General features: G+C 28.9%; 2 protein-coding genes and 1 long non-coding RNA gene across 3 annotated transcripts in view; 2 read left to right on the top strand and 1 right to left on the bottom strand.

The window, feature by feature from the left end:
* LOC123259744 (kielin/chordin-like protein) overlaps positions 1 to 14843 on the top strand; it is a gene marked incomplete at its 5' end in the record, with an annotated part of 17765 nt that extends 2922 nt beyond the window's left edge. Inside the window, 5 exons of the mRNA XM_044720422.1 lie at positions 7392 to 7565; positions 7831 to 8201; positions 12540 to 12896; positions 12992 to 13195; positions 14441 to 14843. Coding sequence (XP_044576357.1) covers positions 7392 to 7565; positions 7831 to 8201; positions 12540 to 12896; positions 12992 to 13195; positions 14441 to 14686 — 1352 coding nt within the window. The remainder of the gene's footprint in view (positions 1 to 7391; positions 7566 to 7830; positions 8202 to 12539; positions 12897 to 12991; positions 13196 to 14440) is intronic.
* Positions 14844 to 28955: 14112 nt separating this feature from the next.
* LOC123259738 (homeobox protein SIX2) lies at positions 28956 to 36995 on the bottom strand. Its single transcript, XM_044720416.1, has 4 exons — positions 35968 to 36995; positions 34324 to 34785; positions 31859 to 32193; positions 28956 to 29398 (listed from the first exon to the last, which is right to left on the bottom strand). Exons 1-4 carry the CDS (start codon positions 36297 to 36299, stop codon positions 29211 to 29213), a joined length of 1317 nt encoding a protein of 438 aa, XP_044576351.1. The 5' UTR covers positions 36300 to 36995; the 3' UTR covers positions 28956 to 29210.
* Positions 36996 to 37644: 649 nt separating this feature from the next.
* Positions 37645 to 39644, top strand: LOC123259763. Its single transcript, XR_006508317.1, has 3 exons — positions 37645 to 38722; positions 38834 to 39270; positions 39359 to 39644. It is a non-coding gene; the product is annotated as an uncharacterized LOC123259763 (long non-coding RNA).
* The last annotated feature ends 21304 nt before the right edge of the window (positions 39645 to 60948 follow it).

The following is a 60948-nucleotide window of genomic DNA, read 5'->3' on the forward strand; positions in this document are numbered from 1 at the left end:
AATTTTAAACTAATCAAGCTATACAAGGAATTCGTATTTATATTTATAACAATAATATACGAAAAAACTAAAAAAAAAAAAATAATCTGCAATAACATATAATTAACATTTAATCAAAAACAACTAGTAATCATCTACACGGAAAAAATGAAACACGACTGGTTACTGTGCTACACAAGAATGAGCGATAAGTGTATAAAAAAAGTTCTTAGCACATTACTAGATCATGTGATAATAAGAATGAGTCGTTTTTACATATGACTGAGTATTGTTCAGCACAGTAACCATTCCTATGTTACACATTACACTGAAAACACGAGTGATTCTCATGTTCACAGTCGCTGTTAGCTTTTAGGACAATACAGATTCCCGTGAGCAGAAGAACCCTTACTATATAAAATAAGTATGAGTACTGCGCAAGCGTACGAACCAGTCACCTGACAAACGTTTCTCATTCTCGTGCAGCACAGTAACCATTCCTGTGCTAAATGAGAACTGTTGCTTTGGATCACACGACTAGCTACAGCCAACTAAATGAGTTGCCGCTTATTTTAACCTTAAAATTAAAAAAAGTTTAAATATGTAACTATTTTTTGTTTATTTATTTATATTTTTTCTATTAATTTAACTTATTGCATTGTACTATTGTGAAAAATGTATATATAAAGATGTACTATAATTTTAAATGATTAATTCCACACACACACACACACACACACACACACACACACACACACACACACACACACACACACACACACACACATACAGACACGGTGACATCACCGCGGGAATAGTCGGGGAAGCTTCCTAGGACCTCAAAACGTCGAGATCTGATGAAAACTCGATTTTCGAAAGACGGGGTGAAAACAATAACTTCCCGATTTTTGAAAATTTTCAATTTTCTTAGCGGGAAGTTAAAAATTATTTGACTAAAGAACAGTATTTTTTTACAATTTTAATCTGGTTTCAAAATATTCACTTCTTTTAATACAAGAACTAAATTCTTGGATAAAGAAAATAAAAGTTTTGGGTGAAGAACCAAAAATCGTTCATTCGAAAATTTCACTCTCCAATGAAGCACTTTATTATTTTTAAATAAGACTAATTCATATGAATTTCTAACAATTCCTGTCTCTTGGGAATTGTTTAAAATATATACGTTGAAACCACAAAACAGTAAGATTTCTGTTACTTTCTATCACGTCAAAGAGACTTAAATATTTTCCGAAATTTTTTTATGCAAAGATTTGTTTTCTCAAATGAAGATTTTATTTTTTTAACTCAAGCTGATAACATTTGCATAAAAAAACTACTACTTAAAACTATAAAATTCTTACAATTAAAAAGATTGCTATTAATTGAAGATAATTATTCTTAGTTGAAGATATATCGATTGAAGATAATATTGTATTGAATCAAGTGACTATAGTTATCAATCGAAGATATAAAGATTTCAACCCAAGAATTTGGAAACTAAGAGAATAAGGGAAGACAACCGGTTATTTTAAAAATGGTTGTCTTAATCCACGGTTATTTTTCTTGAATAGTTAGTTTTCTTATTAGGACATGATAATCTCTAAATTGTATTGTATTTTTGATTGATCATTCGATATAGTTTTTAGTAGTTGTAATTTTTTTCTTTAAAAATTGACAACTTCCAAAAATTGATAAGTTATTGATTTAAGTTGGATTTTCAAAAGTTGAATTTTCATCAGATTCTGAAAATTTTCTTTAGTTTTCAACTTTTTCAAAAATTTCTAACAATTGTGAAATGTTTTTCAAGTCTCTTAAAATCTATAGTGTCCGAATACACGACTCAAACCATACATAAAAAGAGTATATATATATATATATACAGGGTGTCCCGGAAGTAACGGACGCCATTGTAGCATCTGATGAAAAAAATAATTCTGAGACGAAAAGTCTTTAGCCATTTTTTAATTAACTTCATAGATAATTAATTATTAAATTAAAAAAATTATATTTTCTATGTTGTCCAGTAAAGTAAAAAAAAAAAATGCAACTAATTTTAATTTGAATAGTAAAAGGTCGCTCGAAAAATCTAAACAAATGCACTAATAAATTGAAAAATTATGAGCGGCCTTTCTTCAAATTTTGAACGCAATTTTCAGAAACTTATTATTTTTTAGTCTATAAAATTATACCGTAACGCAAAAAAAAATTATTTTTGACGATTTTTGAAATTTAATTTATGCGTCATCTTAAAAATAGCTAAGAACTCTTCATCAGAACTAACATTTGTTTATCAGATGCTACAATGGCGTCCGTTACTTCTGGGACACCCTGTATATATATATATATGTCGGAGATAATATCGAGCTGGGTTTTCCTAAAGATAGGGAAATTCCTAATATTTTAGTTTGTCTGTTAGTTTTAAGCAAAATTGTAAAGCATAGAATATTTAATAATTATTTATAACTTAAGCCGATTATAATTTTTATGGTTATGGCAATGGGCTTGAGTCCGGAGTGACAATGGTCACCAAACGTAGCCGAGGTCACAGGATAAAAGTAAAAAGTATACAGTTAAAGATATCGACAGACAATGAGGGCTGTCGAAATATTTTTGAGAGAAGAAGTACTTAGGGTACTGAGACGAGTAGTTCTCGTTGAGCATTGATCAAGTAAAGATCGCATACATCCCCAGCGCTTTTACCTTGTATATTAATTATATTTGGATAATTAATCGTAGTATTGTTTATACAAGTTAGCGTATATTTTAATTATTCTAAATTAATAAATAATTGAATAAACGAATCCAATGGACTGTACTAACGCCCCTAATAATGCTTTTCCGACATATATATTTATATATATATATATATATATATGCATATATATATATATATATATATATATATATATATATATACAGGGAGAGAGAGTGCCAGTGTCCAGTCAAGTATGTGCCAAACAAAGACACAACTAACTGTATGACTAACTAGTTTCTATAGCTAACGTAGTAACACATATTTACTTACACATTCACACGTGCAAGCGTCTTCGTTGGAACGCACTTGACACTAGTGCTCTCTCTCTCTCTAACGCATAAAAGGACGTTATTTTAATTAATAATTAATTATCTATGCGTCTGATTAAAAAAATGGCAAAGACTTTTCGTCTCAGAATTATTTTTTTTATCAGATGCTACAATGGCGTCCGTTACTTCTGGGACACTCTGTATATTAGGGTGGTTCATTTCCGCAAAAATTTTTTTTTTTTCGGTGCTCATGCAAAGTATTAATCTACATATAGAAAAAAAAATTCTTACCAAGTTCGAGCTCTTAATAATAATTTTAAGTACTTACAATAAAAATTTAAAATTTTACCATTTAAAATGCCTGTAAAAAAAATTTTTTTTTTCAAATTTCTAATACTTAACCGGCTTTTACAATATTGCAAATTGGTTTGATGGACCTTATGGGGAATTTCACGCTCTTCAAAATAGCCTTAGAGTTTTTTTGTGTAACTCGCACTGGTTCACCGGTAGGAGTCGTCAAAGTACAGTTTTTGAAAAAAATATATTTTCTTTTAATTTTTCGAGCAAACCGCCAAAAGTAGGAAGAAAAAAAGGACTGACATAAAAAAAAAGGTTATCCAACCAATATTTAATGAATTTACAGCTATTTTTATACCGTAAAACGTAAGAAATTGATAAATACTAACTCATAATGTTATTTAGATTCATTTTTTCTATTTATTACCATTATATTTCCCTACACTAAGAACTTTTTTAAAATTAGTATGATTTTTTACTCATAATGAATACAAAAACAACACATGAATTCATAAAAAAGCAACAAAAATTTAATCAAAATATACAGAAGGTTACGTTATTATGTAAAATGCTTGAAATGTGATAAACATTTAAATAGTTATTAAAAACAAGTTAATAAATTTCAAATAATTACTAATGTTATTGAAAACACATCAAGATTTTAAAGCTGAATATAGTTTGTTGGCGCACGTTGGAAAGTATTTTCTACATTGTTGAACCATTAATAATAAATATTGTTTCTGATCTTCATCATATGTACCAAACTCGTTAAATTTTTCAATGAGTGCAACACATCGTTCGGCAGTATCATTAACAACACGTAGTTTTTTGAAAGTTTCGCAGCAAGTAATGTATTCTTGATCTGTTTCCCACAAATCAGGGTCGATTTCTAGAAATTCACACGTCAAATTAAACTTATCAAAAATAGTGAGAGATTCTTGAGTCACAAAATCACTTATACTTTTAGACGATATTATTTCAAGCTTTTTCCTGTCTAAAGTAAATCGAGGATATTTACTATTGCTCGATTTTTGTTTTTAATAGAATCAACTATTTTTAATTTTTCTTCTCGGGATAGCTTTTGATCAAAAAGCGCCAAGCCTGTAAGATTTTCGTTTAAGTACCACAAATGCTTGAAAAGTTTCTCTAAATCAGCTTCTGCAACTTTTGGGTGATCTTTTTTATATACTCTAATAAATTTTGAAATAGTTTTAAGTCATGATACGGAGCTTCAATAGCATTTGTTGCTACGAACCATGCTTCAACATAAAAAAAAAAACAATAAATAAGCAAACTTCTCGTAAAGCTAACAATTCTGAAGGGTTGACGTGAAATTGTTCTCTGAACATATATATTTTTAAACTATAGATAGCTTTTGATAGCCAACGAGCATGGTGCATAGCACCAGGAGCTCTAAATTGTATACCTTTGTTTGGTACACCTCCTAAAAAAATGTAGCTCAACGTCAAAAGTTCATGATAGTCATCTCTTGAAGTTCGATTCTGTAAAAAATGAAACGTAGTTAATATTAAAATATGAAAATTGTTTACTCAGTGAGAGAAACAAAGCACAACTTAGCAATAATTTTTTCCATTAGTAAAAAACTGTACAATATTTTTACCTGTTGATGATCTTCGATGAAGGGTAGTAGAGTATTTTTTTTTTCGTCCAGGATATCTTTAATTATAACATATTCTGTACCGATGTCATATTTTAACTTGTCTATTTAACAAAAATGAAATTCTAAACTTTTTCAATATTCTAAGGATATGACGACAGAATTTACTAAAAATCGCAAAAATGAATGCCAAAAAGTGCGAAATTTAATATGATAATAGGATAAATTCATTATTATGAATGCAGAAATGACAATTCAATCATCAGTGTGAATAGAATTCTATACTTACTAAATTCAATGTTGTTATTTTCATCTTGTATTTCATCCTGTATATCTTGCAAAACTGATTGATCAGAAAGTACTATTGCATTTTCGTTTAACTTAGATATTAATGGTAAACATTTATTGCCATCATTTTGTCGACATTCTTCTGAAAATAATTGTAAATCACTTTGAAGATTCTCAACTTCACTATTATCAGCAATATCGAATAATTTGTTCAATTGATTAACGAAATTTTCCACTTTGTGCTTTTGATTGTCTGAGAGATTGTTAAGAGATTTTCGTTTCTTAATGTCTTTGTAATCGTCATAGAACTTTTCAAACTTCCGAATACTATTTCGTTTCAGTGTTGTGGGAATTCCAATTCTATCACACATAGCCTCTAATTCATCGATAACTTCGGTAGTACTGATACGTACAGTCAATTTTAACGTCAAATGTTTACACATAAATAAATTAATAACGTCACGATAAGTAGGTAATTTATAACAATTAAATTCTTTAATTTGAAAGCCAACTAAATAGTTATATGTCCTATTACCAATTACTTCAGTCATAATGAACAATAGTTAGGTTAGAAAGTTAATGAAATGTAATCAAATAAATACTGAAGAATATCAAGAACTAATTTAAATACGATATATACCATTAAACACAAGTGACAGCAAAAAATTGATATTAAAATAGTAATTTGAATATAGTTTATTAAAAAATTGGATTATTCTGTCTTAGTATCAGCGTCAATTGATTCTCGGATTAATCACTTAATACAACAAACAATGAGAAAATTATTTTGAGGTTAGGTATGCCATAAAGGATCAAATTTGTCAACATAGACAATAGAGACGGTAATATCATGCTAATTAACTAGAGCAATGTTAGAATATGCCATCTCAGGACTGCTTGGTGCAATTTTTCAAAGAATGATTTCTACTTATACAAAGTTGGCGTGAATAAAGTTGACAATGAAAAAAATAAAATTTTTTGCTAATTTTGAAATTTTGTTACAAAAAATTAAATAATCTTCATTTTAATTTTTTTTGTAAACGACAGAAATGTTGAAAAATTGCAAGATCTTGCAACATAGATTGCAAATGTTACAATTTTATTCTTGTAGTTTGTTTATTAATTTGTGTGTTTTAATATTTATTATGAGTGAGAAATCATAATGATTTTAAAAAAATTCTTAGTGTAGGGAAACATAATGGTAATAAATAAAAAAAATGAATCTAAATAACATTATGAGTTAGTATTTATCAATTTCTTACGTTTTCCGGTATAAAAATGGCTGTAAATTCATTAAATATTGGTTGGATAACTTTTTTTTTATGAGTCAGTCCTTTCTTTTTTCCTACTTTTGGCGGTTTGCTCGAAAAATTAAAAAAAAATATATTTTTTTCAAAAACTGTACTTTGACGACTCCTACCGGTGAACCAGTGCGAGTTACACAAAAAAACTCGAAAACTATTTTGAAGAGCGTGAAATTCCCCGCAAGGTCCATCAAACCGATTTGCAATATTATAAAAGCCGGGTAAGCATTAGAAATTTGAAAAAAATTTTTTTACATGCATTTTAAATGGTAAAACTTCAAATTTTTATTGTAAGTACTTAAAATTATTATTAAGAGCTCAAACTTGGTAAGAATTTTTTTTTCTATATGTAGATTAATATTTTGCATGAGCACCGAAAAAAAAAAAAATTTTGCGGAAATGAACCACTCTAATATATGCATATATATATATATATATATATATATATATATATATATATATATATATATATATATATATAAACTCTATATATATATATATATATATATATATATATATATATATGTATATATATACTTAAAAAACGCGATGAGATCAAGCCTTAAATTTCCCTGGATGAATTTGCATATTACATTACACTATATCTTGACGCAAACGCTATTACATTAAGATTCTATCGACGTTCGCGTTGCCGCTAGGTTTACATTGTAATTCCTATTCAACCGATATTTATCAAGACGTATATTTATGTTAATGGTGTTTCCGTACGTGAAAATGGTCTATGAATTTCCTTAAAATGTTTTCAATCGTTATTTTACCTGATCAGATTCAGATATAAACGTAATTAATTTAAATAATAACTCTCATGTGAATTGTAAAAACCTAAATCTAACAAAATATTTAAAATTCAAATGTTTCAGGCATAAACGGATCAAAATGTCCAGAAGATAGTGTTTCAAGCGAAGATGGTATATGTAAATGTGTATCACCATGTCCACCGCACAAATGTGAACGAGGTGAAAGACCGGTTCAAGTGAGACCAGCTTCAGAAACCCCAGGAAGGTGCTGTGCTTTATACGACTGCGTTCCTTCAGGTAATTACTAAAGTCATACAGTTTAACCACAGAAACTGATTACTCCTCTGAGCACACTTTTAGATACGTGGTATCTCTTACTGCCACAGGCAATTAACAGTGACTAGAACTAAATACTTATATATACCAGGAATGCAGCAACATCATGCTCTCAGTTCAAAACTAATTTATAATTAAAAAGTTTAACTTAACTTCAATGACTCTGAAATATATATTATACTTGGATTAAATACAAATATTAATTATACTTGTTTAATGTTTCTAGAGCCGATATCCTATGTCGGTGGAGACGATGGACTTCCCAAAGACTGCACAGATTCTGGAGTACGCCATGCCATCGGTGAACACTGGCAACAAGGTCCTTGTGTCAACTGCACGTGCGAAGAAATCAATCAGATGGGAAGTGTCTCTTGTCATTCAACTATGTGCAAAAGTTGCGAAAGTGCTGCGCCTTTGGTAGAAGGAGAATGTTGCCCACATTGTCTTGAACATACCAATGAGACACAAATCTTCACAACCACCCCCAATTTATCCGATAAGACTTGTGATTCTCTAGAGCCCTGTGAGCCGCCTTGTCATCTCCGGGCTGCTGACAACTTTGACAGTTGTCCTACTTGTGAATGTTCAACTGACGAGGTATCGTACTGATTAATTAACTCTCTACCCGGTTAATCTTACTTAGTTACTTCCTCTGCTATTATTTATAATCTTTTTTTTTTTCATCCGCTTTTACTGTCAACTGTCAACTGCGCTGAAGATTAATCAAGATAATTTTTTTCTATTGCAACGATAAATTATTTAAAAATAATATTATATTTTTTTAATCTATCAACCAGCAATGATTTATTAATAATTAAAGGGTAGGGGGGGGGGGTAGTTGACTAAGTTTAATAAGAATCTTACCACAACGTGGAAGAAAGATTATAAGATTAAATATTATTTTTCAATTATAATTAACATTGTCTCGTTTACTTGAAACTGCTGTTATTTTTAATAACTTTTTTAATTTTTATTTTTAATAATTCATCTCAACAATGAAAAAAAAAAAAAAAAAAAAAAAAAAAAAAAAAAAAAAAAAAACAAATAAATCAGTAGAATCCCGGATACTTAGAAAATTTTTTATGTCAAAAAACAACTAAACCATAATTGATTTCCGACGTTTCGTCTCAGGAGTGCAAGGTCTCTATTTATTGAGAGTTTATCAAACACTTAAAATAAATACGAAGATAATAAATAAATAAACTTTGTAGTTGTCGCAACCAACATCAATAACTAATCTTTCAAGTAATTATAAGAAATTAAGCAGGAATGATTAATAAATAATAAGTAGTTTATGATTTTTTTACAGCTGGATGATTTATTACTGTTTTTCAAAGCAATACGAACGTTAATATTCAATATTGAACGCGTTGAGATTAGTTATTGATGTTTATCGTACTTCGTAACAACTATAACATGTAGGTTTCTATTCATATAGGCTTTTGAAAAAGACATTTTACCCATTTAATCCCGAATTAGCCATTTTTTAATTTTTGAAAATCTATCATTTGGTAAAAAATCGACGAAATCACATTTTTTTTTTTTTCATTTTTTTCGTTTTTGAATTTCAGTTTTCGAAAAAAAAAATTATTCACAGCTTCCTTCTATTTTTTAAAATAATTTTTCGAAAAAAAATCAAATTTGAAAAAATTCTGAAAAACGTTTTTTATGGAGTAGGAAAAGATTAAAAAATTTCAGCCAAATCAAAAGAGGTCGGAGTCAAAATTGGTCGATTTGGTGCGAAATGCCCTATCCGAACAAAAACAGTTTCACTGTAAAAAAGTCGCGCCAAGTCCACGTTCATAAGACTATTAGGAAAAAAAATTTTTTTTTTTCTTTACAAAAAGATACAAAATAAAAAAATTAAAAAATCCGAGTAACCGATATGATTGTTTATGATTTTCGGAAATTCAAAAAAATTTTATTGTAAATTTAAAAATTAAAAAAAAAATTTTAGAACGTATTTAGTGTGCGCGGTTACAAAATATTTTACTTTTAATGAAATTCGTAAAATCTATTTACTAGGACTTTAAAAAAATTGAAATACACAATGACGCACACCAAGTACGTTCTAAAATTTTTTTTTTAATTTTTAAATTTACAATAAAATTTTTTTTAATTTCCGAAAATCATAAACAATCATATCGGTTACTCGGATTTTTAATTTTTTTATTTTGTATTTTTTGTAAAGAAAAAAATTTTTTCCTAATAGTCTTATGAACGTGGACTTGGCGCGACTTTTTTACAGTGAAACTGTTTTTGTTCGGATTTTAGTATTTTTTGTAATTATAATGAAAATTTACAATTGATAACAACTTAAATCTCGTGTTGACTGCATTTTTTACTGCAAACTATCCCCTTGAACCTACAGTTTATGTAGATGTAATTCTAGTGCACCCTGGCGGCCATAGATGCAAGCTATGAATCACTTTTTTTTACTGTAGTTGCGTGTCTATAGGAAGGATTGCTACTCATTTTTATTTTATCTAGTCTGTGGCGCTGATATTCCCCATCGAAAAAAAGTCAGGATCGAAATTTCTGGGCTTACTATAGTTTGTGCTGATAAAATTTAATAATTTTAAGTGAATTAAGTGGTATAATTGATTATAATTAATTAATATCAGTAAAATAAAGTATAAATTAATTTTATAATATATCATTTTGGAAAAAGGAGAACCATATAATTAAATAAAATTTTGCAACCTCGAAATACCGTTCTGCTTACAGTAAACACAGTCGGTAGTCTGGCGCTCCGTTTACAACGGATTTGAACGGAACTTGGCGCCAGATTCTACCGAATCTGAGGATATATTTATTTCCTTTGGATTATTTAAAGACTCTGCCAAGTGCCAATGATTCAATCAATTTTTAATTGATTTGATATATACACGGAGAAAAAAATTTTGCTATAGGAACTCTATAGTAGTTAGTTGTAAAAAGTTCCAGTAGGTTAACGTATTCTTATGGTAACAATACCGTTTGGCTCCTGCAACTCTACATCGTTGAGCTCAGAGCTAAACGTTATTTACCTCTCACAACTCTACAGGATCGTTCTGAGACTATAACAAATTTTTGGCAGTCTGATTAATAATTTTTTTTACGATTTAGCATTAATAATTTAATAAATAAATGCGACAGAACGAATTTATATTGCCAACAATAATTGTATATGACAAATAAGAATAGTATTATAATAGAAATAAAATAATAATAGAACTTATATTACAAATAAAAATTATTTGTAAAATAACAATATGGTCGTCACAAAATTATCTTATTTTCTTGATTATATTAATAAATATTGGACATAAAATCACTACCGTATATGCACAAGAAAAGATAAATAAAAGAAAACAAATTTTATTTTGTGTTAAATGGGGTCTTTTTAATGTATTCCGATAACTTATCACTTATCACAATATATTCAACTAATAAATTAAATTAACAGTCACTGCAAATGAACCTTTAAAAACCATAAATACAAAACTGTTCTAACAAAATTCAATTTGACAAAAAAAAAACCTATTTCCTTAAATAAATAAATTGGGAACTTAATTGTCCTCATATATTTTTAATAATATAGATTAGTAACAAAATAATTCTGTTTGACATTTTAGAAGGTTATGAAATATGTCAGCGCACTCCACTACTACGCAACGTAGAGCGCTCCTAACTATACCGTTTGGCTCTGAGAACAATCCCGTAGAGCTCTGAGAGCTCAACAACATTGAGTTATCAGAACTAAAAAACATTTTGTTACTGTAACTCTACAACGAACAGTAAACTGTGTATAGTTGTGGTAACTCTACAGTTACGTTACCAGAACGAAATTTTTTTTTCCGTGTACCTGGATGTAAATCAAAAAAATATATAAAATTTACATTAATGACATTTTATAGAATTAATGAATTGTAGGTATGTTCCTTCATATTAAATGATTTCATTAAATACTATAATTTATTCTTATAAAAAAAAAGAAATATTTTTCTTTCATATCAATAATAATAAGGGTCAATAATTTTACTTTTTATGAAAAATTATCACTAAAAAGGAGTTGTAGTAGCCTTAAAAAACGCTTTACATAATTTATGGATTTCTCCCTACATGAATTTAAAACTATCATTTATTCTTATTTAAATGGATAGAGTAATTTCATTATTAAAATTAATTCAGAAAATCTCCACCCTAAAAAAGCTTTAAAGTATTACTTCTTCAATTTTCTCTTCTAAAATTTTTAAAACTCAAAATAAATCATATGTGATTCTATATTTTCAAAAATAAGCATTTAAATTATGTCATGAAATAAAATTTTCATTAAAAACTTAATCTCCATTAAAATTTAAAAGCTATAATTTATTCACTTATTAGTTGGTAAGAACTTCACAATGTTTGTAAATTAGTGGTAAACGCCAAATAATATTCAAGTTATAAATAAATTTTCCCGTGGAACGTTCTATTAATTTTCGTATTTCATTAATCCCATACAACAAAGTTGAAAACGAATATCAAAGAATAAAAATAAAAATGAACACTTTAATTAGATTTTAAACTACTATAAGTTATTACTCATCCACTTCTCATATTCTCATCTCTCCAATTTTCCGCTCATATTGCAGAACCAGCAGTTCTCTTGCTATTTTCTTTAGTTGAGTTTTACTTGCAATTTTCTGATTCATCTGTATTTCACGGTGTAATGTACGCTCGGTCAGACACGTTTCTAATATATATTTCTCAACTCATCGAGTAGAGGTGAAAAACGGAACGACAAAGAACGAACATATATATGTATATACATAATATATAAATAGTAGCTACAATAGTGACTAAAAATAAAACAAAATTAAATAAAGTAGAATAAAATAAAGTAAATGAAAAAAAAATTTAGATAAAAAACTGCAACACAGTAAAATACCTTTTTCATGGTTCTATTTGCAGAATACAGCGAGCCCAGATCCAACGGACAAAATTTGCCCCGAGCTACCGCACTGTGGTCTCCATTGTGTGCTTGTGAAGGACCAGGGAGGTTGTCCTGTTTGCGCTTGTGAGAGCAATCCCGAACATGACGCTACTGTTATCCCAGTAAACGCTCCTGGAACTCTAGTTGAGAAGGACGACTCGGGAATCATCTGTCCGCAGCTCAAATGCGATTTGCACTGTGAGCATGGTCTTGTCATGGATGAAAACGATTGTACACTCTGCCAATGCAAACCTCAGGCCATTGGTTGTCCACCGCTTATTGAATGCAAGAAGAAATGTTCCTATGGATATAAACTTAATAGACGTGGTTGTCCGGTACTATTTAAACTTTAGTTTTATTATCATTTTTATTATATAAGTTATCTGTATTTTATTATTTGAAATTATTTACTATTTTATATTTTTTAAAGATATGCCGTTGCCGTGCCGTTTGTGTGGACCGAAAAAATCGTACACATTCGGAAGGTTCATCTTGGAATCTTGATGCTTGTACGTCTTGTACATGCGATCTCGCTGGTAGACTCAGCTGCAAAGAAACAGTGTGTTCTGTCGCGTGTTCAAATCCTCTGCCAGCATCACAAGACACCTGTTGTCCCGTTTGTCCTATCAATCAGGTGAATTTTTTTTTTTAAACTTTAATTAAATTAGTACGCTGCCGTGCTAAGTATAAAGGTGGTGAAATGTTTAATTCAAATCCTTTAATAACGTACATAAAAAAAAAAACTACTCGATTCTAAGAAATATTTTCTTTTTAATTTCACTTCCCTGATAAGAAAAAAGAATTTGAAACAACAGCGAAGGAATTCAAATTTCATTATTTGCAATACTTTTTACTTAGTTTTTTTTTTATCAGGGTTTTGATTCAAGATATTCAGTTTTGGAGAAACTAGAACAATCTTGAAAAAATATGAAGTTCTTAGAAGAAAATGATTATTAGTTGAACAATGAAGTTATTTTTGGATATAGAATTCGATTGTATTGATTGAAGATTATTTACACTGATAAAAAAATTAACGTGATTCAAGACAAAAATTCTTAAACTGAGAAGATGATTTTGAAAAATTTCATGCTCTTGTTTCAAGCAGAAAAATACATGAACCAAGAAAAATTTCTTACCTCAAGAAAATTTCTCTTTGATTCGAGACTATGAATCTCTTCAAAATTATGTTCTCGGTTCAAGATTTTTTTTTCTTCAGTCAACTAATTTTTTTTTCAGTGTATTCTTAAATCAAGTCCCAGTAGTTATCGATCGAAGTTATTGGCTTCTTAAGCCAAAATAACAAGATTCAATACAAGAAATTTTTCAAGTATGACAACTTGTTTAATTAATGTAATCATTAAAATTAAAAATTTTTACGATGTTAAAAGTACACGGAAAAAAGAAAACTCGAAAAATTACAGTATATAATGCAACGTGGCGCTTCGTGATGAAAACTGGAAAAATTACAGTTTCAGATTGTAATTATTACTGGTTTTATAAGAATTACATTGTAGAATGTAATATTTACATTGAAAGCTCTGAATATTAAATTAAAAAATTGAATTTAGAAAAATGTTATTTCAAACTGTAATTTTTCTAGTTTTGATTACGACGGGACCGATTTTACATTTTATACTGTAATTTTTCGAGTTTTCTTTTTTCCGTGTAGATACAACTTTTTATTTCTCTGATTTAAATCAAATTTTTAATGTTTTTGTCAACAAACGTGATTGTTAGTATCAGTGAAAATTAAAAATAAAAAACTTTTAATATCCCAGAGTGGTCAAAACACAAGTAACCACTTTTATGCCTAGCACAGCACTACTGTATTATTAAAATCTATTTAAATGTATTTATCAATATTTAAAACCTTTTCCAGGATGCCAACAATAAAAATGAGACTCATCAAGGCACCAGAGTAGGCTGGGGAATAGTGCCCATTACTTTGATAGCTGTTCTAACATTTCTCTGCGCAATTCTCATGATCTTCTTGGTAAGAGGACGATTTCGTGGTCGACTTTCTCCTTCAACAAATCTTTATACTTCATACCCGGCTCAGTACTATAAATGTGTGCCGGCTTACGAAACTCCAATACATCAGAATGAAAAAGTTGTACCTTTGTAAGCAATTTTAAATACCAAGATGGTGGATTTAAATAACTTGTTAGTGATTAATATTATTCTATATATATTACATAATGTGAATTTTATGTATCTAATCAAAATCATTGACAATTTACTAAATCCATTACACAAACGAACAATTAATATATATTAACATAAATATATGTAAATATATATATATATATATATATATATATATATATATATATATATATATATATATATATATATATATATATATATATTTATGATGTGATGAGGAAATTGATATAAAATTATTCAATATAAGTAAGTTAATTTTCTTATCGCATGGCTTTATATGCGACAACCTTTCCTTGATAAAATTTTTGCTAATTTAATAGTGATAATAAATGTGAATGGTAGAGACTTTGAGAATGATAGAAATAGATAATTTTTTGATCTCCGGACTACTGTAACTTTCTATAAATAAATATAAGGAAGTTAAAGAGTATAAACTCAATGGAGTGGATCAAGTATTAAGTTCACCATGTTTGGAACGTGATAGTTTGACAATTTCTTATAATTAATAACAGTTAAGACTTTGTCAGTAGGCTCCATGTATGTATATGTATATGATAAAATTGACTATCGATAGCTGTGTTATTAGACTGTTCTCATATTAGTAATATTATTTTTTCTGTTTTGTTTATTTAAATAAATTAATTAATACTTAATTTTAACAAACCGTAATAGAGTATTTATAATCTTAAACCTTGTTGTTATCTATTGGAAAATTAATGCACTTTTTCATTTAATTAATCAGTTATTATTTTTATTGCAATGTTATTATTATTATTAATTGTATTGTTATAATTATTGTATATATTTATTCTATTAAATGTTAATCGTAACTTATCTAAGCTAATATTCAATGTCTCGTGATGGACACACATTTATAAAGAAACTATTTTATATGTAAATTGAGAAATTTTTTTAATTAACCATGAAAATAATAATATAATTTTATTTATAAATTATTTTTCTTTTTTTTTCATTTCCATTATATTTATATGTTATATATGTATAATTTAATAAGTATATATCCCGAAATTTTGGAAGTATAACTGTACTGAAGTGAAAGAAGTCAAAAGAAGATGACTTTCGGTATTGAGACGTGAAAAAAAATAAATAAACAAAATTGAGCTAAATACTTCTGCTATTTACTCATACATATCCATGTACCTACATACGCCCTTAGATTATTATCTTTTTAAAATTGATATATATTTTTTCAATGTAATCGTCAAAAAATTTCCAATCACTTGAAACATTTTTGTGTATTAAAATTATATTAAAATAACCATCGTAAACTTATATAACAATATTATTATACATAGTAATATTTGTAAACAATACATAAATATATAACAGTATACAGTGACTAAGTGAGTGAATGAATGGTTTAATCAGTGAAAATTTAATTAAATTATAATGGTTATTTTTTAATCATCAATTGATATATTTAAAATTTTAATTGATTGAAATTCATAACAAATTAATAAACTGAAAAGATTGCACCATTTTAAAAGCGTGCTCATTATATACATGACATAAATTGCCATTGGTATTTTATCGCATATTTTAACTACAAAATAATGTTCATTCATTGGTCGGATTCATTCTCTGACTTGATCACTTGGATCACTTTTTATTGATTGTCAATAAAATATAAAATTAAATTTCATAAGTGTACCATGAAGACAATATTTATAAAATGACGCTAAATTAAAACAAGTGCTAATAACATCGTTTTTGATCAGAAATTTTTTTTGTGATAAAATACTACTATTGATCGATAAATTATTTATTACAACAATATATCTTTTAAAAATATTAATGGTATATGCTTGACAATTCAGCTGAGCAATAAATACATATGTTTAATTATGGAATAGAAGTTTATAAATTATGAAAGATAATTAAACAACAGTTGGTATTTTATTTACAATATATTTGAAAAATTAAAAAAAAAATGTCTGGAATAAAAATTGAGGAAATTTTTTTAATTATTCTGCAATATGAATATTATCAAAATCATATCAATGTAACGTATCCATAATAGTTTTAAAAATGCGTTAAGAAATGATTCTTGTATGTTTAACAGAAAACGACTAAATAAATTGTTAATACACAAACAAATATAAACGATTTCGTTTACTTATTTCTCATGTTCCTTAATCTATTACAATTTTATTGAAGTGAAAATAGACGAAAAAAACGGTAATTGAAAAGTTACAATTTATGTAGTAATGAAAGGAGCTCTGAGTAAAAAACTGAAAAAGTCATAAATAATAATTTTAAAAAATTAACCTTGATAGTTTCAAATGTAATTTTACAGTTTTAAAATGTAAGTCTTGCAGAGTTTGTAAAAATTTTGTTATAGTGAAATTTCGTTAAATTTTTTTTTTTAGTTAATTTTTTACTATTATTTTATTATTATTTAATAATTTAGAATTATAACTGAGGTATCACCATGGTTTTCTTTTTAACTTTAAACAAAACCAAAATTAAAAAATAGAAAAAAAAACACCAACTTAACATCATTGTTAACTTTAAGCTTTCTTCTACATTAGGGTAAGTGTGAGTATTACTGCGGTTTTTTCTGTATGTTTTATTTCAGAAGCATTTTCATTGAATTTTTCAAAAATAACAATAACTTTTTTTTTTAATCAAAGTTTGACTCATTATTGACTTAAAAAAAAATCAAGAGTGCGATAAACTAATATTTTGTTTAAAAAATAAGCATTTCAAAAAAAAGTCATATGCATGTATTACTGCGGGTATAAAAGGAGCTTGTCTCTATTACTGCGTGCCAATTACTGCGAATGACCCAACTACTGCGAGTCTATTACTGCGGCTGAAATTCAATGACAAACAACTTCGGGATCATATAAGAAATGAATAAAATACGTTTGAAAGATACCTAATTAGGTATTTGTTAAATAAAATAACTTGATTAGAAAAACGTATTCCTGAAATAATTTGAATTCATATCAATAAACATGATAATTTAACACAGCATGTCTTAATTAAAAATAATGACTATTCCAATGATGTATAACATAACAAGCAGAGTCCTGATAGTAATTAAAAAATTAACTTGCTCGGATAAAAACAAATCTTGATTGAAAATAATCATTTTGAATTATTTTAAATCAATCAGAAAAATTTTTGAATATGTTTAAAGTTACATTCACTTAATTTAATGGAAATTTCTTAGTTTGAAAGTTTCACTGCTTAATTTCACATAACAAAATTCTTTATTATAATTACTGCTTGTATTTTTCATCAACTTCGATTTATTTGTTTTATTGTTTTATCAAATTTCTGTTCATAATTTATTTTAAAGATTTATTTTTAACTAAGGGCAATTTACAGGCAACTTGACAGGTAATATTTTCTTTTTAGGTTAGAATAAATGTATTTTACATCCGCAGTAATTGGTACAAATGCATAAAAATAGAGGTGCTTCTATTACTGCGGATTATTGAAAACATTTGCAGTAATACAAACATGCTTAGTTTATTGGTACCTATTACTGCTTCCTTAAATAACCAATATTAATTGATCAAAATTCAATTTTTAATACATGACTGATATTGAAGACGGATTATTATCTTACTTTTATATGCAAAAAATATTAAATTTGAACCATTTTATGTAAAGGAAAAGATCTTTTAGTATCACCTCTTTTCGTACGGAAACTCACAAAAAAGCTATAGTTTACTACCTGCATAGCCAGTTAATTTTAATTTATTAATAACAAATTGAATAATTGTTGTACGTGTAAAACTACTGTGCAAATATTTTCTTGAAGATTTCAATTATTAGCAACAATTTTTTTTATTTAAAAAGCTCAAGTACCATTTATTTATCATTGAAATAAAAAAAATCCGCAGTAATACCTACACCCGCAGTAATACCCACACTTACCCCAGATTGTTTCAAGTCGTGAACTAATACAACCAGTCACATTTCTTGATAAAAAGTTGACATCAAGGATTAAAACTTGCTATCAAGTTGACGTCAAATTCGTAACAACTTTAAGTTTCGAGCAATTAGTTATTACTAGGGCTTAACTTTCAGTAAAGATTGCGGTAAATCTATTATACCCCAAGTTAAAATAAAGTAGCAGAGAAATACTTATTTCAACAACTTGACTAATAAATTGATAAACAGAAAGTTTTTTACAATTGTTAACAATAAGTCAACGTAATTTTCATGCATTCCAGAGTCGAAAAAATGAACTTAGATGAGCTTAAGGAAGTCCTTTCGCTCCAGTTGAGTCAAAACAACTGTAGTAGTCAATATACGATAAATTAAAATAAAAAACCCATTAAAATTCTTAAAATTAAAAAATAAATAGTATATGAGGCATTAATCGTTGAAATTTTGAAAATAAAAAAAAAATAGTTAAATACAAAAATTAATTTGACTCTTTCAAATCAGCTGCTAGTAACTTAACCGTGATTTGGCAACGCTGTACCTCGGTTGTTTACATTTTCATTTGCACAATATAACCTTAACCACGTTTAAGTTTTTGCAGTCAGTGTAAATAAATAAATTAGTTTGAATTTATTGAATGGTCTGAAGCTTGCGCGCTACGCAACGTTGCCAAATGTTTTGACTTCATTTTAATGTAGATTGCTTGAGAATTTTTTGTGATTTTATAATTTTGATTTCTCCATATATTCCACGGCAACCTATAGATTTTATTGCAAAAAATGAAACCTGAATATTTCAAAAACATTATTTTGAGTTTTTCCCTGAATAAAAAAAAGTATTGAGACAAAAAAAAAAGTATTGAAATGTATTGGATTGACTAGAAAACCAATACTTTTCAATACTTTTTTCTTTGTCTTAATACTTTTTTTTATCAGGGTTTTTTACCCCATCTAATCGGTAGTTAATACCATAATTCGAGAAAGTTGTTAAGGTCTGACTTTCTCGTAAGACTCGGAAAAAATACTAACATTTTTAAAAATTTTTTTTTCAAAAATTTGTACGGTAAAGACTAAATTAAAATTCACTAGTAGATAAATAAGGACTTCAACTATTAGATAAAAATTAATTTTATGCGTAATCTAATATTTTTTATTTAACATTGATGGCGAAAGGACCTTCTTAAATCAATTGTTTTCTCATAGCAGTTATATAAGTTCATTTGAATCAATTTTTTCAACTCACCTCACATTTTCTCGTGAACTTTGTGTGACTCTTACCTTTTCCGAACATCTGAAATTGGAGTTCTTTCTATTAAAGCATCGAAGAAATACCCATTTCTGCTATAAAAAGTTTCTTTTTTATCTACTGTATAAAATATAGTTATTATAGTTCGCATTCAACGAAATACTATAACTTACCTCAGTAATCACTGATAGCAAACTGACATCTATCTGTTGACACAGTTTGTTGTCAATTCGAGGAGCAGATTGGTGACACTGATGGCGAAAGTTGGAACGCAAAATTACGCTTCATTTGCTTGCAAACAGGAACTATAAAATTTCATATTTTATAAATGGAAAATGGAAAAATGGGCAAGTCAGTAAGGCTAACCCAGAATGCCAAACACTGATGATTATTTAGATGCAAACTAACAGCAGATTCTAGCTTTCCAACTTCTGTCAGTTTATCTGAAATTTGTGCCTCACGCTGACACCAAACTGCGTTTGTAGTCAACTTGACGTCTAATTGACATCAATCATTGAATAGCAACTTTTTCACTGCAACTTTGGTTATTGGGGCGATAATATCGCGAAGAAAACTCAGAATCGGATTTATATTATTTATTTATTTATTCAATTTTTATATCAAGGCAAACTAGCCGAATGACAATAATATACATAATTTTTGTAATAATTCAGATCTTCTGATATCAGATGGTTCTTCTATAAAAAGACTCCTAAGGAACTTGGGTTCACCCGAGTTTAGAAGCTTGAACATAAAGCAAGCTAAAGCGTAAAGTCTTTGGATTTAATTGTGAGCCAATTTAATTTATGCCTGTAAGGAGTGATATGTTCATCACGTCTAAGATTGAATATGAATCTGATAGTGTTATTCACGAGACGCAGCAGTTTGTAGTCTAACTTTTTTGGTGAATCAAGAAATACTAATGAACAATATTCAATAATTAGGATGATAGTGGACATGACTAAGAGCTTGCGAGTGGACGTAGAGAGAATATTTCTCCTATATTTCAGGCAATTTTACGTAGCGTAGACTTTACGAGTAGTATGGGCAACATGGACATCCCAAGAAAGATTTCTGGTTAGGTGAATTCCCAAATGCTTGGTTGTATTAACATAGGGTATTACATTTCCATCTATAATAATTGGAGGAAGATCACAGTTGTCTAAGAGCTTGAGTCTTCTATTACTTCCAAGAATCATAACCTTAGTTTTTGAAAATTTATTTCAAGGCCAACTTCTTTAGCCCAATCAGCTACTGCTTCCCCATCAGTCATAAGTTTAATTGCAGCTTCATTCAAGAGCTTCAAATTGGGCTAGATGGGCTAAATAACTGTTTATATTGAGACTTAAGATGTTTATTGATGTACTGGTTACAATAGGCTGATCAATTTGTTGCTATAAAAGTTTTTCAAGGTCATCTTCAGTGTTGATATGAAACTTAGGTGAATCATCATCCTTCTTTGCATAGACATTGCTACGATCAGTCCAGACGTATTTAATTTTTGATAGTTTGGCTTTAGTTTTTATCTTCTGTACAAATTTATATATATCAGGATGTAAGAACTCATTTATGTAGATAAATTTGTTTTGGTTAGAGTCAGAAGAAGTATTAAAGACGTTTTTAGCCAGAAGTTTTGGGGAACGGCGTTTGACTTCAATGATGTGTTCACAAATTTCAGGTGATTTAAGTTTAACAAAAAGCGAACGCGAGGTTTGTGTGCTATTTTGTCCACTTTGCCTCCTTTTATTGTTAAATTCTCTGATATTTAAAATATCAGTAGTAAAATTTGCAATATTTAACTTCTCAAATATTTGGTGTGTAATCTGCTCATTAGTTTGTTTTGTATTTAAATCATTTGGAATCCCGGAGATCAACAGTTGAGACGACATCCGATATTCAGTAACTTGCTGAGAAAATGGAGTATTGACTAAAGAGTCAAGAGTAGATTTAACTAACGTGATAGCTGTTGCATTTTCTTCACATTTGGCAGAATTTTGATTTAATTTCGAATTTATTTTTTTGATTTCTTCTTGAGACCTTATTTGAGTTTTGGTGACCTCAAATAACGATTCAGTTACTGCCACAAGGTCTTCCGAAAGCTTGGTTATCTTTGAATTGCTATCACTGTTATTTTCTACAAGGCTTCTAATCTGTTCACTATGTTTACTCAGGCAGACCGCGACATTCTGGATGCTCAAAGAGTTATTATAGGACATATCAAGCAAAGCATTGACTTTTTCATCTAGCGTGTGCTTTGACCAATCAGGTTTTGCCATTTGAGTTGGATTTAAAACATTTAAGGTAGGCAGACCTGTTGATCTTTGATCATTAGTGTCAGCTGAAAATTGAGAGCAAGCTTGACTAGCTAGTACACCTGAAACGGACTGAGAGGCAGAGTTGGAAGTAACCTGACTCGCTTGATCATTTGAAACAGACATTTTTGGAGAGGTAACTTCAACTGGGGAAAAAAAACATAGTCTTCTCCAGCAGAAGTTATAGGTAGTGTTTTCGGTGATGAATTAATTGATTTAAAACTGCTCTGCGAAGATTTCCTGCGTATCCTATCTAAGATGCTAGCTGGTCTAGTGGTCGAATGCCCAGAAGTATGTGCTTGAGAGTTTGACGGAATAGTAAGTGGAGACAGTGATGGACCAAAAGACTTAACACAGCAGGTTGCAGTTTTAGATTTAGCCACTTCTTTCGCACAGCTTGGATGATATGTGAGTTTACAGGTCTTACACTTCGTTGGTCTCACAACAGGTCTATTACATCTAGAACAGTTCATAACATAACAATTTCCATCACAATGTAATTAGAGGTTGGAAGAGCTGTTAGATTAAGAAAAACAACACTGTATGTTTATATGTTAAGTGGCGACATCCGTAGAGTAAGAGTAGTACTTAGTGGTGGGCACACTGTGATGATAAACTATATATGTGAGTTAGCTGGAATCACTTTAACAGTGTAGCCTAAAATCACGCCGTAGAAAACTCAATAACCTCCAAATCCATAAACATGAAATTGAAAAATTTATAACTTCACTTTCAGTTTAGCAATTTCCGTACTTATTTGCAATCCAGAAAGATTGCAATTAAGAGCTTGCAAAGATATCTAAAACAAAAAAGCCCGAAGGTATAAAGCGCAGAAAAATATTTCGGAATGAAGAGCGAAAAAAAGACGTGTTAGTAGTACTTACGTGACTTTAGATATTAGCAGCAAATTATTTTGTATCATTTTTTTTATCGACACATGAATAATTCCATAAACTTCCAGCTCTTTGTCGGTTACCTTCAACTGAAAGTTGAGCTGAATTGACTCCTTCCTACAGGGCCGGATTTAAATTTGTGCCGCCCTGGGGCACTGAAGAAAATGCCGCCCTATGACAAATTTTATTTTAATAGTTTTGATATCTTATTTTTTAAGAATTAGAATAACTAATTGATTGCAGGAAATTTATTATGTATTATATATTATTTATTATACATTATGTTTTATTTATATTTATTCTTTATTTACTCATATATTATATATTATTTATTATATACTATAGTAATATAAAAAAATATTTGTATTTTTCTTAGAATTATAAATTTTGCACTAAGAACGACGTATATTAGTATTGCATTATTTTTTTCACAGGCAAACTCGCCTAACTTTTTGAATTGCAAACTAGTCGATTAAATCTTCACAATCTAAACGTTGAAGCACATCTGATTCTATGCATAGAATAGCTAAGCTATTGAGTCTATTTGCACCCATTGTAGAACGTAAGTAATTTTTAACTCGTTTTAAACAAGAAAACGATCGTTCTGCGCTACAGTTTGTTACGGCTAAAGCTATAAATATTCGATAAGCAATTTCTACGTTTGGAAACGCAGTGTAAAGGTCGTTTGAATGCAGAAGTTTCAGAAGATCAGAAGGTGAATTTTTTTCCATCTTTTTTTCGGTGCAATGAGCATGGAAGTGCACAAATTTGTCTTCTAGTGAGGACTCAAGATCTGAACAATATATTTTTCTTAAACGTTTAGCTCGTTTACGAATTTCCCTATTATCTAAATCACCAAATTCAATGATAACCGAGAATTTTTCTTGAATCTTTTCATATGCTGCACATATTTTACGCAATTCAGATCCCAGATTGTCAAGAAGGACATTAAAAGTATTAACTCTAAACTGGTCTCGAGCTGACAGCTGCACATCTCCATCTCGTGTTTCATCAGCATGTAATTTTCTCTTTTTTTGTTTGGAAACTGTTGTTTTATAATCTTATACAATCTTGAATTTCTGAAATTTTTAAACCATTTTTTTCATAGATTTCAAATTCATTTCGCGTATCAGCAACGACTTTGATCAAAATATGATAATCATCGATTACATCAGCGATGCTACAATCAATTTTTTGCAATCTTTGGCTTACAGCATTAAATCTTGAGAGTAAGAAATGCCAAAGTATCTGCATAAATGCTGTTTCAAGTCGCTCCAACTGAATTCGAATACCTTTAGCTTCTTGCCGTGTAATTGCATTTTCTTCGATATCTTCTTCAAGAATAATCAAAGTTTCAATTATTTCAACAAAATGTTGATTAAGTGCTTGAACCTCTTCATAACGAGCTGACCATCTGGTTGCAGATAAAGATTTTAACGCAATTATTTTTTCAGTATGAGACTGTAAGACTTCCCAGCGATGCGTCGATGCAGTAAAGAAGTTGTATAAAGTTTGTACTTACTGTATTAAAGAATCCGAACAAAAACAGTTTCACTGTAAAAAAAATCGCGCCAAGTCCACGTTCATAAGACTATTAAGAAAAAAAAAATTCTTATTTCTTTACAAAAAGATATAAAATAAAAAAATTAAAAAATCCAAGTAACCGATATGATTGTATTTGATTTTCGGAAATTAAAAAAAATTTTATTGTAAATTTGAAAATTAAAAAAAAATTTTGGAACGTATTTAGTGTGCGTGGTTGCAAAATATTTTACTTTTAATGAAATTCGTAAAATATATTTACTAGGACTTTAAAAAAATTGAAATACACAATGACGCACACCAAGTACGTTCCAAAATTTTTTTTTTAATTTTCAAATTTACAATAAAATTTTTTTTAATTTCCGAAAATCAAATACAATCATATCGGTTACTTGGATTTTTTAATTTTTTTATTTTATATCTTTTTGTAAAGAAATAAGAAATATTTTTTTTAATAGTCTTATGAACGTGGACTTGGCGCGATTTACAGTGAAACTGTTTTTGTTCGATTTTAGTATTTTTTGTAATTATAATAAAAATTTACAATTGGTACCAACTTAAATCTCGCGTTGGCTGCATTTTTTATAGCAAACTATCCCCTTGAAGATACAGTTTATGTAAAAACAATTCCAGCGCACCCTGGCGGATGTAGATGCAAACTGTGAAATGTATTTTTTTAACTGTAGTTTCCCATCTATTGGAAGATTACCATGCATTCTCGAATTATTTAGTCTGTGGCGTCACTTTTTACATAGAAAAAAAGTCAGGATCGAAATTTTTGAGCTTGCTATAGTTTGTGCTGATAAAATTGAATAATTTCAAGTAGATTAATTATTATAATTGAATATAATTAATTAATATCAGTAAAATAAAGCATGAATTACTGTTATAATATAAAATTTCGGAACAAGAAGTACCGTAGAATTAAATAAAATTTTGCAACCTCAAAATACCGTTCTGCTTACAGTAAACATAGTCAGTAGTCTGGCGCTCCGTTAACAACGGATTTGAACGGAACTTGGCGCCAGATTCTACCGAATCTGTGGATGACGCAGCTTCTGGGGCGCATTCTACTGCGTGAACTCCAACTAAATTCATAGAATGAGCAGCACAAGGAGCATGTTCTGCAAGATGATTAATTTCATGAATTCTTGCCTGTAAGCCCGAATAAATCCCTGATACATTATTCGCGTTATCATATGACTGACTTCGACAATCTGTGAGATCAAGATAAAAAACTCAAGAACAGATAATACGGCAACTAGCAAATCTTCCGCTTTATGTCCAGAGTTCTCAATAAACATGAGAAAACGTTCAACAGGGGTTCCATCTTTTTTCACATATCTGATAACAAAAGAAAGTTGGTCCACGTGAGATATGTCAGGTGTGGAATCTACTATAATTGCGTAATATTTCGCTGATTTTACTTCTTGAACAATGATAGCGGATACCTTTTGTGCTAAAAGCTGGATAAATTCTTCATAGACAGTTTTGGATAAGTAACTTGTACTGCCAGATCCTTTATTTCCAAATTTTCTAATATGTTCTTCGAGAAATGGGTCAAAAGAAGAAAGAAATTCTATCAGCATCAAAAAGTTGCCATTGTTTGGTGAGCCAAATTTCTCATTACTACCTCGGAATGAAAGTCCTCGAGAAGCTAGGGCTTTAGTGGCAGCCACTACTCTTCTTAAAACATTTCTCCAATACGAGATTTCTGTCTCTGTTTGAATAACTAAGACATGGTCTATTCTATTCTTAGTATCTGACCTTTGCTTAAGTGTTAACATGCATTTTTTATGATTTTTAGAGTTTTCATGCTCATTAACACGAACGCCTGCATGTTTCCAATCATTAAATCCGGCCGGTTTCACCATTAAATGAACAGTCAACATCAAAAAGAAGACATGCTGCACAGAATACCGATCCTTTACTAACTGAGTAAACAAGCCATGGACGTGGAACTTTTTCACCGTTAATAAGTCGTCTAACAAATAGTGATTCTGAAAGCCGTCGTGAAGTCCCGTCGTTGTAATCACGTTTTGTACCGGAAAAATTAAAATTTTTATTTTGTTTACACCCATAGGTAGCTACATGATCTCTAGTAAAATCGTTTATTATCCATTCTCCTGGATCATCGCTTATCACGAATAAGTTTTGAGATGCAACCTCCTCTACATTTATTGTTGGAACTGTAGCTTCAGTTTCATCTTCATGGTTGATATTCTGTGGCAGCGAAGGAGTCGTGGTACTGTTAGTACTATTACTCGTAGACAGAGTCTGTTTCGAAGTTGAAGTAAAACGTGCACCACCACCTGTCAAAATTTACCATCGTTCGATTTACATCATTATTACAATAAATAGCGATTGCTCATATTGACAACAAAATCATTATTATATTCTGTGAAATATGGAACTCTCGCGACAAACCTTCATGATCCAAATCTATACAATCTTTATTCATAGATTCTGATTGCTGGATTACACATTCTTTCTTTTTAAAAAAATCATCCAACTTAGGAATTTTACTCAAAACCTCTTGCTCCTTTTTACTTTTGTCCAAAGCGCGTTTTCGGTACTCATATCCACTTAATTTTTTGCGTCCATCAGCCATATTCAAAAATTAATTTCAGATTTATGCTCAACAAAATTGAAAGTCTTTCCAGGTTAGATTAATCTATTAAGTATTCGCAGTTTAGATTAAACGTCAAATATAAAAGAAACTATATTGCAGAAACCTAGTTACATTTGTATACTGACTGTAGGTGGCAGCATGTGTAGTTTACAGTTGATTTGATTCAAAAATATAAAATTGTTCTTTTTAATTAAAATTAATTAGTGTTATTGGATAATTCTCCAATTTTAGAAAAATTCATTAATCAATAAAAGTTTCTGCTATCAAAAAGACATACATAATTTGAAAATATTTTTAATTCTTCAAAAAAACTACATAAATTTATCAATTCCAGAAAATAAAAATATCAACTTTAATTTTTTCAAACCTTTATGGAAATAAATTAATTAAACTATTTGAATAGTTTTTACTTAAATTTCCTATATTATAATATACAAAATTTTAATTTGATACATAATACTTAAATTATATTTCTTGAAAGATAAAATGTTTATTTAAAAGAATTAGTTAATTATATATTGTATAGAAAATTTTTTCTCACTTTCCAAATTTTACCGCCCTAGAAAATTTGGCGCCCTGGGCACTAGCCCCGACTGCCCCTAGTGTAAATACACCACTGCCTTCCTAAGCTCTGTTAAGCTCAGAAAGTAGTCAAAAATTTGACTTCAAGAAATCAAAATCAAAACGTACCCTGATTAGAAAAAAAGATTCAAAGTGAGTCTTACGATTTGAAAAGATTGAAAAAGATTTGTTTTGAATAATATATAGATGTACATTTTGCATTGAGGTAATATTTTTCAACCCCTTTTCCTAATTAGGATAATTTACAAATTGATGAAGTAATTTATAAAAAGAATTTACAAACTTACATAAAATTGAGATTAATTTGAGCTCAATAAATTATTCTATCTTGGCTCCGTCTTCTAATTTTTCTATTTTCTTCAGTTGTATGAACATTTAGTGATAGTTTGTACTTGACGTCAAATTTTACTTAGAAGTCTTAAATACCAATATAATGTAATGTAATATTATTTATTAAAATGACGTTAAGGTATCTTATCATGTATATCAAAAACTCTTTAAAAAAAATTGTGTTAAATTGAAATTAAAATATTAAATAGTTTTCACTTCACAAAGCCAGAATTCAACAATGAAGTGTATACACTAAAAGTAAGATAAATTAATTATCATTGAATATTTCAATTGGTTAAGCACTATTTATTAGAAACCAAGGTATGATAGTACATAGTAAATTTATTATATACATTACTTACACAATCTAATAACATTTATGTATAAGATCGAGCTATATTTACAATATTATAACTAAAAACTAAAATTATTTAAATAAAATATAAACTTTATATCTTTCGCATTCTGTAATTACATAGTAAAAAAGTTCTTACACATGTTTTTAGCTTACAGATTAATACTTTTGTATCATTCTTGTTACTAATAATTTAGTTTATTACACACAAATTCTATATTGATGTATGTAAGTAAAACTATTACCATGGAATTATAATCTTTTGAAGTTTAAAAATTCCACTATCTGATCAAAACAAGAAATCGTTTAAAATTTAAAAATTCCACTATCTGATCAAAACAAGAAATTGTTTAAAGTTTAAAAATTCCACTATCTGATGAAAACAAGAAAATTATTAATCTTGTAACAAATAGTTGTTTTTCAAATACGAGCATTTGTAAAATAAATTTTCTTTAAATAAAATCAGATTATATTATATCTAAAGCTTAATGGAATCTTTGAGATTTCCGTCAATAAGCAAAGATTCTTTAAATGATTTTATACATTCTTTGTATAAATATCAAAGACATTATTTTCTAAGCGAACGCATGGGCGCGAGCTAAAATATCATCGCATGAACTTTGGCTATGGTGAAATTGATTATCGCGGTTATTTCCATATTCCATGGGTCACATGGAATGTTGAGTAGGAGGAAGCATAATTTCATAACCCGACGGTATATCTTGTTGATGATGATGATGGTGATGGTGGTGATGATGACCACCCGCCATCGCTTGATGATGGTTTTGTTGATAATACTGATGATGCATACTTGAATGGGATGAATAATAAATTGAACTTTGTTCCACATCCTTGCCTACAAAAAATAAACCATCTTTACAACCATCTTGTAAACATGAAAATTTAATTTTATTTTCGGTTTATATTAATTTTTTTATCGTCATTTCAAGTCAATATAATTATTTGGTTTATGTATTCATCAAATCTTATAAAAAATATTATAAAATATTTCAATTTTTACGATAATAAGTTTTATAATGTTAATTTTTATGATCGAGGAATATTCTAAAAGTTATTGGAGTAGTAAAAAAAATTTATTATAATGTTGAATGAAATTTTATTTAGTTGATGTAAATTTTTTTATGGCAGTAAAATAAACTGCTACTTAGGATGATAAAATTACTATTTGCCATTGTAATTGGACCTTTTAAAGAGGCTGTGCTTCACTTTCACATCATAAAATCCATGTAATATAATGAGAAACGCTCATCTTAAACCGTTTCTACTATTGTAATAATTTACTAGAATGATATAAATAAATTTACCATTATAAAGATAATATTTCAACTTACAAGCTTAATAGTAGTTCTAATTTATTAATCGAGATGGTTTTTGGAAAAAATAATATTTTGAAAGTATTCCAGCGTACTTATATCCATACTAACCCTTCGTTGATCTTGCGATTAGCGAATTGCCAGTTAACAACTACATAACCTATAGGAAGTTACTATAATGTGAGTGAGAAACTAAAAAGACGTGACCAATGAAGGGTGTCGCAAAAAAAACCGACTATTTATATACAGAAATTTTCTTGTATAAATGTACAAATAATTTTCACTATTGAATTAATAAATCTTAAGCCTTTCAGTTCCTGCGCTATTTAAATAAACTTATTTTTCATTTGCATAATTAATACAGTGGACTTTCGATAACTCGAACTTCAAGGGAAGTGATAAAAACTTCAAGTTAACGAGTTTTCAACTTAACAAGATGTTCGAAATTTGCAAGTAGAACAAAAATTGAGAAAACACTTGATTTCTGTTATATGAAGCATATTTATTTTAAAAAATTATCAATTAATAAGGTAAAAAATATTACATAAATTCTGTTATTTAAAGATTTGATTGCTATAAGCTTGGACAGTTCGGAGAAAAACGTCTTTAAATTTTACTAACTTCGACTTATAGAGTTTCACTTTAAAAATTCGAGATTTTTATAGAGTATAAATATCCCTTATCGATACTGGAAGGGAAACGATACTAAGTTCAAGTTACAGAGTCTAAATAATTCGAGATATCATGGATTTAAGAGTTCAGCGGTATTTAAGATTTCGACTTAACAAGGTTCGAGTTACCGAGAATCCACTATATTATGATTTTACCTAATTATCACGAATATCATTTATCCTATTACCCTATATGACCAATCGTTTGTATTAATAAAATTGTAAACATAATGTATTCGTAAACATAACGTATTGTAAACGTAATGTATACGATACTGATATAGTGCAAGTAACTAATTATATTAGTTTTTATTTTTGTTTACTTGGCATGCAACCATTACTTTTTTCGAGTTAAATATTTATTTTGAGTACATTTAATGAAACGTAAGACATTTTCTTATTATACGGCTCTTAATTAACATTTCTTTTTTGCTAGAATTGAAGAGTTAATAAGAAAAAACATATTTTACTTAATTATTTCTGTTTAAAATTCTTCATAAACTATCTCATAATATTTAGAAGAAAAATAGTTTCATAACTGAAAACGTTTATAATATCGCTTCGATAATACACAGGTCGTGTTAACGGAGTGATCTGTAAAGCTGTTGAAACCTATTTGGATTCTTTTATTCAAATAAACTTTTAAATATAGCTAAACGCGTATTATGGCAGTCAGAAAATCAAGTCGTGTTGATTATGAAAACTTTATAGTCGGTAGTCTCTATAGTGTTGATGAAAAAAAATTTTTTTTCAAGTAAGGTAAAAGCCCCAATAGATGATCATGTACCAGTATATGATCACTCCATGTATTTGTATACCTATATTTATGAATATAGATATACAAATACATGGAGTGATCATATACTGGTACGTGATCATCTATTGGGGCTTTTACCTTAAGTACATATACTTTTTGTCATACACTGATCAAAATATAGACTTAACTCAAGACTAAAAATCTTGAACTAAAATAATCATTTGAAAAATTTTTTTGTCTTGAAGTAAACAAAAAAGTATTTAAGCCAATTAAAATTTACTTGAAGTAAGAAAATTTTCTTAGTTCAATAACTTCTGCTTAATTCAATATAAATAATTCTTCAAAATAATCTTCTTGTTAAAAGATTTTTTCTCTTGAATCGAGTTGATTTTCTCATATTATCAATGTACTAAAAACTTAAAACATGATATTGAACTGTGTTGAAATCAATTTAATCATATTGTTGCTAATAAATCTGAATTTTTACTATTAGTTTTTAAAAGCAGTAAAAAAATTTTTATGATTATTTTGATATAATAAATAAATAATTTTACCATTATCATATGCACCTCGCCCATAAGACAATGTTTTAACATCACTCATTGGACTAAGCCCTCCATTGGAAGGATGAGCAGAATGAATTGAAGATGGTGTAACTGGTGAACCATAACTATGATGATGCGGACCCATTGGACTTAGACCCATCGGACTGCAGGGATTCATTCCTACCGGTGACATACCCATTGTTGAAATAGGTGACATTGCTAAATTAGGACTACCAGATTCCATTGATTGAAGAGGTTGATGACCACCACCAACTGTATTACCGCTATTATTGCCACCGTTAATATTACCATTGTTACTCTGGCAATTAAGAGAAAGCATGTCTCTGTAATAAAAAAGAAATCAAGTAAATATTATTTAATTTTCGAAAAAGTCAAAGAAAATGAAAAACAAACATGTGTCTTTTTCAAGTCCGACAAAAGCACAATAAATATCCGTCGCACCATGACCAAATGGAAAACTTATCAAAATGTATCACGTGTGTCTTAACAAATGTTTTAGTTACTATTGTATGTAGTATTTCACAAGAAAAATGTGGTCCAGTACTACAGGAGTATCCCGCAGCGTGACAATTAACTTCTAGTCCCTATTACATTTTTACGCGTACGAAACTTTCTCATACACACGCGCACTTACATGAACATTCATATACAAGCATGTGTTTCGGAGTCTTCAACTAACCGTCGGCATTCTGAGAAGTCTTAACTCCTCGTACAATAAAATGAAACAAAGAAAAGTAAAAGTAAAAAAAAAATTGGTAAAAAGGTCCAGTAGTATAATATACCTTATTACTTTTTTTCATTATTATACATTTTTTCTTCATTTTTTCCCCTTAGTTAATTTACGTTCAATTCATACCCACTCTTAAATAAACATTAAGTTTTTTATTTTAAAAAAAAAAAAAAAAATAATAACAGTTACAAAGATAATGTAAAAACAAGCTAATTCAATGATTTGAGATAAGCAAGTACAGATTAATTTTTGCTAGATGTAAAAGTACATATGATTATATTGAATACTGGGGTGAATTCACTCGAGACCATGCGATTGGCTGATCTGAGATTCCCTAGAAGAATCTTTAAATGTTTAGTTTGTGCTCGTTTAAAAATAATTCCGCCCTTAATTCTTTCTTGTCATACAGACCCTTTACAGTTATACATATGTAGGATACGAATACGCTTAAATTAAAGACTCGTCTGTGGCCCAGGGTTGGTCTTTATGCAGTAAACTATTGGTAGTGCGAACAGCTCAACAGTGAAACGAGATATGTAACCGAATCCACGCCATAAAACGGTAATGGGGCGTCGCATTTCCTTTTCCTAGGTCTTTCATGATGTCGAGGGGGTGGCTTTAACCAGGGTAGAAAAATTTTCAAGATCAGAAATAATTTTTATCCGCCATGACTAATATTCTCCATTATAAAAAAATTCATCAACGATTGTATGCTGATTTGTCTTCTTTCTTAGGTCACCCACAGCAGCAAGGTGAAATGAATTTTGTTCGGCAAAATATAGAGCCATGACCGCAAACCGTGTTGTAGACATAACAAAACACCATTAATTCTTTCATCCTCTGTATGCTTCTTTCTACATATACTCTAGATTATGTATATATTCATATTCATTAAGATTTTGTAAATATATGGAGACTTGTAGTATGTATAAATGTGTAAATGAATGAAGAGTGTATGTATGTGATTGAAAATTGAAAATTATCAAGACAAAAGAACGTCGTCATCGTCGTAATTCTATAAGCATTTTTAACAGTTCCGGTGACTATTGTAAATGTTTATCGTGATGCGTAAACTAACTTTGTTTTATAAACAATTGACATGTACACGCGATAGATATTATCTAAGCGCGACAGCTTTTTTTTTCTCATATTTCAAAGCAATTAATAAAAAACAAAACACCGTGGTGTAGTTATCATCTAATGTAAACTCGATTACGACTTATTCTGATTAAAAAATTATCAATAAATTTCATTCATAAATATTTTATCATTGACATTGTTTTTTTTTTCTTTTAAGTTAAGTTAAACATAATAAATCTTTATAAAATTTTACATAAACAATTTTTGATTAAATTCAAAGGAAGTTATTAAAAAAAATTATACTTGGAATAAATAAAATAATTCATCTGATAAAAATAAAAAAACGTTTCTCTATAAGCTATGTAGTTGAAACCTTCACTTTCCACAGACAATAATCGAATTTAGGAACAAGAACACATGTTAAGACACTTGTTGCACCAAAGAAAATCTCCGAGGACCCCTGAGGATCAAACACGTGTCTATTACTTGACGAAAAAAACTTGATTGAATAATAATAACTCAGTACATGCTAAAATTTCTAGCATATTTCCTCTCTCTTAAATTTTTTTTCTATTATACTTGACCTGCTTAAAATAATAATAATTAACTTTAACATATTGTATGGGTTTGTAAAAAAACTTACGGTCGTGCTTGCGGCGTGCGATCACGTTGCCGACGATTTTTAAACCAATTAGACACTTGAGTGAGTGTAAGTCCCGTTTTCTTAGCAAGACTTTTTTTTTCATCTGGCGTCGGATACCTATTTCTGGTATAGCACTCTTTAAGTGCATTTCTTGAACGTTCTTTAAAACAATAGACAGTTTCTTCACCATCCCAAATTGTTTTAGGCAGCGGATATTTTTTTCTAAGACGATATTTGTCAACAGCACCCAAAGCCCGGCCACGAATCTTCTCAGCCTCGCTGTAATGCGATTTGAACCACATTTGTTGAAGCTCCGGGTGCCGACGGGGTGAAAAAGGATGACTCTCAAGGATTGAATAGAGCTCATGAAAGGCGCACCGATGAAACGCCACTGCTGCACGAGCCATAAGTACACTTTCATCACCTCGAAGTAATTCACCCGGCGGCAAAGACCATAAAAATCTAAAAAAAATATGACATTTTTATGATAATTTTTTATTTTTAAGTAAAATTAAGTAACAGATGTCCGAAAATTTTTCAAAAATATATAATTAATTATTATATTAATTCAATGATTACAAAAATAATAATATAACGAAATCAACTTAGAAATTTGTAAAAAAATCTTGTGCAATTTTTTAGATTTTTTTCACAATCGATAAGCTCAAATTTATAAAACGATTTTAAAATTTAGTTATCTACCAATTTTTCACTCATCATAGTTTACTTAACGTCTGTAAAGCTAGCATTGACTCGTCCATTGGTAACCATCCGTATCTCGCTCATTATTCGAGCAGCAAAATTTATTTGTGGTGTTAAATTTGTTGCTAATTATTAGTTGCTTTAATTAAAATTTTGTTACTTGATTAGATTCCAAAAAATCATTAATAATCTCGATCGATCAATACTGGATTATATCAATGCTAAATTTACAAACGTGTTTACTTAGTAGTTGCATATTTATATTTTTACTTCTTTTATCGACAAAAAATTATTTTAAATTCAAGTAATCATAAAGTTATCAAGTAACTATTCAAATATAAATGCATAAAAATAAATTATTTAAGAAAAATAATCTTGAAATTGAACGTCAAAAAAGTAGATAGACCTAGAAAAAATTTTTTAAGCTGTAAAATTTTTTATAAATTATAATACTAAAATTAGCAAATACTTTTCAGATATTTGAAAAAATTACGTTTATAGTTATTTAAAATGTTCAAGTATGGAAATTTTTCTTTATAATTTTTTATTTGTTCAAAAAAACCTAAAAATTATCAGATGTATGTTAATTTCATATGTCATGAAAAGTTTACAATTATAATTCTACAAGAATCTAAAAAATTTCAAAAAAAGCATTTTTATAAGTTTCAGAGTACATTTTCCCATATAACTAACTCAGTAACGATATAAATTATTTAACTATCAAAATACTGAAATTGGTAAACATCTGATTCTTTGTTGGATTTGTTTAAAAAATAATTTATTACAAAAAAAAAGTATTATTAAAAAATTGCATTCATAGTTTTCAAAAATCTCTACATGTGGAATTTTTTCTTTTTAATTTACTTTATAAGAATTCACTTGTTAAATAAATTTTCAAATATCTTCTATTTCTACAGTCATACCTAAAAAACTACATCTCACCTTGTTAATTTTTCGATATCTTGGCTCTGTGATAAAGCTTCACACATACACGATATTTGTTCGGGAGTAAAATTAGTTGAATTACTACTGACTGATAAATTACCAACGTTAATATTACTCGTAGAAACATCAACCGAATTCGTGCAGTTAGACTGCTCTTGACCATAACGTGAACCTCCATTGATACCATTACCTTGATGTTGATGAATGGTCAACGATAATCCAGACATGATATTGTTATAGCCAGTATGACTTGAACCTACACTTCTGTGGCCCATTTGACTGTTACAATCGCTACTTGGTGATGACAATTGATCCGAACTTTCTGACATTGTCACTGAAAACACCGTTTATCATCAACTATACTTGGAAATCACAATATCCAGAACTTACTTACTTAGTTTTTTTTTTTATTTTTCTTTTGGTAGTTTATTCAATTTATTACAACGCACTTATCTTCATTCCAAAATCTTCACATCATTTATTTAATAATCATCCACAATAATTTGATTGTTGTTTTTGATCACTCGAATAAATTTTTTCACAAACAACTATTTGATAATTTGATTATAAAATAAAAAAAAAATAAAAAAAAACATCAGTACGGAATCTAATAAATTCACGTATAAACATAAATAAAAATCTATGGATAAACACTTTGCTAATAATTCCGAATTAAGAGTTCAGTGACTAGTATGCACGAATAATTTGGTGTAATTGTTATCGCAAAACCGCAAAGTAATTAAAGATTCTTCAAGGTTAGAGAAAAAAAATGACACTCGATTACGATGTATGTATAAAGAAATTCAGGTGCGCCTTTACTTGTGAACGATCGTTATTGGCGCGAAGCACGGTCACTGAGTGACCAAGTCACCAAGTTAGTAAGGGAATACTACCCGGCTGGTTCGACTGGCTACCGATGCGTTCCAGCAAACTACTACTCTATAGAGATATGGTATGAGTGAACTGATTTCTTTTTCTTCTTTTTTTTCGGCACACGACAGCAAGAGCCAGCACTCACGAGCTGGTATACTGTGTAGTGTGAGCGCTACACGGAGAACCAAGAGAGATAGAATAGATGGCAATGGGATTGGTGGAATTAAAACGCACACGTTGTTGCGATTGGATGAACATTATGGGGTAGGTGCAACCCTCTGCCGTTTTTACTTGTAGGTAGACCCATTCTTTATATACAGCGAAGAGGTTTTTACTGATTTTCATACGAACCAGAGGGTTCTCCTGGAATTTAAATTGATATTTCTATCAATGTATGATTTATTATGACAATTTAAATAAAGAATGGAAAATTATTTTAATTTAAATCAAGTAGATTATTAATTTTATAGAAGTGTATAGTTGAAATGATTAGCGGCGTATTTTGCATGAAAAAAAAAAAAAATTATTTATAAATCAAGAAAAAAAAATTCTTTGAACTAGGAAAGTATTCAGAAATACTCAGGTGATTTATTGGACAAAATAAACGCTTTTTAAAAAAATGAACTTTTTTTTCTTGATTCCGAAAATTGTTTGATACATTCGAGATAGTTTCAGTTTTGATAGATATTTTTTTCAATCAACAATATTCATACTTCAGTCAAAAATTTTTTTCCCTTCAAATGTGTTATTATTGAACCAGTAAAAAATGATAAGAACCTGCACTAATAAAAATACTAACTTGGCTTAAAAGAAGAACGAAAGTGATATAAGTGTTCAAACAAAAATTTTTGATTACAGATAAATTATTTTATTTATTGTCATGAACAGTCGTCGATTTTTGTTGTTCATAAAAATTCGCTTGATCGGCTAAGCATCGACACTTAGTAACAACTTTTGGCTGATGAGCCATCGACTATCGCTTTTGACAATTTGATAAATTTTTTACTGCGCTTGTGCACTGAAATCACATCAACTGATTCTTAACCTTAAAGTTTTACAATAAATAATCACTCTGGAGCCAACTGTGAAAACTTCACTGTGAAGTTAAAAAAGTAAGATGTATGTTGGGGATTAATTATGTTTCTTATCGGAATGCTAATTTATTCAAAATAATTCATATAATTGACTTTGACCTCTAGTTTAGTTTGTTTCACGAGCGCAACGAGTATAACAAAATAGGAAAGTTCAAAAAACGTGTAGAACTCGGTCATGTAAAACAATTTTCAGATTGAATAGTGTGAATTATATATCTTTTCTATGTCCCGCCCTTATTTACCACTGAAATATGAGCTTTCTTATCACGAGTTTTGAAAATTATCAATTGCGTAATCTTTCATTTAATGAAGATCTAACTACATATATTATAATTTGCAGCACGTTTTATTTAGATAATGTATTCTAATAACAAACGCAAGTTAGTGTGATGAAGGGTGTCATTCACTTTGAGTGGGTTTAAGCTGAGGTATTGCATAGATCAATGAGCCGCCGGGTAGAGTGGTGAGTGACAAGATTTCTCAACGATGAGTTTGTTATTTTATTATGTTTCAAGTAGAGATTGCATTTATTGGTTTTAAACTCTGCTCAAATAAAAACAGTAGCAGTAGATGTCGGCAACCACGCCTTAACAATCCTTTGAATTATCTCCGTCTTTCTTGACTAATTAACTACGCATGGCAGTCACCAAAACATAACTTTAAAAATATAACTTATACATCAAATTCAAAGGAATCTAAAACGCCGAGAAAATATGTATGAAGAATAACAAAATTGTCAAGATAAATAACTACGACGTCATATTTTTTGTGATCAAATTTCGTGTGTAAAAAATAATTTCAAAAATATGAATTAAAAATTATATTCTTAGTCGTTATTAAAAGATACAAAAAAAAATTGAAGTATGAATTCACGAGACATTTAATATTTATTTCAGTTGCTGTATGCAATATAAAAAGAAGATAATTTAATTTGTTAGAACTAAAATTTTGTTAAGAAGGAAGATACTCGTAAGAGAGGGGCGGTGCCGCGCATCGCGATGGCGTCTACTTCGATTTGGTGTCACATTTCCTAGAGGACGCCATTTTCTCTCCTCCAACGCTTCCACCCGCTATCTCATACGATGATGCACCCTCTTACTTCTTGTACGTGTCTAAAGAGAATTTGGCTCCAAAGTCTTATCAAAAGGATCCAGAGATTCCATTCCTGGTCTCCATTGTCTCAAACAGATATGCTGTCGAATCTTTCAAAAAAAAAAATTCTTCTGCTTCTATTTTATTAATCTAATACTCGTTTTTAAAGAAGCAAAAAATATACTGCTAAGTCATCATTACTATATGTATAAAAATCGATCATTAAGATTGCTATAGAGAGGTGTGTAAAATATGTACTGTATATACTTAAACGATAGATATTTATCCATCAGAAATAAATTTAAACATTAATATTTTTAATTTTATAGATGAAAACAAAAAACTACAATAGAGATCAAGAGAACAAACATCACAAGCGACAAACAAAACTTCAATCATTGGAATTCCCTGGGGAAAATTTATCGAGGGCGACGTAGAGATATGTAGAGAGGTGTAAAGCACTACCTAACACTTGATGGAACGAAAGGTTTCATGTTTCATTGCTGCTGTACGTTTAATTGCATTCCAAATTAGTTGTGTGAAAAATATCTACTTTGATAATCAAAACAGGTATAGTGATACTTTTTGTACTATAATATTATTTACTCAGTCTATTCTATTCAAAGTATATACATATATTAAAAAAAGTTATAAAAGTAAAGAAGTGTAATAAAGAAGATAAATTTATTGTAGAAAAAATTATATAATGAAAGATAACAAAAATAAAACAAATGATAAAGATATATAGAAGAGAATGTACAAAATCGATTGTTATTAAATACGACCAACAACACATGTACAATTGGCGTAAGCGATAGCTCAAGTATGAGCTCGTATTTCTTCTTTTTTACTGTCTTGACCTGCGTGTAGTTCTGCAGCTGTAAATGAACTAAAATTAATCGTATATGAACAATAACAGATGTCATAAGATATCTTAACGATAACAACCTGCTTATCATAAATATTTTTAAATGTTTTACTTTAAGTACTAATTTATTATTGCTTGCATTATTTTTTACTCAACCACTTGAATATGAGTGCCCAAGATACCATATTATATCCACAGCGGTATTTGGCTATTGTATAGGATTAGTCAACGTAATCCACTTCTTATAGACCCATTAGTACGTCGATCCCAAGATTAAGCAGCAAGATTTTTGTTATGAGGTGTACAGGCGTGAATACAGGTAGTCTGGTCTGGTTTTCGCTTTATACCTAGCCACGAACTTTTTAAAAGAGTGTTAATACCTCGAAATATGCTCTTTATGTGTCACTGACCATTTTCCGGTCTGTTCCCGGGATACTGAGAGATTTTAGTCTCTTCACTGTGTGTACTATACTTATAATTCTAACGTGTTGTCAAAGATGAACGGAGAGATTGCTCTTTTTTTCATCAATGCTAAAAACTAATTTTATATATCTTTTTTCTTTAAAGAGATTTTTTTTTATGATGACACTTGATCAGTAGAGAGTCTATTCTAGAGTAAAAAGGGGGATCATCCACCCTTGTCGACTGTCCCAACAATTTTCGATAGTGAAAGGAAGCTTGTAATAGCTCATCATCACCGATTACACGGTTAGTTTGATTCACCCCGTGATTTTCAAACTGTTATTTTAGACCATTACAATTAATACTATACTAGTATGCTTCTCGATTATTTTGTTCAAAAGATAAAGTATTACAATGCATTTTATTTAAATTATCATTATTCTCAGTAAATTAAAATTTTTTAATTTTACTGCACAGGTTTAAATACACAAAAAGATAGGTTCACTTGAACCAAGAAAATATTTTTCTTCCTAATTATTTTCTTGGGCGAAAAAAAAATTTTTTTTTGACACAAAAAATTTCACTTATTCCAACAAAATTAATTCCCTTGCTCCAAGAAATACGTATCTTGATCCAAGACAATTTATTTAAGTCAAGAAAATTTTCTTGTTTTGAGAAAATTTCTCTCCCCGTACTGAAAAAAAATATACGCCGCATATACGGAGGCAAAAAAAAAGTATGTGGCGTATATATTTTATATGTGCGACGTATATGTATTTTTGTCAGCATATATGCGCATATATATTTTTTCAGTGTGGGTCTTGCTCCAAAAAATTAAGTTCTTGACAGAAGTAAATTTTCTTGTCTTGAGAAAATTTCTCTCTTGCTCCAAAAAATTAAATATCTCGATAATAAATTTTCATTAATATTTTTATTGACGAATATGTCAAATGGGAAGATCAAATAATATTGAATCATTTTTTTTCATTCAATATGTATAATTGCGCGCTAAAATAATCTAAAATGGGTATCAAATATTCAAGAGAAAAATTTTCTCAAGGTGAGAAAATTTTTTTCTCAGCTGAAGTAGGTGGCGCTGCTTCCCTAAAGTATCTAAAAATCTTGAGCAAATATAAAAATTTATTGTATCAAATATTTATGATAATTTGAATTAAGAAAAATTACTTCCACCAAGAATAGAATTTCAAGAAAAATTTTTACTTCGGCCAACACAACTTCGGTCTTCCTTCGGGCACCCGAAAATTTACTTGAGCCAAGAATTTTGTTCTCCAGTCAAGAAATCTTTTTTTCTGTGTACATACTTCTCAATACTTATTTAGCAGCTTCAATTAGTGTGAGATTAACTTTAATTAAAGCATTTTAAAATACAGAAAATTCATCAAATCTGGGACATTAATAAATATTTTTGAGTCAAAAAAGTATTTTAAAAATCATAATCAATTTATATAAAGTAAAAATTTCTTCATTCAAAAATAAATTTTTACTAAAAATAAAATTTTCAATTTTCGTCTGTAAGCGAAAAATTTTTCCTTTTCGTGAAACATCGTGTTGGACAAAGTAAAAGTTTTTTTAATATAAACCAAAGAATTATGCATTAGTTTTGAAAAAATTTCTTGGCTCAAAAAAGTAGTGTTTGTATTGACGAAGAAAATTTCTTTCATTTTTAATATTTTTTTGGATCAAGAGTATTAATAATTCAGTAAGGAATCCCTTTTTTCTGAGCATACAGTAAAATAGCAGAATTACATAACAAATCATAATTTTGTTTCGTTATGACAGTACACTAAAACAATATTTTACACCATAAATAAAAAAAAAAAATTCACTTAACTCAGCATGTTCAACTTACGACAAAGATATATAAAGTTATGTATAGAAGGTTGAAATTTATGACCGAAGCTAATTATCAGGGGTTGAACAAGGCCACATGTATCATAAACCTGTGGTAAAACTAACCCTTCCAATATAATATTAGTAGTATACTGTCCTTTAGTTAGGTTAGCTATCTCAAATAAGACATATGCTTACATCCAATATACTGCATGCAACAGATTTACCCATTATAATGATCTTTGATTGATATATCTAGAGGGTTGCGACGGCTTAGGTTGCTTGTTAATCCAAAACTCTAATACCGGATGTTTGATGACCTATGTCATGAAGCTGATCAACGCGAATGGTCACCATCCATTCCTATCAGTGGATTTATCAACCATATCTTGATTTCTTTGTATACCTACTTTTTTATATTTTCATTTTAGAAATATTATTATTAACTAGACGAAACTTCATACAAATAACGTTTCTCAACCCATTTCACAATTTAGATTACTTATGATGATAAAGGAGTCCCAGAAGAAATAAAACAGAGCCGCAAATAAAAATTTTTTCACGAGAAAAAAATTTCTTACTCTAGAATTAAACTAGTGGAAAAGATGAACCAGTGATGATGATCTATTACATTCCATAATGTTTTTCTTCACAAAAAAGAAAACTTTTCGCTATAGAACCATTCTTATTGGATCAAGACATTATTTCAGAAAACCAAAATTGCATTAGACAAACTGATAAATATTTTTGAATCAAGAAAATTATTTTTTCCTTCAAAATAACTTCCTGCTTATCTGGTGGAAAAATTTTTTTTTTTTATAAATCACATTCTTTATAAATCTTCGATTTTCCGTACAGAAATTTTTTAGCGTTAAAAAATGGAAGATTTTAGGAATTTAAAGTTCAAAATATATGAATATAATGTTCATGTATAATACTACATTAGGGATTTAAGTGTGAAAGTTAAATTAATTTTGATGAAATGATTTTACTTTTTCATCCCTGATAAAAAAAAGTATTGAGACAAAGAAAAAAATATTGAAAAGTATTGGTTTTCTAGTCAATCCAATACTTTTTTCTTTGTCCCAATACTTTTTTTTATTCAGGGATTGAAAATATAAATATATATTACGTAAACAGAAAAAAAAAAATTACTTGAATCAAGTAAATAATTTTAAAGAACTTTATCTTCTTGATTTGAGTAGAAAAATTCTTAAACTAAGAAATTTTTCTTGGTTTAAGTAAATTTTACTTGATTCAAGAATTTTTCGTCTTGATTCAAGACAATGAAACTCTTCTAAATTATTTTTTTAGTTCAAGAATTTTCGTTTTGATTCAAGTTAAATTTTTTTTCAGTGTAGCGTAATAGTTAAGGATTCTAGAAATACTAGCAAAGATTTAAAAATAATGATTTACCAAATCCAATTTTAAACATCAATTTGCTTAATGAAGTAAAATAAAATAATTTCTTTGTTTACTATAAAAAAGTTACACAAGTGATACGTGCGTCAATAACTAATCGCGAATAATTGAAATAATCAACATTTACCAGACGTATATACCGAATTTCATGTCACGATAACTACATACTGAGAAAAAAAAAACTTCTTTTATTTATGTTTTTGACACGAGAACTAAAAAATAAGTCTTATATTCTTGAAAATTTTCAACACTACTTTTTTGTCTGAAGAATTCTTTCTTGTTTGAAAAATTGGTTAAATTGATTAAAATAATTTTCATTTATTTCAAGTGAAGCTATTCGTTTGTTTGCTTATAATAATATAACAAATATTGATATTCTTTTGTCAAAAAATTGATATATTACATTGTTCATTTTAAAGAATTCTTGAGTTAAAAAATCCTTGTCTGAACATAATTTTTGCATGCCTTAAGCGCGAAGCGCGCAGGTATGCTCTACTCTCGCCTAAAAATCGTGATTTCGATTAAAACGTGATTTTCATAATTTAAACGAAAAAAATTATGGATAAAAAGCATATTGAAATAAATAATAGTAACTACAGAACACGTTAAAAAAATTTTTTTATCGATTAAATTAGATTTCTCAGAAAAAACTCGTTTTTCTGATGAATTAAATGAATAAGAGCGTGGTATTTACGGAAGCACTGGGCTTGATAACACCACAACTTTGTCAAAAATCACTTTCACGATTTAATTTTTTTTTTGTTTTATTCCTGAGGAAGTTTGTCAAAACCCTTGTGAAAATTGCGTGTCAAAATAATTCCGTTTCGATACAGTTAATTTTTTTCGAGTGTCAGTTCGGTGACTTTTTCTACGATTTCGGCAGCCATATATATTATTTTTCATAAACAGAATTGAAATAACTATAAACAAGCAGAAACTATACATACATGATGGTATAATTACTAACTGTTTTATCATCTGTTAAAATTTTTCTTTAGCTCGACCTACAGAGGGGACAATACTAGTCGCGGGAAAATTCAAATAAAAAACGAATTTTTGTTATGATCTAAATAATTTATGTATGACATGAACGCTTAAGAGCGTATGCTCATTTGGATTTTCCAAACTTTTTTTTATTCTTTCTTAGTCTATACCAAATAACTGTTATTTCGTCATCGATTTTATTAGTTTTATTCAAACAATTTACCGAAATGCAGCTGCTGTTAATTCTGAGTGTTTTGGGCCTGGCCTAATCTATATTGAGCTAAGCTCTTTGCATAAAATCGACTAATTGATAGTCTTAATTAAAGACGCAAATAACCAATTGTTAATAGCCTCTGACGAATTGAATGCCCTGGAAATCGATGGTAAGAAGAAGTATCCTGAAGTTGTCGATGAATACTTGCTCCAAGTGCCTCACACGGACGAAGACGGGGAAAAGTATCAGAATCTCAAGGACCTGATGAAGAAAATCACATTAATATTGTTCACAGTTACGAGTTGGTAAGTCGGTAGAAATTCTATTGCAAAGGATTGATTGACCTTGATTCTAAAAAAGGCAAGAAATCAGAGCTCTGGTTTCCCTGGGCCTATAGCAACGTAGTGAAGAAAACATATGGAAGAAATTAAGCTTACGATGTAGAGGATGACTCTGAAATGTTTTTTGGAACATGCCTGAATTATTTCTGCATCTGTGCAGAAGAAGACAAGGACACCAAGGACATCAGGATCGTCAGCTTGATTCGACAGTTTGCTAATATCAAGAATAATATTTAAGTTATGAATGATACTGGTAAAAGTATCCTGGAGAGTAGGCCATAGAACTAATCCATAGAAATATTCATCATTTTGCAGTTGAGCAGGAAATGTTTTTTTCATGTTGTTGATAATTTATCAAAAGATCCCTAAATTATTGTAATATTTTTAATCCTGGTGATTCGATTGATGCAGGATCGTTACGAGAGTTAAGTTCTAAGGGGCGTGCAAGATGTTCCAAATTGATGCACCTCAAAATTGAAGAGTCCAAGTTAGGAGCTTTAGGGAAGATCATTTCCGGAACTTTCAAGTGGAAGAAATTGAACTCTTTCACCTATATGACTCCAAGTTAGGCAGCTTTCAGATAAAAGAGAGACTATTAAATAAGCAGCAGGTCGGTGAATTTCGATAAACTGAGGACTCATGTTGGCGAAGTCATTGTTGAAGTTTGTCTGAGATCCAACGAAAACGATGATTCTATTGAGATCCAGGTCTAATCATGGCCATTTGACTTCAAGACAAGAACATCGAAGGATCTGGTGAATTTGGAAGATGGATATGCAGAGCATGATTGAATCACCTGGGTAAAATTCTCCAAGAAGACCGGACAATTATAAGAACCAAGGTTAGTTTGGACAAGACTCAAGTCGTAGAAGCTGAGTAACCTGAAACTGAGAGGTTCTGGTTCGAAATTTCTAACCTTGATGAACTAAGCTCGGCGTTCTACGACTTTACAAACATCTTCAAAAAGAATATCAAAACCAGTAAAGTTAACATGTTCAAAAACTTACATTCTAACTGTTTTAATTATTATTACATTGCGTAGTTTATTGAATAAATACTTTAATATATGACTGAGAAAATAATAAACATTTGCGTTGTCGAATGAATAAATTTTTTCAATACACAAATATTTATAAAAAAAGCGGTATGAATATAATTTTATCCTCATTGCGATATGACTAATTAAAAAAATCTCTTTTACGTCATTGATATCCAAAGCAATAAAAATTCAGAAAATTATGTTAATTATCCTCTTGTCGATGATAGAATCTTAAATTCAAAACTCTCAGGTATAAAACTGTACACGGAGAAAAATTAATAATGGTATTTACTATACGAAAATATTAACTCCTACTATTTGAAATGGTAATAAAATTAATTAGTCACAAAATAATAGGTGTTATCATTGACAATTGTACTAGTTACTATTAATAATGGTAACGATTACTATCGAAAATGATAATTTTAATTATTAAAAATTATAACTGCTATAATCGAAAATGGTAACTGTAACCATCTCAGATTGTAAAAATTCTGAAAGAAAAAATAATATAAATTTATTTAATTTAATTCTTTATTTGCATCCATGTTTTAGTGATGAGCATTTTTTCCTTTAAAATATTAAAACAAATAATAACACAATCATTTAAATCCATATATGATAAAAATTTCCAAATATTAGAGCTGTTATTGATTATTTTGAATGATTGAATATGATTATCAAAATATCAATCATCCAAGATTTGGGTTACTAAAAAAGTCTTATTATTATCAATTATTAATATTTTTTCACAAGATAAAATTATGAAACATCATTTGATGGTTCCATTATAATTGAATTAATTGTAATCCTATCATCTATATTATTAAGAGAATATCATTAAGAGAAAATACTCTATCTCTAGATTCATAATTAATAAATGACCTTATATCTTGTGAATTATTGACATTTTTACAGATATAAGCTCACTCCGACATTATACTCATCGAGACCTTTCATTTGAGTACGCACATCAATTTTTCATATATATAAATATATATATATATATATATATATATATATATATATATATATATATATATATATATATATATATATATGTATATATGAAAAATATATAAAAATGCATGTGGGTACTCAAATGAAAGCTATTGATGAGTGTAACATCGGGATGAGCTTATATCTTTGAAAATATCAATAGTTAAGAAATGACCTTGTATCTTGTGAGCTATTGACATTTTTAAAGGTATAAGCTCATCCCGACATTACACTCATCGAGACTTTTCATTTGAGTGCCCACATGAATTTTTTATATATTTATACATATATTATATATATGTATATATGAAAAATATATCAAAAATGCAAGTGGGTACTCAAATGAAAGCTCGTTATGATTGTAATATCGGGATGAGCTTATATTTTTATAACTGTCAATAGTTAAGAAAGTAAAGTACACTTTAACGAAAATCATTATACAATTAAGCAAAATTTTATTTATTATAGTTCGCAATTCTTGGCAGTCACATATGGACTGCAGGTTGCTAGTTTTGATAATTTGTGCATTGAATTTCTTCAACAGAATGCATAACTTGAACAGGTCAATGAGTTTATTTCATCTACTAGCTTTAAGAATATCATTTAATTCAATGCAGAAGAAAAATTACATGTAGTCAAGCTGATTCGGTGCATTTCAAAATACGATACCATCAACTGGAGCAAAGAGTATGCTCTCTTTAATTGCAATTGTTAAAGGGAAAAATTTAATTTACATAATTAGATAATTATGATTAATAATTAGTTTAAAGCTTCATTGTATTCAACATTTTTTTTTTGAAAATCTTAGATTTTTTGAAAACTATGTTTTTTAAAAATGTTTTGTAAGATTAAAATTTTTTTTCTGAAATTTTAATTTTTTTGAAAATTTTGATTTCTTTGGAAATTTCAAATTTTTTTTTTGAAAAATTTGGCGTTGAAACTTGTTTTAGATAAATAAAAATTTAAATATAAATTCAATCCGAATTTAATCCCGATTTTTTTTGTACTACACTGCGCTACTAGTGCTTTTAGTTTATTCAGAAATGCATCCACGCTAACGCAAATTTTTAATTTTTTAAATATTTTTTACTAGCTTTGATAGTAGCTATTATTATTACTGATGGTAACTGTAACCATCAGGTTATATTAGGAATTACGATTTTGATAATAGTAGTAACTAGTTAAAATAATAATAGCTATCATTACTGATTACCATCATAATAGTAGTAGTAACCATCAGGATGGTAACTACTACAATTCAAATGGTTTACATAATTATTTAAATAATATTTACTACTATCGAATTCAGTTAATAGGTTTTACCATAACTAGATAGTAATCTCTACTATAAAATTTTCTCCGTGTAGACTACTTTTTATGAGAAATTTAATTTTTTACTTAATTTTCTACGTCTCCAAGCGAAATTTTAAAAATTTTTTGCGGAAATTCTGTTTTTAAAATCTACTAATTTTTATGACATAAACAATTGATCATAGAGAAAAATTTTTGCTATCAAAATTGTAGCTTGGAGTCTCATTTATAATAAAGTTGGTTCGGTTTCTTAGTTTTAATTAGAAAAGAAAGTGATGAATCTTTAAAGAATGAAAGAAAAATTTCCGAAATTTTTTTATTTTTACCTCGAGATTTTTTAGCTAGTTGAAAACATCACAAAAAAATTTTGAGAAATTTTAAATTTAAGTTTTGCTTAAAATTATTTGTCAAACAGTATATATTTCTGTATAATTTTATATATTTTTACAAATTTGTCAACTGTTAGATATGTAAGTGTATTTTTATAAAAATGTATAGTTTTATGTAAAAAAATATAAAAAGATGATTTTGTGTATCATTATATAAAACTAAATAGACAACTTTTCGATAGATAATTACATTTATAGCATGTTACAATTAAATATGCCGATAATTAACATCATTCGACTATTTATACAGAACAATTGAGTATATTTTTAAGATTGTATTTGAAAATCAATGATCAAATGTCATTGTTACTTCAATATTTTATTATATAAAAGTTTCTGTTTGTATAATTAAATATAAAATGGACAGATATTACTTTAAGTGGTTATAATTATTTTGTATTAAGGTGTATAAATAGGCTAAAATTAATCATCCTACTCGTATTACGTTGACATATCTTTTGCAGAATGTTTTATCTCATATTGAAATGCAAAAAGTTATTGTACTTTTTTCTTTATTAAGAATTTTTTTTCGGCAAATATAGAAATAGATATAGAACCTTGATGACGTATGTATAGAAGAAAAAAATATAAGAAAATGTGTGAATCAAGGACAAACTATATAAGGAAGAAAGTGAAGAGGTTAGCGATTTGTAAAAACTAATGGTGACAATATGTTCTAAAGTTTAGAATTCACATCCTCAAAAGTAATGACAGCATGAAGTATTAAGGTGTGTAACAATGCATATGGTACTTGAATGCTTGTCGTTAGTCTTTCACATCTTTTTCTATTCTTGTTTTCTTCTCTTTTATTACCTCCTGAAAAGAAATATATCTAAATTCTACGCACAGTGACATCGAAGCGCCATATTTTTATTGTCAGTTTTAATTCTTTTTCAATATTTTGTATAATAGTACAATCTTAAAAGTTATAAACATGTTTGTCATGCATGTATTAAATTAACTGTTTTATCAGGCATTAAACTATTGGTTCATACTATGTAAATAAATAAAATCATCGTGAGAAACTTCAGAAAGTTGATAGTAAAATATACAATTCTTAGTTCTCACGTTGATGACAATGAAATTTTGAAACGGCAGCAAAAATTTTATGTCCATGTAACAGCTGACAATGCAGTTATCAAGGACGTAATTTAGAGCTTACTGTATAATTCTATCTTTATCAGCTTATCATTACCTTCATAAAATCAAGCAGTTGACGACGTGGGAATTAGATAATTGTTAACGTCATTATTTTAAAGAGATTTTAGTTGCGTCTCGGAGAAAAATACTGAGAGATGTATAAATATGTAACTTTAGATCTGTGCGACAAAAACTAATATAATACTGCATATAAATATTTTTGTAAATAATAATAAATAAATGGAAAAAAAACTGGGAATTGGTTGACCCTGATGGCCACCTCTTAAACTTCCCGCTCATTTTCGAGCGCAAAGCTCGAAAATATATGTAATTTGAATTTTTAAACTCGAAGAGATCAAAAATATGTATTTTTTAATGACTATAATTTTTAAATGCAACGTTCAATTTTGATTTGCTTGGGGTCATTCAACACAATTTTAGTCTAATATTTTAAAAGTTATTTAGAAAAAATTATAGAAAAAAATTGTTTTTTTTTTATATTTTTTGAATATCTTTGGAACGGCTCGGCCGATTGACTTCAATATTTAACCAAATTGAGGTCTTCATCAACACTTTCGAACGCTGTGTCACTTATCTCGATCGTTTGATTCGTTCTAAAGATATCGTACGACAAAATTTTTTCTATACACACGACCGGAAGCCCAGCCGGGAACAGTCAAAACGGCTTCCTACACGGAGAAAATTTTATAGTAGAGTTTACTATCTAGTTATGATAAAATCTATTAACTGAATTCGATAGTAGTAAATATTATTTAAATAATTATGTAAGCCATCTGAATTGTAGTAGTTACCATCCTGATGGTAACTACTACTATTATGATGGTAATCAGTAATAATAGCTATTATTATTTTAACTAGTTACTACTATTATCAAAATCGTAATTCCTAATATAACCTGATAGTTACAGTTACCATCAGTAATAATAATAGCTACTATCTAAGCTAGTAAAAAATATTTAAAAAATTAAAAATTTGCGTTAGCGTGAATGCATTTCTGAATGAACTAAAAGCAGTTGTAGCGCAGTGTAGTACACAAAAAATCGGGATTAAATTGGGATTGAATGTATATTTAAATTTTTGTTTGTCTAACACAAGTTTCAACGCCAAATTTTTCAAAAAAAATTTAAAATTCCCAAAGAAATCAAAATTTTCAAAAAAATTAAAATTTCAGAAAAAAAATTTTAATCTTACAAAACATTTTTAAAAAACATAGTTTTCAAAAAATCTAAGATTTTCAAAAAAAAATGTTGAATACAATGAAGCTTTAAACTAATTATTAATCATAATTATCTAATTATGTAAATTAAATTTTTCCCTTTAACAATTGCAATTAAAGAGAGCATACTCTTTGCTCCAGTTGATGGTATCGTATTTTGAAATGCACCGAATCAGCTTGACTACATGTAATTTTTCTTCTGCATTGAATTAAATGATATTCTTAAAGCTAGTAGATGAAATAAACTCATTGACCTGTTCAAGTTATGCATTCTGTTGAAGAAATTCAATGCACAAATTATCAAAACTAGCAACCTGCAGTCCATTTGTGACTGCCAAGAATTGCGAACTATAATAAATAAAATTTTGCTTAATTGTATAATGATTTTCGTTAAAGTGTACTTTACTTTCTTAACTATTGACAGTTATAAAAATATAAGCTCATCCCGATATTACAATCATAACGAGCTTTCATTTGAGTACCCACTTGCATTTTTGATATATTTTCATATATACATATATATAATATTTATAAATATATAAAAAATTCATGTGGGTACTCAAATGAAAGGTCTCGATGAGTGTCATGTCAGGGTGAGCTTATAGCTTTAAAAATGTCAATGGTTTACAAGATACAATGTCATTTCTTAACTATTGACATTTTTAAAGATATAAGCTCATTCCGATGTTACATTTATCAAGAGCTTTTATTTGAGTACCCACATGCATTTTTATATATTTTTCATATATATATATATATATATATATATATATTTAAGAGATTTCCACCTATATATTGACTCATCACGATATCTCTGAAACCATAAAGCGTAGAGACTTGAAATTTGGTAGAAATATTTCTTTCGCCGTGTAAAGGTCAGCTAAGAACGGATTTTACGAAATTCCACCTACAAGGGGGTTTGCGGGGGCGTTGACAATGGAAAATTCCCATTTTTAAACTATAGCTCCTATTGACTCCAAATTTGGCAGGAATCTCCTATATGTGATGTAGAAATGATCTAAGAGCGGATTTTATGACAATCTACTCCCAATATGGATTGCGGGGGTGGGCGTTAACAATGAAAATTTAAAATTTCCGAGCTATAGCTCCTAGAGAATCCTAATTTTGTATGAATTTTTTGTTAGTGATGTAAAAATAATTTATAAACGAATTTAGCGATATCCTACTCCACAAGGGGTTGCGGGGGTGGGTGTTAATAATGAAAATTTTAAATTTCAGAGCTGTAGCTCCTATAGGCTCCAAATTTGGTAAGAATCTGCTCTATGTGATGTATAAATGATTCAAGAGTGGATTTAATGACAGCCTACTCCCAATACGGATTGTGGGGGTGGGTATTAACAATGACAATTTTTAATTTTCAAGCTATAGCTCCTACAGACTCCAATTAAGTAGGAATTTTCTCTAAGAGATGTAGAAATAATATACGAACGAATTTTAAGATACCTCACAGGAGTTTGCGGGGGTGGATGTTAACAATTAAAATTTTTAATTTCCAAGCTATAGCTCTTATAGACTCCAAATTTGGTAAAAATCTTCTATGTGATGTAGAAATAATCTAAGAGCGGATTTTACGACGAATCACCCCCACTAAGGATTGCGGGGGTGGGTGTTGACAAAAAAAAATCTTAATTTCCAAAACATAGCTTCTAAAAGGCGTAAATTTGGTAGGAATCTTTTATTTGTCATGTAGAGATCATCTCAAAACGGATTTCAATAAATTCTACTTCCGACAGGGATTGCGGGGGTGGGTGTTAGAATTTCAAATTTCCATTTCCAAACTGTAACTTCTACAAACTTGAAATTAGGTAGGAATCTTTCATTTGTCATGAGATCATCTCAAAACGGATCCCAAAAAATTCTACTTCCGATAGGGATTGCGGGGGTGGGTGTCAAAATCTAAAATTTTAATTTCCAAACTGTAACTCCTGCAGATTCTAAATTTGGTAGGAATTTTCGTGTACGATGTCAAGTTCAGCTGAGAATGGATTTTCTCGAATTCTAACCCCAAAAGGGATGGTGGGGGCGTTAACAATGAAAATTTCTCATTTCCAATCGATAGTTTTTATAGACTCGAAGTTTTGTTGAAATCTTTTATTTATAATGTAGAAATTATCGCGAATAGGATCTTACGAAATCCCTCCCCCACATAGAAGTGCGGGAGTAATAATTGTCAAAAAATTCATATTCTTTAAATACAGTTCCCACAAATATAAAATTTGATAGAATCTGAAGAGAAACAGGCAAATACCGGGATGGCCTCCAAGGTCAACGGATTTAAATATTTTTCTTTCTTAATAGTGATATTTTCTTACAACAATCGTCTCTTTGGCAGCGGCAAAAAAGTCGACTAAGAATTTTACATACATTTTTTTTTTGCTGATCACATAACCGATGAATTGTTCTTATTACGGGATCGCGAAAATGTAACAGATTAAAAGCATTGCATTTTCTAAACACATGAGATATAGAAAAAAAATTTGGCTACTCATTTTAAGAAAATTCGTAAAAAACAAGTACAAATAATTTTCTATGTATAATTGATGTTACGGAAGAAATTTTAATTAACAGCGAAATTCGTCACAATTTAAGCTAGGCAGATTTCAACTTCACTTATGAAACCTGCAATTACTTTAACTAAAACTTACAATGCTCATTTAAAATTTTTTTTCTTCGTGTCAATTGATATTCATTTTTGGAAGAAAGCCACGGGAATGTTATAGTGATTGCACATTGAAAGTTACAATGAATTTTAGCTAGAATAATCATGTGGACACAATATACAGACCAATTTGATGGAATTTGGAATCTGTGCAAGTCAAAACAATCTTCCAATTAAATTTCAAATCTAGATCTAAAAATACAATTCTATAAAGCGCCCAGCGGAGCGGGCGGGTAACAGCTACCCGACCAGAAATTTAAGTTCGACGGTGGTTCATTTCGAATTAGGCATGCCGAATTCCAAGTTCGCGCCGAACCAGGAAGCCAAAGTTGGCCCACGTCCCGGAAGTAACGCAGTCGCGAGATTGGGCCTAACTTGGCTTCCGACTTAGGCAGTGGTTTGGAAACCACACTTGCTGGTGACTATCCAAGCCTCATTCGGTCCGAATTTGGCTACCTAACTAGGCAGCAATTCAGAAACTAAATTCGCACGGAAGAATCCAAATTGAATCCTTTTTTTGTTTTTAGCTATTTTTATTATAAAGCAAAAATTAATAATAATGAATGCTTATTTTTTTTAATTTACTTTTTAAATTTTAAATATAAATATCGACTTTAGGACAAAATTTTTTAAATATTAAGTAAATAAAAAAATTTTTTTTTTTTATTTAGTATTATTTTTTTTATATTTTCGGTCATTTTTTTCGCTTTTTAGGGTTTTTCTTACTATGAAGAAGTTTTTTTTTGATTGGTCGATTTTATGGGTCAAGGGGGGAGGAAATGATGGAGTTAGATACATTAGTCACACACAACACTTAAATTTACCTCACACTCGCCTTAAGAATAATTATAATTAATAATTATTAATTATTAAAAATTTTACATGTCGAACGCGAGACTCGAACACTGTACCCGACGCACGAGAGCCCTATACCATACCGCGACGCTACGCCGATGATGAGCGACCTCTTGCCTCAAGATACTTATAAGCCCGACACTTCGGCAAACATTCGGTTACCGTTGCAACGGTCGAGTTAGGAATTCCGATATTATACCTAAGTGAGGACTTGCCACAGACTTACCTAGTCAAGTTTCATTTTGATAGACCAAGCTTCAGAATACAGGTTGCCGTTATTTCATAACAGTTTGGCAATCCATGACATACCGAACTTAGGCATTTCCACTGTTTTGCCTAAAGAAGCTCGATCGTGGTATGCCAAGTTTCGGTAAACCTTTGGTTACCGTTATTTCATAACAGTTTGGCAACCCATGAAATGCCGAACTTAGGCATTGCCATAGGTTTTCCGAAGTGAGTCCGAACTTGGTGAACCAAACTTCGGTAAGCCTTTGGTTACTGTTATTTCATAACAGTTTGGCAATCCATGATATACCGAACTTAGGCATTTCCACAGGTTTGCCTAAATGAGCCCGAGCTTGGTGAACCAAACTTCGGTAAACCTTTAGTTACCGCTATTTCGTACTAATTAGGCAATCCATTATATGCCAAACTTAGGCAGTGCCAGACTATTACTAGATTACATCGAATGTGGAATTCTTTTGGCATACCAATGTTCGGCTTGCCTAATTTAAAATAAATAAGATCCGAATTGGGCTAGCCTAAATTCGGAAAGCCAACTTCGCCCCGAACTGATTTTTCGGCATACCTCACTAAAATTCTAGTCGGGTAGTTTCATATATATATTAGGGTGTGCCAAAATGTAACTTCCGTGGAGAACCTTTTAAAATTGGAATTTTGAGTTTCGCTTTTAACAGGGGCTGCGTTTGGGCATTTCCTGAGATATTTTGGTGTGAGACGATGTATTTGATTTTCATAGAATTTTTTAACAGAAGATTTAATTGGGCACTTCCGGCCAAATTATGAATTTTCACCGGAAATTCCCAAACTAAGCTTCTGTTAAAAAATTCTATGAAAATCAAATACATCGTTTCACACCAAAATATCTCAGGAAATGCCCAAACGCAGCCCCTGTTAAAAGCGGAACTCAAAATTCCAATTTTAAAAGGTTCTCCACGGGAGTTACATTTTGGCACACCCTAATATATATATGAAAAATTGATGTGGGTACTTAAATGAAAGGTATCGATGAGTATAATGTTGGAGTGAGCTTATATATGTAAAAATGTCAATAATTCACAAGATATAAGATCATTTATTGATTATGAATCTAAAGATAGAGTTTTTTTCTCTCAATGATATTCTCTTAATAATATAGATTATAGGATAACAATTAATTCAATCATAATGGAACCATCAAATAATGTTTCATTATTTTATCTTGTGAAAAAATATTAATAATTGATAATAGTAAGACTTTTTTAGTAACCCAAATCTTGGATGATTGCTATTTTGATAATCATAGTCAATCATTCAAAATAATCAATAACAGCTCTAATATTTGGAAATTTTTATCATATATGGATTTAAACGATTGTGTTATTATTTGTTTTAATATTTTAAAGGAAAAAATGCTCATCACTAAAATATGGATGCACAGAAAAAAAAATTTCTTGACTGGAGAATAAAATTCTTGGCTCAAGTAAATTTCCGGGTGCCCGAAGGAAGACCGAAGTTATCTTGGCCGAAGTAAAAATTTTTCTTGAAATTCTATTCTTGGTGGAAGTAATTTTTCTTAATTCAAATTATCATAAATACTTGATACAATCAATTTTTATATTGGATCAAGATTTTTAGATACTTCAGGGAAGCAGCGCCACCTACTTCAGTTGAAAAAAAAATTTTCTCACCTTGAGAAAATTTTTCTCTTGAATATTTGATACCCATTTTAGATTATTTTAGCACGCAATTATACATATTGAATGAAAGAAAATAGTTCAATATTATTTGATCTTCCCATTTGACATGTTTGTCAATAAAAATATTAATGAAAATTTATTATCGAGATATTTAATTTTTTGGAGCAAGAGAAAAATTTTCTCAAGACAAGAAAATTTACTTCTGTCAAGAACTTAATTTTTTGGAGCAAGAGAAAAATTTTCTCAAAACAAGAAAATGTTCTTGATTCAAATAAATTGTTTTGGATCAAGATACGTATTTCTTGAAGCAAGAGAATTAATTTTGTTGAGATAAGTGAAATTTCTTGTGTCAAAAAAAAATTTCTTTTTCGCCCAAGAAAATAATTAGCAAGAAAAATATTTTCTTGGTTCAAATGAACCATTCTTTCTGTGTGCAAATAAAGAATTAAATTAAATAAATTTATATTATTTTTTCTTTCAGAATTTTTACAATCTGAGATGGTTACAGTTACCATCTTCGATTATAGCAGTTATAATTTTTAATAATTACAATTATCATTTTCGATAGTAATCTTTACCATTATTAATAGTAACTAGTACAATTGTCAATGATAACACCTATTATTTTGTAACTAATTAATTTTATTACCATTTCAGATAGTAGGAGTTAATATTTTCGTATAGTAAATACTATTATTAATTTTTCTCTCCGTAGGACCTCAAAACGTGAAGATTTGTTGAAAACTCACACTCTCAAAATCGGACCGAAATCTATAACTTGTAACTTTTGAAAATTAATTTATCAATTTTCAAGGCCGAAAGTTCAAAAGCACCTAATATATATATATATATATAAAAAATACAATGTCAAAATAATGTATGTTACACTTTAAATCCTGAAAATATTTATCAGATTTATAAATATGAAGATATGAAAATGATAAAAGAACTAACTTGATTCAAGAGAAATAATCTTGGACGAAAAGCTGTTATCTGGCTTCAAAAATGTATCCTCTTATATTTCCACACTTTTTAATCAAAATATTTACATATCCGATCGGTAACTCTTGTCACTTGATTCACATGATTCACAAGTATATATATAATATATATTATCATCAATTGATATAATCCAATTATTCGGTCTAGATTAATAATCTTCTTTGACCATATTAATTTCCCTAAATACTTTGTACTATTATTTTCAATACACAGTTATTTCTTCCCTAAAAATGTTACCTTTTGAATAACCAAAAAAAAATAAATCTACCTGTAAGAAAATAAAATTTTAGCTTCAAAAAATTGCGAAGAGTGTTTAAAACATTTTTTCTTTCATAATGCAAAATATAGCATAAATATATTAGCATTTTCTTCTTTAGTTTTGACGGCAAACATATTTTTAATAAATCAATGGTATCTTGAACCAATTTTACCGCCAATTTTAATCCAAGAGAAAAAAATTCTCGAACGAAACGAAACACTCTCTTATATGATAATTATTATAAGAATTCGAAAATTTCTAAATATGTATTTAATTATTTTTTATGATTATATAGTCTTCTATGACAATTTTCTTTTCTGAATAAATTTGATGTTTATTCTATTCTATTCATTTTATCACTGAATTACTGATGAGCATTTATTTATTTTTTTTTAATTATTTAGTTGAATGTGTGAAGTTTATTTCTGCAATATTATTTAATTAAAATACTGGTAAAAATAAAGAATTCTTAACTGGTCGAATGAAGGGTCACTTACCTTATATTTGTATCTTGTTTGAAAACAATAAAATGCTTCGTTAACGAATAAAATTCTTGAATGGATAATTTTTAGTTCTTCATCTAAGAGATTTATTTTTCTTGATCCAATAGTTACTTTTTTGAAATAAGAGAAAAATTTTTTTCATTTTTTTTTCTTTCATTTTTAATGTAGTAACGGAAGCTGAATAAATACATAACTTTAATAAGGTATAAAATCCCTGTAGAAAATTTAGTTCATCAATTATTTTTTTGAACAAACATACTAAATTATCACATGAAATTAAATAATGAAGCTCTGCAATTTTATGATTTTTTTTTTTTTTTTGTATATTACTGAGCAAAATTCGATACTTGAGTAGATATAGTAAAAGTGTGAAGATAATTATAATTAGTATATAATTATTAAGCGAAAAACAAATAAATATAACATTTAATTAGTAGGATATAATTGCAAGTGATAACGACAAAATAGCTGTAGCGTTTGCGTTAGGATAATTGAATGTAATTGGTTGCGTTTGATGACAGATGTAGGACCCCCTGCAGTAGCTATACTAGTATATAACACATAGGGGGCGGCCTATAATTTATAAACTAGGGGGCTGTTTTGGGGGTAATTGCGGATAATGATGGGGCGTTGCGGATAACAAGCCGACATGGGAGTCACAAGACACCGTTGCTACTCGGCCACTACACCACGTAACGCCATATAACCTTAAGGTTAGTTATATGAGATGTTATATATATATATATATATATATATATATATATATATATATATATATATATATATATATGTGTTACAGTCTCATGTCTCTTATGGATAACTTATTCTCACAGGAAAAGAAATGAGAGAAAAAAAAACATAAATATTACTCTGGAAAATCATTTTTTGGTTTATCATCTTTTATCTTGTGAAAAATATTCCTGCGATTTCTTCTTTCTTTTTTTTATTTCTGTAAGTAAAATATGATGCAAAAAAAATTGAAAGGCAGGATAAAAATTGAAAATGAACATCTCCTGTTACATTGAGGAGCAATCATTGATATAGAAAAAAAATATCTTGTAAAATTGTCTTGAGGATTAGTAAAAATATAAATGGAAACGAAAAAAAAAAAGGTAAATTCTCAACAAGATATTTACTTGTATTTATTGACAAGTGAGAAAAGAAGAGAAAGAGAATAAAAAATAAGGAACAACTCTTATTGATGCAGACACGACGAGGATATAGCGCAGGACGCAGGATGTTTCTAGGGGTTACAATACGATTTGTCGCCGGTTTCTATTGTTGGTTGAGATTTCAATAGAGCATTACGACAATAAGCTATTGACAATGTAGGTACACGCGTTGCGCAAAGACCGAGGGCTCTCAACAGGGGTATAAACCCGCTTGACTGTACTTTTCACGCCCTTTGCCACTACACGCTTATGATCCGTGCTTACGTTTTACTCCGATCACACTCACTGTAACACCAGGTATAAGGCATATGTTCTTAATAATATACTTATAAACTGCTATGTCAATATACTATATGCTCAACAAAAACACTCAAATTTGTGGTATTTATTCAAAATATGTCAACATTTTATTTGTGTAACAATAATATTTATTTTTATTTTTTGATATAATATTTATTTCAATTAATATTGGTGTACACTTTTTTTCTTTTTACTTGATAATATTTTATTTTAAGCTTATTATATTTTGTTTAACGATAATATTTTGATAATTTGCGTCAACAACCAGACTCTGAACATGAATACAGTTATCAATATTTTTTTTTTTTTTTTTTTTTTTCAGTAATTAATATTGATTTGAATTATTAATTAATTATTGTTTTTCTTTTTTATTCATATATTTGTTTTCCAAGTCATAGAATCTACGAAAATTAAATTGGTCTTGTTATTAATTAATATTTTTTTACGCAAAGAATTAATGGATCTGATTTCAATCATTATCGAAGCTAACAGACATTTTTTTTTATTTGGTAAATCTTTTTAAGTCTGTACATGTGCATTCGTATGCATATGCATATATTATACTATGTGAGTTTGGTTGATAAGAAATACTACTTAATATATTCATATTAAATAGTGTATATATTATTTACATTCATAAATATTTTTTTCTCTCACATCTTTTATTTTAGTTCTTTTTATTTTATTAATTAAGTATTTATATAATTGGAAGACAAAAGTTTATATATTACCTTAACATTATACAATAAACACGAATATAATTGCAAATGTATATACATGTACACATAGGTATAATCGTAAACGTAGAAATCCAAACTTTATTCAAGAGAAATATAATTTAATCAAGAATATCATTTTGAATAATTTTATTTTTTTGAATCAAGTTAATTTTTTCATTATCATGTGTATCATATTTTAATTTTTATTGGCTGTAATCCCAAGTGGGCCATGTGCCAAATTAAATATTATTAACAAATAATTTATAAGTAAATTTTAAAATATTTTTATCATCACATGTCTCTTTAACATATG

Source organism: Cotesia glomerata, linkage group LG2 (assembly GCF_020080835.1).
Source record: "Cotesia glomerata isolate CgM1 linkage group LG2, MPM_Cglom_v2.3, whole genome shotgun sequence".
Taxonomy (NCBI): domain Eukaryota; kingdom Metazoa; phylum Arthropoda; class Insecta; order Hymenoptera; family Braconidae; genus Cotesia; species Cotesia glomerata.

Bases quoted from the DNA above. Each gene is read 5' to 3' on its own strand.
- LOC123259738 (XM_044720416.1), bottom strand. From the start codon at position 36,299: ATGTCAGAAAGTTCGGATCAATTGTCATCACCAAGTAGCGATTGTAAC. The intron at 32,194-34,323 runs GTAAGTTTTTTT...TTTTTATTACAG, and splicing joins CGCACGCCGCAAGCACGACC to AGACATGCTTTCTCTTAATT. The intron at 29,399-31,858 runs GTAAAATTATTT...TATTTTTTGTAG, and splicing joins GCGAGGTGCATATGATAATG to GCAAGGATGTGGAACAAAGT.